General features: G+C 51.4%; 4 protein-coding genes and 1 pseudogene across 4 annotated transcripts; all 5 read right to left on the reverse strand.

Annotated features, from left to right (window-relative positions):
• Positions 1-18,672: 18,672 nt before the first annotated feature.
• On the reverse strand, positions 18,673-19,053 carry LOC141264586 (histone H2B 1.1). Its single transcript, XM_073676862.1, has one exon. It carries the CDS (start codon positions 19,051-19,053, stop codon positions 18,673-18,675), a length of 381 nt encoding a protein of 126 aa, XP_073532963.1.
• Positions 19,054-20,284: 1,231 nt separating this feature from the next.
• Positions 20,285-20,695, reverse strand: LOC141264740 (histone H3-like). The gene has a single exon (XM_073677000.1). The coding sequence runs from the start codon at positions 20,693-20,695 to the stop codon at positions 20,285-20,287; it is 411 nt and encodes a 136-aa protein (XP_073533101.1).
• Positions 20,696-38,197: 17,502 nt separating this feature from the next.
• Positions 38,198-38,851, reverse strand: LOC141264587 (histone H1.11R-like). Its single transcript, XM_073676863.1, has one exon. It carries the CDS (start codon positions 38,849-38,851, stop codon positions 38,198-38,200), a length of 654 nt encoding a protein of 217 aa, XP_073532964.1.
• Positions 38,852-41,880: 3,029 nt separating this feature from the next.
• LOC141264741 (histone H3-like) lies at positions 41,881-42,291 on the reverse strand. Its single transcript, XM_073677001.1, has one exon. It carries the CDS (start codon positions 42,289-42,291, stop codon positions 41,881-41,883), a length of 411 nt encoding a protein of 136 aa, XP_073533102.1.
• A 745-nt stretch (positions 42,292-43,036) lies between these two features.
• LOC141264588 (histone H4-like) lies at positions 43,037-43,360 on the reverse strand (annotated as a pseudogene).
• Positions 43,361-63,207: the final 19,847 nt, after the last annotated feature.

Raw genomic sequence — 63,207 nt, forward strand, 5'->3', positions numbered from 1 at the left:
CATCTCCTCCCTTGTCTCAGTCTACCACCCTACACGTGCCCTCCATTCTGCCAGTGACTTAAAACTTAAATACTCCATAATCCGAACTTCCCACTCCCGTCTACAAGATTTCTCGTGTGCTGCGCCAATTCTTTGGAATGCACTACCCAGGACAGTTCGATTAATTCCCAATATCCAGTTTCAAGCGGATCCTAAAAACCCATTTCTTTAGACTGGCGAATCGCCTAAACACACTCTGTCCGTCCCAGTTTTCCCGCATATTAAAATCTTCTTCAATTTCAGATTCATACCAACCATGCACATAATAGCCTCGGTCAGGACTGCACACATACTGGCAGGCGACACAGACGGCGGCTTCATACAGTGAGAAAGCTGGTTGAGCAGAAATTTCAGGAAATAGAGCATACAGGGCGGCCCCCGATTTCAGTGAGCCCACTCCGACCAGGAGATCGTGTGTTATTAAGGGCCAAACCGGTTGGGAGTAAGCTAGACCATCATTGGGAAGCAGTACCATATCGAGTGGTGAAGCAGATCCATCCAAAGAATTCAGTCTATGAGGTTAGGCCTGAAGTGGGTGATGCCACGACATCTAGGGTGTTGCACCGTAATATGCTACGACCCTGTTCGTCCGAAGCAGAGGACTGTAACAGAATTGAGCCTGCAGAAAAACTAACTGAAGTGCCACACATGGTGACTCTGGAAGACGAAGAAGGGTGGGCTACAATGCAATTGAGCCCTTCAGTCCCGAGTGAGATACAAAATGGATCAGGAGGCGATTTACAACCTTCACTGCTTGATTTATCATATACCCCGGAATCACCTTCGCGGGAGGAACCCCGAAGAACCGAACGGGCTAATGCCGGGATCCCTCCTAACCAATATGCTCAACAGGAGTTTATCTGGTGTCAGATTCAACAGAAAACAGAAGAGTGTGCTCAACTCTTGTCTGAACTTACGAGGAGGCATCGATCTCGCAAAGATCGGAGGGTGTGGGGATTGTAGGTGGTCGGTGGACCAATGTCAGGTGGGAGCTGTGAGGCCTGAACATCTGGTGGGATCGCTGACTGTAGAAGGAGCAGTGAGGAGAGAGGAGTGCGGGCGGCGGCTGATTCCAGACTCAGATCCTCTGCAGATCGGGTTTACATCGTTCATATGTCTGAGATCCCGTGTGTGACAGCCTGTAATATCGGTCTGCATATGGTCATAGTGAAGATGCTGTAGGATCGGACGAATAAGAAACCATCCACAGCATCGTCAGGCAATGGTTGGTTCTGTTGGACTTGTGTCTTCTAACAACCGTAAACAATAAATGTTGTTACCAAATTACAAGGATGGAAGCAGCGGAGCAACAAGACGTCGTTATAAGCGGAGAACTGTGCTGGACGGAATCTTATCTCCCAGGAATCCGTCTGCAGACAGTGAGGAGGCGCCGGCACCGATCACTTACAGGTTCCCCTATTGGTAGCCGGCTGCTCCCTGCTCCTCACTACTACCCTCATCATCTACTCACTGGAGTCCTCCTTCTCTATGATCCACACGTGGACACAGATTATTCCGGAGGATCCCGGCATCAGTGTAATGTGCGGTCGGAGCTACAGCCGGCAGCGATCTCCTGTGCTCGGTGTGATGGAGGATAAAGCGGATCACATCCCGCTCCCTCACCGCAGCCGGTATCACAGGAGCGGACACTGCGCCATTAACCCGGGGATCCGACTCCTGTGCGGGAGAAGATCGGCCGCCGATCAATAAACACGAGCAGATCTCCTGAGAGCCGCCCGACCGGAGACCGGGTGTTACACAGACTGAGACAAAGAGCAGAGAAACTGTCAGCCAATGTGCGGGAGATTCAAATTCAGAGATCAGCCAATCAGCACTAAGCAGAACCACAGGAGACACCAGATCCGACCATTAATGACAATGTGAGATTTATAACTGGAAATAGATCAGTCTGGGAGTTCATCATCGATCAGACGCCTCCACCGATCTGGGGAGCAAATGGTTAATGTAACTTCATCGGTAAATCAGCGAAAAATTCAGAGATCCGATCACAAAGAGAAACTGCTGGAAATGTCACTGAGTTACCAGCTCATCTCCGCACATTAAAGCAGAACAATGGAGACAGCGGCACTAGGACCCAGCGCTCCGGGAGAGGACGGCAGAGCTAGAATCTGTCCCCAAATACAGAGCTCCCCTGTACCTCGATATACCGCGCACTTTCTACTACTGAGCTTCCCGGTAATAGGAGCCGCTCAGTGCAGCCACATGTTCCCCGGGAAGAGAAGAGTAACACAGAAGCGACCACGGATGAGCTGTAGACGGGACATGGAGCTACAGGAGGCAGGGGAGGAGCAGGTCTTGTAGTGAGGGGTTATGGAGCTACAGGAGGCAGGTGAGGAGCAGCTCTTGTAGTGACAGGACATGGAGCTACAGGAGGCAGGTGAGGAGCAGCTCTTGTAGTGACGGGACATGGAGCTGCAGGAGGAAGGTGAGGAGCAGCTCTTGTAGTGACGGGACATGGAGCTACAGGAGGCAGGTGAGTAGCAGCTCTTGTAGTGACGGGACATGGAGCTACAGAAGGCAGGTGAGGAGCAGCTCTTGTAGTGACGGGACATGGAGCTACAGGAGGCAGGTGAGGAGCAGCTCTTGTAGTGACGGGACATGGAGCTGCAGGAGGAAGGTGAGGAGCAGCTCTTGTAGTGACGGGACATGGAGCTACAGGAGGCAGGTGAGGAGCAGCTCTTGTGACGGGACACGGAGCTACAGGAGGCAGGTGATGAGCGGCTCTTGTAGTGACGGGACATGGAGCTACAGGAGGCAGGTGATGAGCAGCTCTTGTAGTGACGGGACATGGAGCTACAGGACGCAGGTGAGGAGCAGCTCTTGTAGTGACGGGACATGGAGCTACAGGAGGCAGGTGAGGAACAGTTCTTGTAGTGACGGGACATGGAGCTACAGGAGGCAGGTGAGGAGCAGCTCTTGTGACGGGACATGGAGCTACAGGAGACAGGTGAGGGGCAGCTCTTGTAGTGAAGGAACATGGAGCTACAGGAGGTAGGTGAGGAGCGGCTCTTGTAGTGATGGGACATGGAGCTACAGGAGGCAGGTGAGGAGCAGCTCTTGTAGTGACGGGATATGGAGCTACAGGAGGCAGGTGAGGAGCAGCTCTTGTAGTGACGGGATATGGAGCTACAGGAGGCTGGTGAGGAGTATCTCTTGTAGTGACGGGACATGGAGCTACAGGAGGCTGGTGAGGAGTAGCTCTTGTAGTGACAGGACATGGAGCTACAGGAGGCAGGTGAGGAGCAGCTCTTGTAGTGACGGGACATGGAGCTACAGGAGGCTGGTGAGGAGTAGCTCTTGTAGTGACAGGACATGGAGCTACAGGAGGCAGGTGAGGAGCAGCTCTTGTAGTGACGGGACATGGAACTACAGGAGGCAGGTGAGTAGCAGCTCTTGTAGTGACGGGACATGGAACTACAGGAGGCAGGTGAGTAGCAGCTCTTGTAGTGACGGGACATGTAGCTACAGGAGGCTGGTGAGGAGCAGCTCTTGTAGTGACGGGACATGGAGCTACAGGAGGCTGGTGAGGAGTAGCTCTTGTAGTGACAGGACATGGAGCTACAGGAGGCAGGTGAGGAGCAGCTCTTGTAGTGACGTGACATGGAACTACAGGAGGCAGGTGAGGAGCAGCTCATGTAGTGACGGGACATGGAGCTACAGGAGGCAGGTGAGTAGCAGCTCTTGTAGTAACGGGACATGGAGCTACAGGAGGCAGGTGAGGAGCAGCTCTTGTAGTGACAAGACATGGAGCTACAGGAGGCAGGTGAGGAGCAGCTCTTGTAGTGACGGGACATGGAGCTACAGGAGGCTGGTGAGGAGTAGCTCTTGTAGTGACAGGACATGGAGCTACAGGAGGCAGGTGAGGAGCAGCTCTTGTAGTGACGGGACATGGAGCTACAGGAGGCTGGTGAGGAGTAGCTCTTGTAGTGACAGGACATGGAGCTACAGGAGGCAGGTGAGGAGCAGCTCTTGTAGTGACGGGACATGGAACTACAGGAGGCAGGTGAGTAGCAGCTCTTGTAGTGACGGGACATGTAGCTACAGGAGGCAGGTGAGGAGCAGCTCATGTAGTGACGGGACATGGAGCTACAGGAGGCAGGTGAGTAGCAGCTCTTGTAGTAACGGGACATGGAGCTACAGGAGGCAGGTGAGGAGCAGCTCTTGTAGTGACGGGACATGGAGCTACAGAAGGCAGGTGAGGAGCAGCTCTTGTAGTGACGGGACATGGAGATGCAGGAGGCAGGTGATGAGCGGCTCTTGTAGTGACGGGACATGGAGCTACAGGAGGCAGGTGAGGAGCAGCTCTTGTAGTGACGGGACATGGAGCTACAGGAGGCAGGTGAGGAGCAGCTCTTGTAGTAACGGGACATGGAGCTACAGGAGGCAGGTGAGGAGCAGCTCTTGTAGTAACGGGACATGGAGCTGTAGGAGGAAGGTGAGGAGCAGCTCTTGTAGTGACAGGACATAGAGCTATAGGAGGCAGGTGAGGAGCAGCTCTTGTGACGGGACACGGAGCTACAGGAGGCAGGTGAGGAGTTGCTCTTGTAGTGACGGGACATGGAGCTACAGTAGGCAGGTGAGGAGCAGCTCTTGTAGTGAGGGGACATGGAGCTACAGGACGCAGGTGAGGAGCAGCTCTTGTAGTGACGGGACATGGAGCTACAGGAGGCAGGTGAGGAGCAGCTCTTGTGACGGGACATGGAGCTACAGGAGGCAGGTGAGGGGCAGCTCTTGTAGTGTAGGAACATGGAGCTACAGGAGGCTGGTGAGGAGCGGCTCTTGTAGTGATGGGACATGGAGCTACAGGAGGCAGGTGAGGAGCAGCTCTTGTAGTGAGGGGACATGGAGCTACAGGAGGCAGGTGAGGAGTAGCTCTTGTAGTGACGGGACATGGAGCTACAGGAGGTAGGTGAGGAGCGGCTGTTGTAGTGACGGGACATGGAGCTACAGGAGGCAGGTGAGGAGCAGCTCTTGTAGTGACGGGACATGGAGCTACAGGAGGCAGGTGAGGAGCAGCCCTTGTAGTGACGGGACATGGAGCTGCAGGAGGCAGGTGATGAGCGGCTCTTGTAGTGACGGGACATGGAGCTACAGGAGGCAGGTGAGGAGCAGCTCTTGTAGTGACAGGACATGGAGCTACAGGAGGCAGGTGAGTAGCAGCTCTTGTAGTGACGGGACATGGAGCTACAGGAGGCAGGTGAGTAGCAGCTCTTGTAGTGACGGGACATGGAGCTACAGGAGGCAGGTGAGGAGCAGATCTTGTAGTGACGGGACATGGAGCTACAGGAGGCAGGTGAGGAGCAGCTCTTGTAGTGAGGGGACATGGAGCTACAGGAGGCAGGTGAGGAGCAGCTCTTGTAGTGACGGGACATGGAGCTACAGGAGGAAGGTGAGGAGCAGCTCTTGTAGTGACGGGACATGGAGCTATAGGAGGCAGGTGAGGAGCAGCTGTTGTGACGGGACATGGAGCTACAGGAGGCAGGTGAGGAGCAGCTCTTGTAGTGACGGGACATGGAGCTACAGGAGGCAGGTGAGGAGCAGCTCTTGTAGTGACGGGACATGGAGCTACAGGAGGCAGGTGAGTAGCAGCTCTTGTAGTGACGGGACATGGAGCTACAGGAGGCAGGTGAGGAGCAGCTCTTGTAGTGAAAGGACATGGAGCTACAGGAGGCAGGTGAGGAGCAGCTCTTGTAGTGACAGGACATGGAGCTACAGGAGGCAGGTGAGGAGCAGCTCTAGTAGTGACGCTACATGGAGGCAGGTGAGGAGCAGCTCTTGTAGTGACGGGACATGGAGCTACAGGAGGCAGGTGAGGAGCAGCTCTTGTTGTGACGGGACATGGAGCTACAGAAGGCTGGTGAGGAGCAGCTCTTGTAGTGACGGGACATGGAGCTACAGGAGGCTGGTGAGGAGTAGCTCTTGTAGTGACAGGACATGGAGCTACAGGAGGCAGGTGTGGAGCAGCTCTTGTAGTGACGGGACATGGAACTACAGGAGGCAGGTGAGTAGCAGCTCTTGTAGTGACGGGACATGGAGCTACAAGAGGCAGGTGAGGAGCAGCTCTTGTAGTGACGGGACATGGAAATACAGGAGGCAGGTGAGGAGTAGATCTTGTAGTGACAAGACATGGAGCTACAGGAGGCAGGTGAGGAGCAGCTCATGTAGTGACGGGTCATGGAGATACAGGAGGCAGGTGAGTAGCAGCTCTTGTAGTAACGGCACATGGAGCTACAGGAGGCAGGTGAGGAGCAGCTCTTGTAGTGACGGGACATGGAGCTACAGGAGGCAGGTGAGTAGCAGCTCTTGTAGTAACGGGACATGGAGCTACAGGAGGCAGGTGAGGAGCAGCTCTTGTAGTGACAGGACATGGAGCTACAGGAGGCAGGTGAGGAGCAGCTCTTGTAGTGACGGGACATGGAGCTACAGGAGGCAGGTGAGGAGCAGCTCTTGTAGTGACGGGACATGGAGCTACAGGAGGCAGGTGAGGAGCAGCTCTTGTAGTGACGGGACATGGAGCTGCAGGAGGCAGGTGATGAGCGGCTCTTGTAGTGACGGGACATGGAGCTACAGGAGGCAGGTGAGGAGCAGCTCTTGTAGTGACAGGACATGGAGCTACAGGAGGCAGGTGAGTAGCAGCTCTTGTAGTGACGGGACATGGAGCTACAGGAGGCAGGTGAGGAGCGTCTCTTGTAGTGACGGGACATGGAGCTACAGGAGGCAGGTGAGGAGCAGCTCTTGTAGTGACGGGACATGGAGCTACAGGAGGCAGGTGAGGAGCAGCTCTTGTAGTGACGGGACATGGAGCTGCAGGAGGAAGGTGAGGAGCAGCTCTTGTAGTGACGGGACATGGAGCTATAGGAGGCAGGTGAGGAGCAGCTCTTGTGACGGGACACGGAGCTACAGGAGGCAGGTGAGGAGTTGCTCTTGTAGTGACGGGACATGGAGCTACAGGAGGCAGGTGAGGAGCAGCTCTTGTAGTGAGGGGACATGGAGCTACAGGAGGCAGGTGAGGAGCAGTTCTTGTAGTGACGGGACATGGAGCTACAGGAGGCAGGTGAGGAGCAGCTCTTGTGACGGGACATGGAGCTACAGGAGGCAGGTGAGGAGCAGCTCTTGTAGTGACGGAACATGGAGCTACAGGAGGTAGGTGAGGAGCGGCTCTTGTAGTGACAGGACATGGAGCTACAGGAGGCAGGTGAGGAGCTGATCTTGTAGTGACCGGACATGGAGCTACAGGAGGCAGGTGAGGAGCAGCTCTTGTAGAGACGGGACATGGAGCTGCAGGAGGCAGGTGATGAGCAGCTCTTGTAGTGAGGGGACATGGAGTTGCAGGAGGAAGGTGAGGAGCAGCTCTTGTAGTGACGGGACATGGAGCTATAGGAGGCAGGTGAGGAGCAGCTGTTGTGACGGGACATGGAGCTACAGGAGGCAGGTGAGGAGCAGCTCTTGTAGTGAGGGGACATGGAGCAACAGGACGCAGGTGAGGAGCAGTTCTTGTAGTGACGGGACATGGAGCTACAGGAGGCAGGTGAGGAGCAGCTCTTATAGTGACGGGACATGGAGCTACAGGAGGCAGGTGAGGAGCAGCTCTTGTGACAGGACATGGAGCTACAGGAGGCAGGTGAGGAGCAGCTCTTGTAGTGACGGAACATGGAGCTACAGGAGGTAGGTGAGGAGCGGCTCTTGTAGTGACGGGACATGGAGCTACAGGAGGCAGGTGCGGAGCTGAACTTGTAGTGACGGGACATGGAGCAACAGGAGGCAGGTGAGGAGCAGATCTTGTAGTGACGGGACATGGAGCTACAGGAGGCAGGTGAGGAGCAGCTCTTGTAGTGACGGGACATGGAGCTACAGGAGGCAGGTGAGGAGGAGCTCTTGTAGTGACGGGACATGGAGCTACAGGAGGCAGGTGAGGAGCAGCTCTTGTAGTGACGGGACATGAAGCTACAGGAGGCAGGTGTGGAGCAGCTCTTGTAGTGACGGGACATGGAGCTACAGGAGGCAGGTGAGGAGCAGCTCTTGTAGTGAGGGGACATGGAGCTACAGGAGGCAGGTGAGGAGCAGCTCTTGTAGTGACGAGACATGGAGCTACAGGAGGCAGGTGAGGAGCAGCTCTTGTAGTGACGGGACATGGAGCTACAGGAGGCAGGTGAGGAGCAGCTCTTGTAGTGACGAGACATGGAGCTACAGGAGGCAGGTGAGGAGCAGCTCTTGTAGTGACGGGACATGGAGCTACAGGACGCAGGTGAGGAGCAGCTCTTGTAGTGACGGGACATGGAGCTACAGGAGGCAGGTGAGGAGCGTCTCTTGTAGTGACGGGACATGGAGCTACAGGAGGCAGGTGAGGAGCAGCTCTTGTAGTGACGGGACATGGAGCTACAGGAGGCAGGTGAGGAGCAGCTCTTGTAGTGACGGGACATGGAGCTGCAGGAGGAAGGTGAGGAGCAGCTCTTGTAGTGACGGGACATGGAGCTATAGGAGGCAGGTGAGGAGCAGCTCTTGTGACGGGACACGGAGCTACAGGAGGCAGGTGAGGAGTTGCTCTTGTAGTGACGGGACATGGAGCTACAGGAGGCAGGTGAGGAGCAGCTCTTGTAGTGAGGGGACATGGAGCTACAGGAGGCAGGTGAGGAGCAGTTCTTGTAGTGACGGGACATGGAGCTACAGGCGGCAGGTGAGGAGCAGCTCTTGTGACGGGACATGGAGCTACAGGAGGTAGGTGAGGAGCGGCTTTTGTAGTGATGGGACATGGAGCTACAGGAGGCAGATGAGGAGCAGCTCTTGTAGTGAAGGAACATGGAGCTACAGGAGGTAGGTGAGGAGCGGCTCTTGTAGTGAAGGGACATGGAGCTACAGGAGGCAGATGAGGAGCAGATCTTGTAGTGACGGGACATGGAGCTACAGGAGGCAGGTGAGGAGCAGATCTTGTAGTGACGGGATATGGAGCTACAGGAGGCAGGTGAGGAGCAGCTCTTGTAGTGACGGGACATGGAGCTACAGGAGGCAGGTGAGGAGCAGCTCTTGTAGTGACGGGACATGGAGCTACAGGAGGCAGGTGAGGAGCAGCTCTTGTAGTGACAGGACATGGAGCTACAGGAGGCAGGTGTGGAGCAGCTCTTGTAGTTACAGGACATGGAGCTACAGAAGGCAGGTGAGGAGCGGCTCTTGTAGTGACGGGACATGGAGCTGCAGGAGGGAGGTGATGAGCAGATCTTGTAGTGACGGGACATGGAGCTGCAGGAGGAAGGTGAGGAGCAGCTCTTGTAGTGACGGGACATGGAGCTATAGGAGGTAGGTGAGGAGCAGCTGTTGTGACGGGACATGGAGCTACAGGAGGCAGGTGAGGAGCAGCTCTTGTAGTGAGGGGACATGGAGCTACAGGACGCAGGTGAGGAGCAGCTCTTGTAGTGACGGGACATGGAGCTACAGGAGGCAGGTGAGGAGCAGCTCTTATAGTGATGGGACATGGAGCTACAGGAGGCAGGTGAGGAGCAGCTCTTGTGACGGGACATGGAGCTACAGGAGGCAGGTGAGGAGCAGCTCTTGTAGTGACGGAACATGGAGCTACAGGAGGTAGGTGAGGAGCGGCTCTTGTAGTGACAGGACATGGAGCTACAGGAGGCAGGTGAGGAGCTGATCTTGTAGTGACGGGACATGGAGCTACAGGAGGCAGGTGAGGAGCAGCTCTTGTAGAGACGGGACATGGAGCTGCAGGAGGCAGGTGATGAGCAGCTCTTGTAGTGAGGGGACATGGAGTTGCAGGAGGAAGGTGAGGAGCAGCTCTTGTAGTGACGGGACATGGAGCTATAGGAGGCAGGTGAGGAGCAGCTGTTGTGACGGGACATGGAGCTACAGGAGGCAGGTGAGGAGCAGCTCTTGTAGTGAGGGGACATGGAGCAACAGGACGCAGGTGAGGAGCAGTTCTTGTAGTGACGGGACATGGAGCTACAGGAGGCAGGTGAGGAGCAGCTCTTATAGTGACGGGACATGGAGCTACAGGAGGCAGGTGAGGAGCAGCTCTTGTGACAGGACATGGAGCTACAGGAGGCAGGTGAGGAGCAGCTCTTGTAGTGACGGAACATGGAGCTACAGGAGGTAGGTGAGGAGCGGCTCTTGTAGTGACGGGACATGGAGCTACAGGAGGCAGGTGCGGAGCTGAACTTGTAGTGACGGGACATGGAGCAACGGGAGGCAGGTGAGGAGCAGATCTTGTAGTGACGGGACATGGAGCTACAGGAGGCAGGTGAGGAGCAGCTCTTGTAGTGACGGGACATGGAGCTACAGGAGGCAGGTGAGGAGGAGCTCTTGTAGTGACGGGACATGGAGCTACAGGAGGCAGGTGAGGAGCAGCTCTTGTAGTGACGGGACATGAAGGTACAGGAGGCAGGTGTGGATCAGCTCTTGTAGTGACGGGACATGGAGCTACAGGAGGCAGGTGAGGAGCAGCTCTTGTAGTGAGGGGACATGGAGCTACAGGAGGCAGGTGAGGAGCAGCTCTTGTAGTGACGAGACATGGAGCTACAGGAGGCAGGTGAGGAGCAGCTCTTGTAGTGACGGGACATGGAGCTACAGGAGGCAGGTGAGGAGCAGCTCTTGTAGTGACGAGACATGGAGCTACAGGAGGCAGGTGAGGAGCAGCTCTTGTAGTGACGGGACATGGAGCTACAGGACGCAGGTGAGGAGCAGCTCTTGTAGTGACGGTACATGGAGCTACAGGAAGCAGGTGAGGAGCAGCTCTTGTAGTGACGGGACATGGAGCTACAGGAGGCAGGTGAGGAGCACCTCTTGTAGAGACGGGACATGGAGCTACAGGAGGCAGGTGAGGAGCAGCTCTTGTAGTGACGGGACATGGAGCTACAGGAGGCTGGTGAGGAGCAGCTCTTGTAGTGACAGGACATGGAGCTACAGGAGGCAGGTGAGGAGCAGCTCTTGTAGTGACGGGACATGGAGCTACAGGAGGCTGGTGAGGAGTAGCTCTTGTAGTGACGGGACATGGAGCTACAGGAGGCAGGTGAGGAGCAGCTCTTGTAGTGACGGGACATGGAGCTACAGGAGGCTGGTGAGGAGTAGCTCTTGTAGTGACAGGACATGGAGCTACAGGAGGCAGGTGAGGAGCAGCTCTTGTAGTGACGGGACATGGAACTACAGGAGGCAGGTGAGTAGCAGCTCTTGTAGTGACGGGACATGTAGCTACAGGAGGCAGGTGAGGAGCAGCTCATGTAGTTACGGGACATGGAGCTACAGGAGGCAGGTGATTAGCGGCTCTTGTAGTAACGGGACATGGAGCTACAGGAGGCAGGTGAGGAGCTGCTCTTGTAGTGACAGGACATGGAGCTACAGGAGGCAGGTGAGGAGCAGCTCTTGTAGTGACGGGACATGGAGCTACAGAAGGCAGGTGAGGAGCAGCTCTTGTAGTGACGGGTCATGGAGCTACAGGAGGCAGGTGAGGAGCTCTTGTAGTGACAGGACATGGAGCTACAGGAGGCAGGTGAGGAGCAGCTCTTGTAGTGACGGGACATGGAGCTACAGAAGGCAGGTGAGGAGCAGCTCTTGTAGTGACGGGACATGGAGCTACAGGAGGCAGGTGAGGAGCAGCTCTTGTAGTGAAGGGACATGGAGCTGCAGGAGGAAGGTGAGGAGCAGCTCTTGTAGTGACGGGACATGGAGCTATAGGAGGCAGGTGAGGAGCAGCTCTTGTGACGGGACACGGAGCTACAGGAGGCAGGTGATGAGCGGCTCTTGTAGTGACGGGACATGGAGCTTCAGGAGGCAGGTGAGGAGCAGCTTTTGTAGTGAGGGGACATGGAGCTACAGGACGCAGGTGAGGAGCAGCTCTTGTAGTGACGGGACATGGAGCTACAGGAGGCAGGTGAGGAGCAGTTCTTGTAGTGACGGGACATGGAGCTACAGGAGGCAGGTAAGGAGCAGCTCTTGTGACGGGACATGAAGCTACAGGAGACAGGTGAGGGGCAGCTCTTGTAGTGAAGGAACATGGAGCTACAGGAGGTAGGTGAGGAGCGGCTCTTGTAGTGATGGGACATGGAGCTACAGGAGGCAGGTGAGGAGTAGATCTTGTAGTGACGGGACATGGAGCTACAGGAGGCATGTGAGGAGCAGATCTTGTAGTGACGGGACATGGAGCTACAGGAGGCAGGTGAGGAGCAGCTCTTGTAGTGACGGGACATGGAGCTACAGGAGGCAGGTGAGGAGCAGCTCTTGTGACGGGACATGGAGCTACAGGAGGCAGGTGAGGAGCAGCTCTTGTAGTGACAGGACATGGAGCTACAGGAGGCAGGTGTGGAGCAGCTCTTGTAGTGACGGGGCATGGAGCTGCAGGAGGCAGGTGATAAGCAGCTCTTGTAGTGACGGGACATGGAGCTGCAGGAGGAAGGTGAGGAGCAGCTCTTGTAGTGACGGGACATGGAGCTATAGGAGGCAGGTGAGGAACAGCTGTTGTGATGGGACATGGAGCTACAGGAGGCAGGTGAGGAGCAGCTCTTGTAGTGAGGGGACATGGAGCTACAGGACGCAGGTGAGGAGCAGCTCTTGTAGTGACGGGACATGGAGCTACAGGAGGCAGGTGAGGAGCAGCTCTTATAGTGACGGGACATGGAGCTACAGGAGGCAGGTGAGGAGCAGCTCTTGTGACGGGACATGGAGCTACAGGAGGCAGGTGAGGAGCAGCTCTTGTAGTGACGGGACATGGAGCTACAGGAGGCAGGTGAGGAGCGGCTCTTGTAGTGACGGAACATGGAGCTACAGGAGGTAGGTGAGGAGCGGCTCTTGTAGTGACGGGACATGGAGCTACAGGAGGCAGGTGAGGAGCTGATCTTGTAGTGAAGGGACATGGAGCTACAGGAGGCAGGTGAGGAGCAGCTCTTGTAGTGACGGGACATGGAGCTGCAGGAGGCAGGTGATGAGCAGCTCTTGTAGTGACGGGACATGGAGCTGCAGGAGGAAGGTGAGGAGCAGCTCTTGTAGTGACGGGACATGGAGCTATAGGAGGCAGGTGAGGAGCAGCTGTTGTGACGGGACATGGAGCTACAGGAGGCAGGTGAGGAGCAGCTCTTGTAGTGAGGGGACATGGAGCTACAGGAGGCAGGTGAGGAGCAGCTCTTATAGTGACGGGACATGGAGCTACAGGAGGCAGGTGAGGAGCAGCTCTTGTGACGGGACATGGAGCTACAGGAGGCAGGTGAGGAGCAGCTCTTGTAGTGACGGAACATGGAGCTACAGGAGGTAGGTGAGGAGCTGAACTTGTAGTGACGGGACATGGAGCAACAGGAGGCAGGTGAGGAGCAGATCTTGTAGTGACGGGACATGGAGCTACAGGAGGCAGGTGAGGAGCAGCTCTTGTAGTGACGGGACATGGAGCTACAGGAGGCAGGTGAGGAGCAGCTCTTGTAGTGACGGGACATGGAGCTACAGGAGGCAGGTGAGGAGCAGCTCTTGTAGTGACGGGACATGGAGCTACAGGAGGCAGGTGAGGAGCAGCTCTTGTAGTGACGGGACATGGAGCTACAGGAGGCAGGTGAGGAGCAGCTCTTGTAGTGAGGGGACATGGAGCTACAGGAGGCAGGTGAGGAGCGGCTCTTGTAGTGACGGGACATGGAGCTACAGGAGGCAGGTGAGGAGCAGCTCTTGTAGTGACGAGACATGGAGCTACAGGAGGCAGGTGAGGAGCAGCTCTTGTAGTGACGGGACATGGAGCTACAGGAGGCAGGTGAGGAGCAGCTCTTGTAGTGACGAGACATGGAGCTACAGGAGGCAGGTGAGGAGCAGCTCTTGTAGTGACGGGACATGGAGCTACAGGAGGCAGGTGAGGAGCAGCTCTTGTAGTGACGGGACATGGAACTACAGGAGGCAGGTGAGTAGCAGCTCTTGTAGTGACGGGACATGTAGCTACAGGAGGCAGGTGAGGAGCAGCTCATGTAGTTACGGGACATGGAGCTACAGGAGGCAGGTGATTAGCGGCTCTTGTAGTAACGGGACATGGAGCTACAGGAGGCAGGTGAGGAGCTGCTCTTGTAGTGACAGGACATGGAGCTACAGGAGGCAGGTGAGGAGCAGCTCTTGTAGTGACGGGACATGGAGCTACAGAAGGCAGGTGAGGAGCAGCTCTTGTAGTGACGGGTCATGGAGCTACAGGAGGCAGGTGAGGAGCTCTTGTAGTGACAGGACATGGAGCTACAGGAGGCAGGTGAGGAGCAGCTCTTGTAGTGACGGGACATGGAGCTACAGAAGGCAGGTGAGGAGCAGCTCTTGTAGTGACGGGACATGGAGCTACAGGAGGCAGGTGAGGAGCAGCTCTTGTAGTGAAGGGACATGGAGCTGCAGGAGGAAGGTGAGGAGCAGCTCTTGTAGTGACGGGACATGGAGCTATAGGAGGCAGGTGAGGAGCAGCTCTTGTGACGGGACACGGAGCTACAGGAGGCAGGTGATGAGCGGCTCTTGTAGTGACGGGACATGGAGCTTCAGGAGGCAGGTGAGGAGCAGCTTTTGTAGTGAGGGGACATGGAGCTACAGGACGCAGGTGAGGAGCAGCTCTTGTAGTGACGGGACATGGAGCTACAGGAGGCAGGTGAGGAGCAGTTCTTGTAGTGACGGGACATGGAGCTACAGGAGGCAGGTAAGGAGCAGCTCTTGTGACGGGACATGAAGCTACAGGAGACAGGTGAGGGGCAGCTCTTGTAGTGAAGGAACATGGAGCTACAGGAGGTAGGTGAGGAGCGGCTCTTGTAGTGATGGGACATGGAGCTACAGGAGGCAGGTGAGGAGTAGATCTTGTAGTGACGGGACATGGAGCTACAGGAGGCATGTGAGGAGCAGATCTTGTAGTGACGGGACATGGAGCTACAGGAGGCAGGTGAGGAGCAGCTCTTGTAGTGACGGGACATGGAGCTACAGGAGGCAGGTGAGGAGCAGCTCTTGTGACGGGACATGGAGCTACAGGAGGCAGGTGAGGAGCAGCTCTTGTAGTGACAGGACATGGAGCTACAGGAGGCAGGTGTGGAGCAGCTCTTGTAGTGACGGGGCATGGAGCTGCAGGAGGCAGGTGATAAGCAGCTCTTGTAGTGACGGGACATGGAGCTGCAGGAGGAAGGTGAGGAGCAGCTCTTGTAGTGACGGGACATGGAGCTATAGGAGGCAGGTGAGGAACAGCTGTTGTGATGGGACATGGAGCTACAGGAGGCAGGTGAGGAGCAGCTCTTGTAGTGAGGGGACATGGAGCTACAGGACGCAGGTGAGGAGCAGCTCTTGTAGTGACGGGACATGGAGCTACAGGAGGCAGGTGAGGAGCAGCTCTTATAGTGACGGGACATGGAGCTACAGGAGGCAGGTGAGGAGCAGCTCTTGTGACGGGACATGGAGCTACAGGAGGCAGGTGAGGAGCAGCTCTTGTAGTGACGGGACATGGAGCTACAGGAGGCAGGTGAGGAGCGGCTCTTGTAGTGACAGAACATGGAGCTACAGGAGGTAGGTGAGGAGCGGCTCTTGTAGTGACGGGACATGGAGCTACAGGAGGCAGGTGAGGAGCTGATCTTGTAGTGAAGGGACATGGAGCTACAGGAGGCAGGTGAGGAGCAGCTCTTGTAGTGACGGGACATGGAGCTGCAGGAGGCAGGTGATGAGCAGCTCTTGTAGTGACGGGACATGGAGCTGCAGGAGGAAGGTGAGGAGCAGCTCTTGTAGTGACGGGACATGGAGCTATAGGAGGCAGTTGAGGAGCAGCTGTTGTGACGGGACATGGAGCTACAGGAGGCAGGTGAGGAGCAGCTCTTGTAGTGAGGGGACATGGAGCTACAGGAGGCAGGTGAGGAGCAGCTCTTATAGTGACGGGACATGGAGCTACAGGAGGCAGGTGAGGAGCAGCTCTTGTGACGGGACATGGAGCTACAGGAGGCAGGTGAGGAGCAGCTCTTGTAGTGACGGAACATGGAGCTACAGGAGGTAGGTGAGGAGCTGAACTTGTAGTGACGGGACATGGAGCAACAGGAGGCAGGTGAGGAGCAGATCTTGTAGTGACGGGACATGGAGCTACAGGAGGCAGGTGAGGAGCAGCTCTTGTAGTGACGGGACATGGAGCTACAGGAGGCAGGTGAGGAGCAGCTCTTGTAGTGACGGGACATGGAGCTACAGGAGGCAGGTGAGGAGCAGCTCTTGTAGTGACGGGACATGGAGCTACAGGAGGCAGGTGAGGAGCAGCTCTTGTAGTGACGGGACATGGAGCTACAGGAGGCAGGTGAGGAGCAGCTCTTGTAGTGAGGGGACATGGAGCTACAGGAGGCAGGTGAGGAGCGGCTCTTGTAGTGACGGGACATGGAGCTACAGGAGGCAGGTGAGGAGCAGCTCTTGTAGTGACGAGACATGGAGCTACAGGAGGCAGGTGAGGAGCAGCTCTTGTAGTGACGGGACATGGAGCTACAGGAGGCAGGTGAGGAGCAGCTCTTGTAGTGACGAGACATGGAGCTACAGGAGGCAGGTGAGGAGCAGCTCTTGTAGTGACGGGACATGGAGCTACAGGACGCAGGTGAGGAGCAGCTCTTGTAGTGACGGGACATGGAGCTACAGGAAGCAGGTGAGGAGCAGCTCTTGTAGTGACGGGACATGGAGCTACAGGAGGCAGGTGAGGAGCACCTCTTGTAGTGACGGGACATGGAGCTACAGGACGCAGGTGAGGAGCAGCTCTTGTAGTGACGGGACATGGAGCTACAGGAGGCAGGTGAGGAACAGCTCTTGTAGTGACGGGACATGGAGCTACAGGAGGCAGGTGAGGAGCAGCTCTTGTAGTGACGAGACATGGAGCTACAGGAGGCAGGTGAGGAGCAGCTCTTGTAGTGACGGGACATGGAGCTACAGGAGGCAGGTGAGGAACAGCTCTTGTAGTGACGAGACATGGAGCTACAGGAGGCAGGTGAGGAGCGGCTCTTGTAGTGACGGAACATGGAGCTACAGGAGGTAGGTGAGGAACGGCTCTTGTAGTGACGGGACATGGAGCTACAGGAGGCAGGTGAGGAGCAGATCTTGTAGTGACGGGACATGGAGCTACAGGAGGCAGGTGAGGAGCAGCTCTTGTAGTGACGGGACATGGAGCTACAGGAGGCAGGTGAGGAGCAGCTCTTGTAGTGACGGGACATGGAGCTACAGGAGGCAGGTGAGGAGCACCTCTTGTAGTGACAGGACATGGAGCTACAGGAGGCAGGTGAGGAGCAGCTCTTGTAGTGACAGGACATGGAGCTGCAGGAGGCAGGGGAGGAGCGGCTCTTGTAGTGACGGGACATGGAGCTACAGGAGGCAGGTGAGGAGCAGCTCTTGTAGTGACGGGACATGGAGCTACAGGAGGCAGGTGAGGAGCAGCTCTTGTAGTGACGGGACATGGAGCTACAGGAGGCAGGTGAGGAGCGGCTCTTGTAGTGACGGGACATGGAGCTACAGGAGGCAGGTGAGGAGCAGCTCTTGTAGTGACGGGACATGGAGCTGCAGGAAGAAGGTGAGGAGCAGCTCTTGTAGTGACGGGACTTGGAGCTACAGGAGGTAGGTGAGGAGCAGATCTTGTAGTGACGGGACATGGAGCTACAGGAGGTAGGCGAGGAGCGGCTCTTGTAGTGACGGGACATGGAGCTACAGGAGGCAGGTGAGGAGCAGATCTTGTAGTGACGGGACATGGAGCTACAGGAGGCAGGTGAGGAGCGGATCTTGTAGTGACGGGACATGGAGCTACAGGAGGTAGGCGAGAAGCGGCTCTTGTAGTGACGGGACATGGAGCTACAGGAGGCAGGTGAGGAGCAGATCTTGTAGTGACGGGACATGGAGCTACAGGAGGCAGGTGAGGAGCAGCTCTTGTAGTGACGGGACATGGAGCTATAGGAGGCAGGTGAGGAGCACCTCTTGTAGTGACAGGACATGGAGCTACAGGAGGCAGGTGAGGAGCGGCTCTTGTAGTGACGGGACATGGAGCTACAGGAGGCAGGTGAGGAGCAGCTCTTGTAGTGACGGTACATGGAGCTACAGGAGGCAGGTGAGGAGCAGCTCTTGTAGTGACGGGACATGGAGCTACAGGAGGCAGGTGAGGAGCAGATCTTGTAGTGATGGGACATGGAGCTACAGGAGGCAGGTGAGGAGCAGATCTTGTAGTGACGGGACATGGAGCTACAGGAGGCAGGTGAGGAGCAGCTCTTGTAGTGACGGGACATGGAGCTACAGGAGGCAGGTGAGGAGCAGCTCTTGTAGTGACGGGACATGGAGCTACAGGAGGAAGGTGAGGAGCACCTCTTGTAGTGACAGGACATGGAGCTACAGGAGGCAGGTGAGGAGCACCTCTTGTAGTGACGGGACATGGAGCTACAGGAGGCAGGTGAGGAGCAGCTCTTGTAGTGACGGGACATGGAGCTACAGGAGGCAGGTGAGGAGCGGCTTTTGTAGTGACGGGACATGGAGCTACAGGAGGCAGGTGAGGAGCATCTCTTGTAGTGAAGGGACATGGAGCTACAGGAGGCAGGTGAGGAGCAGCTCTTGTAGTGACGGGACATGGAGCTACAGGAGGCAGGTGAGGACGGGGTGGTGGCTCTTAGAAGAGCCTTTGGTTGCGGGTGCAGAGCACTGAGGAGCAGATCACTTGGCGCTGGTGTACTTGGTGACGGCCTTGGTGCCCTCGGACACGGCGTGCTTGGCCAGCTCTCCAGGCAGCAGCAGGCGCACGGCGGTCTGGATTTCCCGGGAGGTGATGGTGGAGCGCTTGTTGTAGTGAGCCAGGCGGGAGGCTTCCCCTGCGATGCGCTCGAAGATGTCGTTGACGAAGGAGTTCATGATGCCCATGGCCTTGGAGGAGATGCCGGTGTCGGGGTGGACCTGCTTCAGCACCTTGTACACGTAGATGGCGTAGCTCTCCTTCCTGCTCTTCCTCCGCTTTTTGCCGTCCTTCTTCTGAGTCTTAGTCACGGCTTTCTTGGAGCCCTTCTTGGGCGCTGGAGCAGACTTGGCGGGATCAGGCATGATGAGAGGCAACAGGTCTGGTCACAAGTGAGAAGAACAATAATTCTGCTCCTCCCAGAGCGGCAGTATTTATATTCCGGCCATGCAAATGAGCCCTGCTGTCAGATCACTATTCCACTGGGTGACAAAGTCATGTGACCAAAAATGAAATAAGCACCGCCCACTGCAGCTCATTGGTGGCTCCAAAAGTCTTGTTTCCATTGGCCGTATATCTCCATAGAGTGCTGCAAACCCGGTGTAATGCTGTATAGCTCCATATACTTCAGTATAATAATAATTTTTATTTATATAGTGCCAACATATTCCACAGCACTTTACCCCCATGTAATGCAGTATTCCCCACTTACTGCTGTATACCTCCATGTAATAATGTATCCTTCAATGTACCCCCATATAGTGCTGTATACGGTGACAGCTGTTTGTGCCTGTCCTGTACGTCCATCAATACAATGCTGTATACACCCATGTAGTGCTGTATAATCTACAGATGGTCTTGTAAACCCACATATACTCCCCATACAATTCTATAAACCCCATACAATGCTCTACACTTAATATAATGCTGAAAAGCCTTTATAGTACAGTATATGTCCCCAGTGCTGTATAACCTCTATGTAGTACATATACTCTCCATAAAGCGCCGAGTCAGACCCGAAACTAAATCTTTATCATAAGAGCCGGGTATAATGATCGGCAGCAGCCGTCACCGATCTGGGGAGCAAATATTAATAATTATTCAGTGGAGAAAGGTCGATCAGAGCGGAAGGGAGCACAGCTGAAAGCAGCGGAGCAGTGAAAGAGTTAACAGCCTATCCGTCCACAACCGGCAGACCATGGGCTCAGGCGGCACTAGGACCTAGCGCGGGTGAGGGATGTGGTGACCGATCAGTAATGACGTCAGTAATCTCTGCTCTCAGCAGTGACCGGTAATGATCCTCCGGAGAGCGAGCAGCGACTGAGCGGGAAATTCACATCCACCAACTGATCAGTGAATGAGAAGGAAACATTGGAGTAAAGCTCCGCCCACAGGAACCGACCTATCCACGACCACAAGTTTCCTCAATTCAACATTCACTAGTAGATCCCCAATAATTATACGGAAATAGTAACTGCGCGGAGAATACGGAGGAGCAGAATGGTGGCTAATCATGAGAGTTCTGGATCAGCTCGTCTTGGAGGATTTGGTGGCTCTGAAAAGAGCCTTTGTGTTGTCCTCGGGGCCCGGGCAGATCTAAGCTCTCTCCCCGCGGATCCTGCGGGCCAGCTGGATGTCTTTGGGCATGATGGTGACCCTCTTGGCGTGAATGGCGCACAGGTTGGTGTCCTCGAACAGCCCCACCAGATAAGCCTCGCTGGCCTCCTGCAGCGCCATCACCGCCGAGCTCTGGAAGCGCAGATCGGTCTTGAAGTCCTGGGTGATCTCCCTCACCAGGCGCTGGAAGGGAAGTTTACGGATCAGCAGCTCGGTGGACTTCTGGTAGCGACGGATCTCCCGGAGAGCGACTGTTCCTGGCCGGTAGCGATGCGGCTTCTTCACTCCGCCAGTGGCAGGAGCGCTCTTCCTGGCGGCCTTAGTGGCCAGCTGCTTGCGAGGAGCTTTCCCTCCGGTGGATTTACGGGCAGTCTGCTTGGTTCTGGCCATAGCGCTGTATAGACGGGTACAGAAGTGATGAGCGGAGGGAGCAGGGAATTTATACTCGTGTGCGCGTCCTCATTGGTCTCTGAGAAACACGCCCCCATGCGCGCCATCGGTTCTTATATAAAAAGAGTCCAATTAACACCTGATGTGTTTAGCCAATCATAATGAAGAGTAAGCTCCGCCTTCCCCAGTAACCCCGCCCCTTCCACGATGTGCTCTCATTTCCCGCTGCTGTAAGAAATCAGGTCCCATCATCTCTTACACACGGCTTATGGAGCAGCGGCCGCCGATGTAACTGCACTGCCATGTCCCCATGTACACGGCGCTGTACAGTGCAGTTCCCGCATTATCACCAGGTCACACCTATTATGGAGACCCTCTTTGGTTTAAGGAGAACTTTGGTTTAGACAGCAAAGAGTCTTCACATTGCCGGCGAGATTCAAATGAAGGTACTTCATCGATGTAGGAAGAGAGACAGAATACATGTGACAGGAATTGTCAGCAAGTAGAGTCTTCTGGTGTGGTAACCTAGACTCACCAATTTATTAGCTAGACAAAAAAGCGGAACTTCGTTTTTACATACAACTGAACAGACAACCAAAATAGCTTATCCGTAACAAACACATTTCCCTTGACCAAGCGTAAAATCTTCTCAGAGACTTTCACAGGAAACCAGCATCTTAGTCAGACATTTCACAATGTATGTCTTAAAACACTCAAGCAGAGGCCTCATGAATCAGAATTGTTTTATCTAATTAATAATATCTAGGTATTAAAAATTAACCATAACAATTCCTCCCTTTTTATTATTTTACAAAACAATTTATTCATCAGCTACTTCCCCATGCTATAAAAGCCTGGAGGGGACGAATCCCGTTCACCGACAAATATCTTGCTTGTAAATCTCATCATATATGTTTATAGGAGAAGTGGCATTATATTTCGCAGGCCTGTGATGTTTAATCTTGTGGGTTTTCTTGCATAGTCTCTTAATAGCAAATATACTAATCCTGGCAACTATATACACTAGTAATATCAAAATTCCTATTTGTAGAATACCTTGTAGGATATCCATTAGCCATCCACCTATACCCTTGAACCAATTGACAGGATTAAGAAATGAGAAAGTGTCGCTCCACCAGGAATCTTTGTTGACATGATGTTCTTGGAGCCACGCTTCCCTCATTTCTCTAACTATCTCTATCTTGGTATTTACCTGGAAATTTCCTGCAGGGTCTATGTAGTGGCAACAGGTAGGGCCTATTATCTGACACATCCCACCCTCTCTAGCAGTCAAGTAATCTAGTACTATGGTGTGTTGGTTAGTAACTGCAATTAGTTGTTTCTGTACAATATTAGATGTATTGAGAACGTCAAGAATCTGGAAGATCTGGTCATCTAGATAATCAGTCGCTTCTACTAACTTATCCCACATTTGCATTATTAATGGGTAAATGAATAAAACACTAAAAAATTTGTTAGCCACCCCCATTTCTACAAGATGTGGTTTACCATTTGGTCAGGGTTTGTCGTCTGCAGCTCGTCTGTACAGTGTGTGTAGAGGGATTGCTTTAATATCTACTCTTGTGTGAGGTACTATAAAAGTAGAAGGTGTCAGAAAGGCCAGTGTGCAAACTCCTGTGAAATTGTTGAGTAACCACTTGTAAGCCTGATGTCCACATACAATATATAATGTATCTGGTGATCCAACAACAGTGTTGTTGAACAAACTAGCAATCCATTTAGATAACAAGGTGGTGCTTAATTTTTCCATAATTCTTTCCTGATACTGAGTGTCATTTGAGGTAAAACCTGATATTAGATTTTGCAAGGTGACATTTACACAGTGAAGCTTAGGATTGAGAGTGGCATCAACCGCTATACACTGCGTAGTAGTGGTAGCAGATCCATTACACTCTGAATAGTCAGCTATAGAGAAAGTAAACCCTCTGGATTTTATCTGAAGACAGCTGCAAGAGGTAAAGTTCGGATAACAGGAGAGGTTGACACGACTGGTCGCCCAAGGCATTTCAGTCTGACTTAGAGGAGGACCGCCATGGCTCAGTCACCCAAGCTGCTACAGTTAGACTTACAGCCTTATTTTTCTTTGTTGTTCTTAATCTAATAGGAAAAGTGTGGTTACTTAAGTAAAACATTTCATTCAAAGTCACTGGAATAGCTAAATAAGGCATAGTATTGGAGGATATTGGACTATGGGTGCATATCCAACAGTTCTTAGGACGGTCATTAGAGTTCATGTCTTGGAGTAAGACTTGGTGATGCTTTATCAGTTTGTTATCCCAGTTCTCTTTAAGTACTTCATGGAGAGTTAGGGCAAATGGTACGGTTGCTATCACCATAGTCCAAACAAACAGGGTCATCATCTTTGCTGCTGCTGGGGTTCAAAACCTTTTTACAATGGCTGGCGTGGATCCAAGTGTCCTTGCCTTGAAGCTTGACTGAAGTGGCAGTGGTTAACAGCACTTGGAATGGTTCACTGTATCTGGGCTCCAGTGGTCTCCTCATATGTCTCTTTACCACGACCCAGTCTCTTGGTACCAAAATGTGAGTGCCGCTGAGGCAATTGGGGTCTGGGATGGAGGAAAGAACACGATTATGAGTAACAGTCAAATGTTTATGCAACTCCAGAACATATTCAGTGAGAGAACCATAGGAGGCTGCAGCTGCTGTGGGAAATACAACCCTGTCTTAGGGACACTACCAAACAGTATTTCATATGGGGACAGCTTCTCCCTCCCCCTTGGGGTGGTCCTCACTGAATACAATGCTATGGGCAAACAATCTACCCAGGACAAGTGTGTTTCTTCCATGCACTTTTGAATTTTTAGCTTCAAGGTACCATTGAGGTGTTCCACCTTCCCACTACTTTGTGGATGATAGGGAACATGGAAAGCCTGTTCTATCCCAAGAGTGACCATGATTTGTTTCATTAGTTCCCCAGTAAAGTGAGTTCCTCTGTCACTTTCTATAGTTTCGGGCACCCCATATCTACAAACCACCTCACTGAGCAATTTTTTTAGCAGTAGTTTTTGTGTTTGCTTTAGTCACCGCCCAAGCTTCTGGCCACCCAGAGAAAAGGTCAATGCTTACCAGGACGTATTCATAATTACCCACCTTAGGTAGCTGTATGTTGTCCATCTGCAGTCTCTGAAATGGGTAATCTGGTTTTGGTGTGCATTTTCGTGGGACTCGAATAGGCCTACCAGGGTTATGTTTTGCACAAACTAGACATTCTTGAACATACTTTGCAGCCGTATTCGGAAACCCTGGGGCACACCAATTTTGTAGCACCACTGCACACATAACACCCTTTGAGTTATGCACCGGAGAATGTGCAAGGGCAGCCATCATGGGGAACAGGCAGCGTGGAAGGCAAATACGCTTGTTTACCTGCCATACCCCTGACACTGACTGTACAGCGCCCGCTTTGACCCATGCATTCTGCTCGTGAGGGGGAGCCTGGGTCTGGAAGACCTGCAGTAGCTCGAGGTCCACGGCCACTGGGACCGGTGCAGAGGATGTCTCCTTATTTGAAAGGGGGCTTCCTGCACTCCCTGACTCTGAGTCTCATGGGGTTCCCGCACTTGCGATAGCCAGTATCTTTGTCAGAGGTAATCATGCTGCTTCCTTAGCCGCCAGGTCGGCCAAAGCATTCCCTAATGCAAGGGGAGTTTGTTCCCGAGTGTGTGCTGACACTTTGACTATGGCTGCCCTTCGGGGAAGGGTGAGTGCTGTGAGAAGCTGCTCTACCGCTTGTGCACTCCTTATATGTTTGCCAGCAGAGGTCAAGAAATTAAGGCTTCGCCAAATGGCACCAAAGTCATGTGCAACACCATAAGCATATTGCGAGTCAGAAAATACATTAATTTCTTTACCTTTTCCCAGATTACACGCTGCAGCGAGTGCTTTAAGCTCTGCTTCTTCCGCAGAGCAGCTGGAGGGGAGTGGTTCTTGTATCACTGCCTTACCATTGTGGACTACTGCATACCCGGTGATGAATCGTCCTTGTTCACTGTCCCAAGCTCTGGAACCATCTACAAAATACTAAGCAGAGGGGTTAGTGAGTGGCACATCAGTAATATTTGCCAAGCCCTTTATTTCCATCAATGCCTGACAATCATGTTCATGTGCCATATCAAACTGAGCTTCCTCATCTGCTAATTTGAAAAACAGGGGCAAATCTTGGCTCATGGTCTCTCCCTCTTCCACATCCTGATACTTTCCTCCCTTTTCTAAATCCACTGGAAGTAGTGTAGCTGGATTTAGAACATTACAGCGTTTGATAGTTATATGGGGAGGTGTAAGGAGTGAGACTTCATATTTTGTCAACCTTGATGCTGAGAGGTGGCGGGTCTGAGCCTGTTGAAGTATTTCAGATGCACCATGAGGAACTTGAAGTGTGAGAGGGCTTCCTAACACTATGTCCTCTGTCTTTTTAACAAGTTCTGAAGCAGCTGCCACAGCTCTAACACAAGTAGGAGAACCCATAATGACTGGATCAAGGGTTACAGAGTAATACCCTAGAGGGCACTGCCTACCACCATGTTCTTGGGTAAGGACACCAGACGCATGTCCAGCCTGTTCGTGGCAGTACAAAGTAAAAAACTTGTCATAAGTAAGGGTTCACTGCCTTTCTGCAGAATGAAAGAAACTAGATCATCCCATGTGGCCCGATATGCCTCAAGAACACCCTGGAGGTGCATTCTGAATATTAAGGGGGTTTTTCGGGGATCTGGGAGCTGTGTAGCGAGGGCAATAAGTTCACTGGGGGACCAAGGCCGATATGTTTCTATTGGCCATACTTGGGGGGGATCGTGTACTGTAACATTATCAACCATCCTAGGAGGTTGAAACTGTACATGACTAGTGGTCCTCATAGGGAACAGAGGCACCCTGGGTGTTGTCCCTGGGTGTGAAGATCCACAGGACCTACAACAATTAACCCCAGAGGAATTCTGATGACCACAATGTCTGGAAGTCCATCCCATTGACCCAACATAAGGCGGTGGTGCTGAAGGGGATGCAGAATTTACATCAGGTACAGAGACTACAGGGGTCTGAGAGTTTTTCAAACTATCATAGTTTACATAGACAGTTCCATGCCTGGTTTCCTCTGATTTATGTTCACTCATTGAGAGACGTTTTGCTACTTCTAACCACATCCTAGCCTGTTCTAGTTTGTTTTTATCTTTCAACCATCCTTCCCAATTGCAGATATATTTCTCCCATTCCTTCTCTTCCAAATTCCCCCACTTTCCCGTACCAAATTTCCTCAATACTATTTCACATCCTTCTACCGCTTCTTTTCCTTTTAGTCTCTCCGCTATCTCACATGCTGGAACTGGGGCCTCGCCCTTTAGGTTAGTCAATTCCTTACTGTTGCCAGTCCCCATGACTGCAACCACTGTGCCAGAGTTACCGCAGAGTTACCGCAGAACTCTCTTCAGCACACCTAGAGCCTCTCAGACTCTAAATTTGATCCCGTCCCAGTCTCCTCTGATCCTCGAAAGACGGATCTGATCCTGTCCCAGTCTCCCCTGAGCCTCGGAAGACAGATCTTTAAGGAAGTACTAACACAGATTTTCCAGCCCTGTGAGCTAGGGAGATTCTTACACACAACCAAACAAATAACAATACCAAGCCTACTGCTCCACCTACTATTGCAATTATTTCTGCATGATCATATAACATTTCCCAGTTCAGAGGTTTTCCTTCTACACCTTGTAAAGGCACTACGTGACAACTATATCTGCAATAAGAGTTACCTTTTATACTATATGTTTCCCAGTCTGGGTATACAGGCTAAGCAAGAACTTCAGCTACTATGATTTTCCCTCTCTTGAGATTACACAAAACAGAACACAGACACTGAGGACGATTCTGATTCATCAAAAATGACTTAACAATACGTCAATCATTCAATCCACACTGCACAATCGCTGATATTAATCCCCCTGCTGTATTCGGGCTAAAAACTGCATTCAGTTACCCCTTTCTTGAGGGTGCCCTTATCAATTTACAGGGGAATTCAATACCCTCAGAGTACTACCTTACAATGAAGGATTCCTCTGTTATAGGCAATCACACTTCCCTGATCCTCTTACGGACCGATTTTCCTCTCCACCACATGTGAAGGAACACACCTAACGGGATCCCTTATCAAGCAGAGACCGTAGTCCCTTATTGGTCAATCAAAAATCATTCAGTCCCACATTCAAGGATCCTCATAGTTTACAATATCATACCAGACATTTATGACGTAGACAAAACAAACAACATAAAACAATCCCCTGACTCCTGAAATATACAGAAGAACTGCGGAGGTGCCTAATCCCAACATGCTGGGCAAGGTTGGTTACTCGTCACTTCATTCAATTATCATTCAACCGTCATTCAATGGTCAATTATACATCTAAAAACCACATTGAAACATATAAGACAACAAAATCAGTCACAGGCAAGGGTTCAAAAATGATTGGCTTGTTAGGACCACCAATTACCCGTCCTGGAGCCCTCTAGGTAGTACTGAATTAGTAGTAATACAAGGGATTACTTACCGCGGATTTCATTCAGTAATTCCCAGAGAGATCCTTGTTGATGGGTCCAGAGGAGGTCCGGTTATGACAATCCCAGGTTTCAGGTACCATGTACTGTTATGGAGACCCTCTTTGGTTTAAGGAGAACTTTGGTTTAGACAGCAAAGGGTCTTCACATTGCCAGCGAGATTCAAATTAAGGTACTTCATCGATGAAGGGAGAGAGACAGAATACATGTGACATATATTGTCAGCAAGTAGAGTCTTCTGGTATGGCAACCTAGACTCACCAATTTATTAGCTAGACAAAAAAGCGGAACTTCGTTTTTTACATACAACTGAACAGACAACCAAAATAGCTTATCAGCAACAAACACATTTCCCTTGGCCCAACGTAAAAACCTTCTCAGAGACTTTCACAGGAAGCCAGTATCTTCAGACATACATTTCACAATGTATGTCTTAAACACTCAAGCAGAGGCCTCATGGAATAGATAGATTAAATAAATTGATTTTCTAATTTAATAATGATTTCTGAATATTAAAATTAACCATAACAATGTTAACAGGTACGCGGATGCAACAGCTCAGGCAATGAGGAGACAGTGGTACAGAACAACTATTTATTTGGCTAGCACAAATATCTATATATATGTAGCCATGGTGTCAAGGAGAATAATGACAGTATAGTAAATTATGGCACAAGCCAAACACGGTAATGCAACTAAACAGGATATCTACACAATGTTATATAGGTATATATACTGTCCTCTATATTTACAGTTAAGGGACTATTATCAGTCCCCAGTCCTAATTCCCCAACCTAACAGGCATCACTCTCACTACCGGGCCCGCCATTGATGTCTTTTCTCTAGGTGGCTCAAGACTTCACACAGGCCGTAATTTCGGCTATAAGCCAACTCCCCTGCATCGCACGTCCGTTCTGCTACAGGTCCAGGCTCCGACTCCTCCCGTTCTTTTCCTTCCCGGGCTTTCTAAAATTATTAACTACTCCAAAGCTGTCTCGGTGTCTCCTCCAATCTCTTCCCCAAGGAATCATGTACTTCACTCTTGGGTTCTTACTATTGTCATTCTCTCCTCTTTCTCTATTCTTATCATCTTTGGTCAGCAGATGGCGATGTTTGCTTGCAGACACACGGCTTAGACTCTATGCCAGTCATTGCACTAGCTGCCCATGAATTACAGGATCCAGTTTAAATTGGATGCGGCACCCCCCTACATCTCTTCCCTCATCTCTGTTTATCGGCCTACCCGTTTTCTACGCTCCTCAAGCGACTTTCGACTAACATCTGCACTAATCCGTACCTCCCACTCCCGGTTCCAAGACTTCTCCCAAGCTGCACCTATTCTTTGGAATGCTCTAGCCCAAGAAATTAGGACGAACCACAACTTACACAGTTTTAGACGCCCCCTAAAACACACCTGTTTAGGACGGCCTATCACGTTCCCTAATCAAAGTCCTTTTTATATTTTTAAAGCCCATTCATTATTTCTCCAAACATAAGTTTACACCAAACTCCACCGAACCCAAAAGCATTACAGATACTGGCTGGTGATGATTTCATGCAGCCTTTATGTATCCTCAACCCCTCAAAATAGCTGGACCATCACTGTAAATAAGCCCCTATACTTTGTGTCACCCCCACCTTATTGTAGATTGTAAGCTCTTACGAGCAGGGGCATCATTGTTTTTGCTTTAATTATTGTATTATCTTTAACTATGTTACTTATGACTGTTGTATATGAATCTCTCAATTGTAAAGCGCTGCAGAATATGTTGACGCTATATAAATAAAGATTATTATTATTATTAGACACTATTTTGTTTGGCTCTTCACTCCTACATCCCCTTACATATATACTGGGCTTCGCACTGACTGAGCACCGTATGTACCATGTGTAATGGGCTAGGAGGCTGCAGGGATGCTCATGTCCTGTTTGCCAGTAGCAGAATAAAGTGTCAGCACCAGACTTGCTAACTGTTTGATATTTTTTCTGGAGAGTTTTTCAAAAAATCACAATAAGCAGCAATTTTTTACTGCCATATTAGGTGATTATAATAAATTCTTAGGATTATAAGAAATACCCGTCTACAGACCTTAAATCTTATATGAAGACATCAGTTGCCCTCACTGTTGTAGCGCCAGCGTCCCTGCACGTTGTTCCTCTTCCACGGCATTGACGTCAGTTCACTCACTATCGCGGCCCCTTACCCGCACTTACTCCTTCTTCTGGATCGGCGAGCGCTCGGGGTGTGTGCACAGCGTGCAGATCTCCGGGCACTGTGGTTAGGGGGCGTGCGCTCCCCGTCTCTTAAAGGGGCCGCACACACCGTCCTAGTGTCCCCAGCCCCAGCTCCTGCATAGAGGTGCCTGAGCAATGTTGTATGTCTGTCACTAACACGCTTGCCTTTTCTCAGGTCACAGTGCTAGTATCCAGAAAGCCTGCCTGTTTATCAGCCTTGCCCGCCTGCCTATCAGCCGTGCCCGCCTGCCTGTTTATCAGCCGTGCCCGCCTGCCTGTCTATCAGCCGTGCCCGCCTGTGCTTGCCAAGTCAACCATTCCTGGTCGTTGTTGCCTCCTGTCACTTGGGGGTCAGCTGCCATTCACCCAAGGTCGGTCCTGGTGTAGCACCTGGTCCCGCCTTTCTCGCCCCTCCTCGGATCACGGTATCGTCAGCCGCCGTGAATGAGAAGTCGGACATGGTGAGGCACCTGGTCACGCCCTTCTAAGCTCTCCTTGGTTTACAGCAAAGTGGTTCCACCATCCACCCTGTTACAGTTTGCTCAGGCCATGGAATCCACTGGCTTTCAGGCTTCCTCCATCTCTGACCTATACCAGGAGGTCTCCCACCAGAAAACCCAACAAGACACAATACTGTCCTACCTGCGGACTGTTAACACCCGCCTGGTCGCACTGACAACTCTGGCTGCATCCGCATCAACCTAAGCTGCAACAACTACGGATGTGCCTCAGCAGTCTGCTATTTATGTACTAGGCTTTGGACCCTGTCTGTCTGCCCCTCCACGCTATGGTGGGGACCCTGCTCTATGTTGAGGGTTCATTAACCAGTGCATATTAGACTTGGCGCTCTTGGCCCATCAGTTTGTTTCCGATAGGGCCAAAGTGGCCTTCATTATGTCCCATTTCACCGGCGAAGCTCTAGCATGGCTTAATCCCCTATGGGAGCAAGGGGATCCCCTGATGTCAAACCTCCAGACCTGCTTAGAGCCCTTCCACAAGGTCTTCTATCAGGCCGCACTTTTTTTCCAGCATTGTCTCTGCTCAGGCTACGCTACGGTAACCTCACAGTGGGCCAGTATACAGTTCGTTTTCATACCCTGTTGTCTGAACTCCCTTGGAATAATGAGGCTCTGGTGGCTACCTACTGACAGAGCCTCTCCGGGCGAATCAAGGACGAGCTGGCCGGTCGGCAAATACCCACCTCGTTGGATGACCTGGTGTCCCTGAGAGCCCAAATAGACATCAGGTTGCAGTAGCAAGCCAATGAAGCGACCCACAAAAGAAGATCTGGGCACCTAGCCCCCACCTTCTAAAAGCCGATCACCCAGCAAGCCCCTGCTACAGCACCTCTCCTAGAGTCTATGCAGATTAACCAGGTGAAGTTGATTAAGGGTCATCAGGAGGTTTGTCGTGCAGAAGGAACATGCTTCTATTGTGGCAGTCCCGAGCACCTAATCCGATCCTGCCTGAAGAAATTGGAAAACTCCAGTGCCTAGAGTCTGTTGGAGAGGCTACCTTGGGTAAGAATCATTTTTCTCCATTACTGACTCGCTGTTGTTGACAGGCCGTTGTTGAGCAGTATAAAATCCCGATCCAACGTCGGCAGGATCCGTTGGTGGTTTCATCGGTGGATGGAAAGCCTCTTTATGAGACCATCCAGTTAGAGTGTAGCATCCCTACTTGCACGGGCTCTGAGAAGATACCTCTCTACGTGCTGTCAGGTCTGTCTCACCCCCTGCTATTGGGTTTGCCATTGCTGCAGAGACACAAGCTTGTCTTGGACTGGAGATCTGGAGAAGTAATCCGTTGGGAATAGGAATACCGCATAACCTGCCTGGTTCCCATTCGTCCTGCTCGACCCCCGGTCTCTCCATCTAAGTTACTTAGTTTGCCGGCACCATATTGGACATACGCTGACATCTTTGACAAGTGGGAGGCTGTGACACTACCACTTCATAGGCCGTATGACTGTCAGCTCACAGAAAAGGACAAGAATTTAAAACAAAAACATCACAGAAAAAAAACAGCCTTACCAACACCAGGTCAGATTACCAGAGCACAAGCAGGACGCGGCAGACCCTCATGATAAAGGCGGGGGCAGCACAGATGAGAAATACTGATGGGACAGCCACCCCCTCCATGAATTGGCAGATATGTGAGTGGCAGTGTAGTATTAGAAATGCACACAACTGCAGCTTGTATAGGACGCCAGTCACAGATATAGGTGTGGTGCACAGTGTCTGGCTTACAGCCTATTAATGACGCCCGTAATTTAAATTGAGCAGGCTGTCCGGCACTATATACGTGCACCACACAGGACAGATGCCCCAATTCACCCACCCAACAATAAAGGGCCTGGCCGCATCCTGCAAAAAATGGAAAATGTGCAATAAAAAGATGAAAAATAATGTATAAGATAAATACATTACATGAGGTATTGGTAGATATTTTGGCCAAAAAAACGCAAGCTTGCAACCCACGTCAAGGGTCCTCTTACTTGTGAGTCCCTACACTAAAATTAAAAACAGTTCACAGAAAAGGACAAGAATTAAAAAAAAAAAAATCACAGAAAAAAACAGACTTATCAACACCAGGTCAGATATATACAAGCCGCAGTTGTATGCATTTCTAATACTACACAGCCACTCACATATCTGCCAATTCATGGAGCAGGTGGCTGTCGCATCAGTATTTCGCACCTGTGCTGCCCCCGCTGTTATCATGGGGGTCTGCTGCGTCCTGCTTGTGCTTTGGTAATCTGGTGTTGGTAAGGCTGCTTTTTTCCGTGATGCCGTATGACTGTCCTATCAATCTCCTTCCAGGCACATCCCCTCCACGAGGTTGATTCTACCCCCGTCACAGGCTGAGACCCGAGCCATGTCCGAATATATCAGAGAATCTTGCTAGGTGATTTATCCAGAAATCTCCCCAGCTGGAGCAGGATTCTTCTTTGTAAAAAAGAAGGATGATTCACTTCGACCCTGCATTGACTATAGTGGACTAAATCAAATAAAGATAGAAAATAAATATCTTCTGCCTCTCATCTTCATGCTGTTCGATCGCTTTAAAAGGGTCCAGAGTCTTCACGAAACTCAACCTTCGGGGGGGGGGGGGGATTCACCAGGCCTTTAATACCTGTGATGGCCACTACGAGTATTGTGTTATGCCGTTTGGACTCTAACGCACCTGCAGTCTTTCAAAAACTGGTGAACGACATATTCCGCGATCTTCTCTACACGTTTGTAGTAGTGTACTTGGACAATATCTTGGTGTTCTCCCCCGATCTGCCTTCACACCAAAGAGATGTTCGCCAGGTTCTACAGAGGCGAAGGAAGAACCATCTGTCCAGCTGTGGCACCCACTATTACAGGTACCACAGGACCCAAAAGGGTGCATGGACGGACTTCTCCACAAGAGGCCTTCATTACATAACAGACACCTCCACCCTTCCACCTCATACCACCAGAGGGAGCCTGTTAGGGATATATATACTGGAGGGTGGAGTTAGGCAGTCAGTGTGTGTGTGTGTTGGCACAGAGATCAGTGAAGAAGCAGCATGTGAGCTGCTATGCTGAGGGCCAGCCAGGGCCTTCAGCACATTCTGAAGCCCTGGGGGCCTAGAGCAGGGCCGGAGGCAAGGAGAAGAGTGAGAGGAGCTATGGGGGCAGAGAAGCATCTTAGGCTCACCCCAGAACACAAGCCAGACATCGGGTCCGCGCCTACAGGGTCCTCTACACCCAGTAGGAACAACCGGTATACCAGGGGGATTCTAAACCCCTGGTCAACCTGAAGCTACAATTATCTAAAGAACTAGGAAACACGAAGGTCCCAGTGTCCAGGGATAGTGGTAGCCAGAAGTAAGTTCTTACCACCAAACATACAGGTTCAGAGAGTGAAAGAGTACAGAAGCTAGGCCAAGTTCCAGGCTGGTCAGAAGCTTCAGATTGAGAGGAAGAAACGGATCAGGAGGCCTTATACCCGCTCTCTGGGGAGAGTCCAGAAGTGCACCCTTCCTATTAAGTACCCTGGACCGAACCTGCCGTCTACACCAGTAAAGGTACTGAAGCGAATCCCCTGTGTGTGTGTCCGTCATTCCCCTTGACCCGACTGGACCATCTCTCACCTGCATCCCTTCCATCAACCCTGCCCCAGGGGCCCGCTCCGCCTGTGGGGAGCAGAAACATCCCAGCTGCAGCAACGCTGGTACCCATTACCAGAAGCCACAGGTGGCGTCACGAGACAAACTGTTAATAAAAACCCCTTTTTAAGAGTGACCCCAGAGTACGGGCCCGGGAGCCGACTGCCGTGACATCTTAAACAAGGTAAAAGGCTCGGGTACCGAGTCCCCTATATCCCCCTGGGCGAGACACGGCAAATATAAAAAGTGCCTTTGCATCTTTAAAGCAGGCTTTCTCCTCTGCTCCTGTGCTGCATGATCCAGACATTAATAAGCAGAACTATCTGGAGGTGGACGCTTCTTCCTCAGGGGCAGGAGCCATTCTTAACCAGAAGATCTCATACAGCCGCAAGGTGACTTGCAGTTTCTTTTCTAAGATCCTCTGTGCTCCAGAATGCAATTACACAACTGGCGATTGGGAACTGCTTGCAATAAACCTGGCACAACAGATAGCTGGCAGGCGCTTCCTGGTAATGCTGGCTGGTGAGCACGGCAGGTAACAGGCAGGTGCTTCCACGTAATACAGGCTGGTGAGCACGGCAGGTAACGGGCAGGTGCTTCCAGGTAATGCAGGCTGGTGAGCACGGCAGGTAACAGGCGGGTGCTTACAGGTAATGCAGGCTGGTGAGCACGGCAGGTAACAGGCGGGTGCTTCCTGGTAATGCAGCCTGGCACGGCAGGTAACAGGCGGGTGGTTACAGGTAATGCAGGCTGGCACAGCAGGTAACAGGCGGGTGCTTCCAGGTAAGCAGGCGGGCAGAGCCCATAGTCAGACTGGCGGACAGGACTGTAGACAGACTGTCGGGCTGGAGAGTAGTCAGGCTGGCGGACTGGACTGAAGATTAGACTGGCGGACAGGATTGACTTGCAGAGGACCTAAGGGCTGAAGCAAAGAAAGTATCAAAAAGCAACAACCTTGCACGGGCACCTCCATATTGGAGGAGGTGCTTTCTATAGTGAAAGTCCTCCGGTCATTGACCGGGGACTTTTTAGGACGGCACGTGCGGCCCCTTTAAGAGGGAGGGAGCACGCACCCTAACCACAGAGCCTGGGAAGCTGTGTGCACCAGCAGCAGCTGCAGGGAGGCCGGAAGATGCCAGAGCAGGACCGCTGCGCTAAGGGGGACGGCATCTCAGCCTGGCAGGGGGCAGAGATGCCGATGCTACAGTACCCCTCCCTTTACACCCCCTCTTTTTCAAGCCAGCAAGAAATTCTTTAAGGAGAAGAGGGGCATGGATGTTCTCCCTGGGTTCCCAAGACCTCTCCTCCGGGCCAAAATGTTCTCTACCTCATAGACGTCCTCAGCGGAGACTGGAGCTGGGGAGGTACCTGGATCGTCAGAAAAAGAATTAAGAACAACTGGTTTGAGGAGAGATACGTGGAAGGAGTTGGGAATCCGTAAGGTGGCCGGGAGTTTGAGCTTGTAAGCCACGCGATTGAATTGCTTGAGAACCTCAAACGGGCCGATGAACCGCGGACCCAACTTATACGATGGTATTTTGAGCCGAACGTGTTTGGAGGAGAGCCAGACCCTGTCTCCCGGACGGAATTGAGGTGGATCCAGACGTCTCTTATCAGCATGTCTCTTCATCCGCTCAGAGGATTGAAGAAGTGCGGATCTAGTGTCTTCCCAAATAGTAGAAAATTCGCTGACCAGAGACTCCGCGGCAGGATTGTCCACAGAAGCGGAGACGGGAAAAGGAATCCGGGGTGTTGTCCGTAGACCACAAAGAACGGGGATTTGGAAGAAGACTCACTCTCATGGTTGTTATAGGAGAACTCTGCCCATGGTAGGAGCTCAACCCAGTGGTTATGGTGAGTGTTGACGAAATGCTGGAGAAAGCTGGTAAGGACCTGGTTGATACGTTCCACTTGACCATTGGACTGAGGATGATAAGCAGAGGAGAAATCCAAGGAGACATCCAGCAGCTTACACGTAGCTCTCCAGAAGCACGCAGTGAACTGGACCCCTCGATCAGACACAATGTGGAGGGGTGGGCCGTGGAGATGAAAGATGTGATGGATGAAGTCCTTAGCCAGCACAGATCCGGACGGGAGACCAGGCAGAGGGATGAAGTGGGCCATTTTAGAAAAGCGGTCAGCGACCAACCAAATGACTGTACAACCGGCAGAAACAGGAAGATCAGTAATAAAGTCCATAGCAATGTGTGGCCACGGAGCGGAAGGTACGGGAAGAGGCAGGAGACGGCCGGCTGGAAGACGTCTGGGAACTTTGTTACGGGCACAGGAGGAACAAGCCGTGACTAAATTCGCAACGTCCTTGCGTAGAGAAGGCCACCAGTATCAGGACGTACAGCAGTATGTGGGGGTATCAGGACGTACAGCAGTATGTGGGGGTATCAGGACGTACAGCACTATGTGGGGGTATCAGGACGTACAGCACTATGTGGGGGTATCAGGACGTACAGCAGTATGTGGGGGTATCAGGACGTACAGCAGTATGTGGGGGTATCAGGACGTACAGCACTATGTGGGGGTATCAGGACATACAGCAGTATGTGGGGATATCAGGACGTACAGCAGTATGTGGGTGTATCAGGTCGTACAGCACTATGTGAGTGTATCAGGACGTACAGCACTATGTGGGGGTATCAGGACGTACAGCACTATGTGGGGGTATCAGGACGTATAGCAGTATGTGGGGGTATCAGGACGTACAGCAGTATGTGGAGGTATCAGGACGTACAGCACTATGTGAGTGTATCAGGACGTACAGCACTATGTGGGGGTATCAGGACGTACAGCACTATGTGGAGGTATCAGGTCGTACAGCAGTATGTGGGTGTATCAGGTCGTACAGCACTATGTGAGTGTATCAGGACATACAGCACTATGTGGGGGTATCAGGACGTACAGCACTATGTGGGTGTATCAGGTCGTACAGCACTATGTGGGGGTATCAGGACGTACAGCAGTATGTGGGTGTATCAGGTCGTACAGCACTATGTGAGTGTATCAGGACGTACAGCACTATGTGGGGGTATCAGGACGTACAGCACTATGTGGGGGTATCAGGACGTACAGCACTATGTGGGGGTATCAGGTCGTACAGCAGTATGTGGGGGTATCAGGACGTACAGCAGTATGTGGGGGTATCAGGACGTACAGCAGTATGTGGGGGTATCAGGACGTACAGCACTATGTGGGGGTATCAGGACGTACAGCACTATGTGGGGGTATCAGGACGTACAGCACTATGTGGGGGTATCAGGACGTACAGCAGATCGTCCCTCATATAATCTATGATAATAGATGAAGGTGAACGCTTCTGTGATCGGGGGATGTGATCTGCCGACTACACCGGACACCTCTCCTCCCCGGGGCCGGAGCGGTTCTCCCGCTCATTACACGGAGATGACACGACCCCTGTATACAGAGATTCCGCTCCATGTACAATGACCGGTAATAACCGCACGAGAACCGCTCGTCTTGACACCGCGTGAAGAGAAAGAGCGGGAGAAGCGGAGAGTGACTGAGCGGGAAGCTAAAACTCACAAAAGCTCCGGGCATCAGCCAATCAGCACCAAGCATCGAGCTGTAGCTCCGCCCTTCACCCAACACTAAACCTGCACAGCTGATGGAAACGCGGAGCCCCAAGGAGCAGCTGTAGAAAATGCCGGCAGAGCATATCCCCCTGTAGATGGAGGAGAGGAGCGGTTAATAAATGTCCCCGGAGTCCTGAGGATGATTGTGCGGAGGAAGCAGCAGATGAGCGCTGACAGCTCTATTCTATACAGACACGATCACACCATGTCTACATGCGGCTTCTACAGCATGAGCCGCCGATGTCACTGTATGTCTATATACCCGGCACACGGAGCTGTACAGCGGCTCCTCGATCAGTCGAAATCATTGGTGTTTTAATTCCAACATAGAAAAGCCTCACACTCCCCTTTCACTATTACAGACGCGGGTTACAAGCGGTGATTGATCAGGATGTAAGAAATAAGATTTCTTCAGGACATCGGCCCCTTCCCTCCAATAACTAATGACCCTGAAGCAGCTCCCTGTACACACTATAATATCTGCCGGGAACAAGGCGGTGGCACTGATCATACAGCTCTGCAGGGACAAGGTGGTGACACTGACCATACAGCTCTGCAGGGACAAGGTGGTGACACTGACCATACAGCTCTGCAGGGACAAGGTGGTGACATTGACCATACAGCTCTGCAGGGACAAGGTGATGGCACGGATCATACAGCTCTGCAGGGACAAGGTGATGGCACTGATCATACAGCTCTGCAGGGACAAGGTGATGGCACTGATCATACAGCTCTGCAGGGACAAGGTGATGGCACTGATCATACAGCTCTCCAGGGACAAGGTGGTGACACCGATCATACAGCTCTGCAGGGACAAGGTGGTGACACCGATCATACAGCTCTGCAGGGACAAGGTGGTGACACCGATCATACAGCTCTGCAGGGACAAGGTGATGGCTCTGATAAGAGCCTTTGTGGTGTAATAACAGGACGGCTTTGGACTATTTCTTGGCCGCGGGCTTCTTGGCTTTAGTCGCCTTCTTAGCTGGACTCTTGGCAGCTTTGGGTTTGGCCGCCTTCTTAGCCGGGCTTTTCGTCACTTTCTTGGGCTTCGGAGCGGCCTTCGGCTTCTTGGGGCTCTTGGCTGGTTTCTTTGCCGCGGCTGCTGTGGGCTTCTTGGTCTTTTTCGGGCTTTTCTTGGCCGCGGTCGGAGCCTTTTTGGGCTTCTTTGGGGATTTGGCCGCTTTCTTGGCTGCGGGTTTTTTGGGTTTGGCCGCAGCCGCCGGCTTCTTCTTGGCCGGCTTGTCTTTAGTCTCCTGCTTCTTATTCAGCTTGAAGGAGCCGGAGGCGCCGCTGCCCTTCACCTGGAGCAGGGCGCCCTTGGTGACCAGAGACCTGACGGCCAACTTCAGGCGGCTGTTGTTCTTCTCCACATCGTACCCGCCGGCAGCCAGAGCCTTCTTCAGGGCGGCCAGAGACACCCCGCTGCGCTCCTTAGAGGCGGACACGGCTTTGACGATCAGCTCGGACACGCTGGGACCGGAGGGTTTCTTGCTCTTCTTGGCGCCCCCTGCGGCGGATTTCTTCGGCTGCTTCTTGGCTTTGGCGGCCGGTTCGGCGGGAGGAGGAGCGGCGGCTGGCACGGTCTCTACCATCGTGTGATGAGGAACAGACACAAGAATCTCCTGGAAGGAAAACACTGAGGACGGAGCTGGAGGCGCCTCTTATATGTACAGTTACACTGCGCACTGATTGGCTGCCTCCTCCTGAGCTTCTATTGGCTAACACTGGACACAGGCCCTGCCCCTCCTGAGCCGAGTGAAGCTCCGCTCTCCCTTGTGCTTCCCTGCCCGGGATAAGAGCCCATTACCGGCCAGGACCGGACAGCAGAGCGCGCTTCCTCCGTGTCCTCCTCCTCCCTGACATCTCCCCTACATGTCTACAGCCGTAACTGGCGGAGGAGGAGGCAGGAAGGAGCCGGAGGAGGAGCCGGGATCTCCCCATAGTCCTCCCGGGCTGCACCTCACTGTGTATCTGCGGAGATAAAACCGCTGCGGGAGCTCGTCCCTTCTATTCCCGGCACCGGTCACCATCACCGGGATCTGTACCCCGATCTGTATCGTGCAGGAAGCTAATTGTACGATGTGAGGACGACCTGGATCTGCTGAGAGGCCGGAAGGAGACACAGACGGCGGCTCCGCTCCCTGCAGCTCCTCTCCTGTTATATATATATATATATATATCAAGTGTGTGCAGTGTATGGGGGACACAGGCGGCTCCGCTCCCTGTAGCTCCTCTCCTGTTATATATATATATATATCCAGTGTGTGCAGTGTATGGGGGACACAGGCGGCTCCTCTCCCTGCAGCTCCTCTCCTATTATATATATATATATATCCAGTGTGTGCAGTGTATGGGGGACACAGGCGGCTCCGCTCCCTGCAGCTCCTCTCCTGTTATATATATATATCCAGTGTGTGCAGTGAATGGGGGGGACACAGGCGGCTCCTCTCCCTGCAGCTCCTTTCCTGTTATATACAGTACACACCTTATCATTTAAAGAGAATGCAAAGAAGTCATCAAAGCAAAAGGTGGCTACTGTGAAGAACCTAGAATATAAGACATATTTTCAGTTGTTTCACACTTTTTTGTTAAGTATATAATTCCACATGTGGTAATTCATAGTTTTGATGCCTTGAGTGTGAATGTGCAATTTTCATAGTCATGAAAATACAGAAAAATCTTTAAATGAGGTGTGTTCAAACTTTTGGTTTGTACTGTGTATATATATATATATATATATATATATATATATATATATATATTCAGTGTGTGCAGTGTATTGGGGACACAGGCGGCTCCTCTCCCTGCAGTTCCTCTCCTGTTATATATATAAATCTAGCGTGTGCAGTGCTAGACTCTGAAAGTCACAAAGCCTATCTTTATAAGGCCATCAGGCGGCCCTTACTATTCATAAAAGGCCAGCAGTCGGCCCTCTCTATTTTTAGAGAGCCAGCAGCCGGCTATGCTTTGTTGTTCCCATTATTAACAAGTGGGTCTCCTATACTGTTATTGCGTATGCAGTGATTGCAAGGGCTGCCAAAAATTCGGATGCAACCCAATACCCCTTTGAAGAGACAGAGGAGGGTCTCAGTAAAAAAAATGTTCCCATTATAAAGAAGCGGGTCTCCTATAGTGGTAATGCCCATGCTGTGACTGCAAGGGCTGCAAAAATTTGGCAAAAACACCACTAACAATTTAAAGACACACAGAGCAGGGCCACAGTAACAAGGTAGGACATGTTCCCATTAGAAAGGAGAGGGTCTGCTATTCAGTTATAGGGTATGCAGTGAGTCCAATGGTTGCCAAAATTTGGTAAAAGTCCCACAATTTAAAGACACAGAGTAGGGCCACAGTAACGACAATTAGAAAGGAGAGGATCTCCCATACTGTTTGCCTATTTAGTGACTGACAAAATTATGGAGAAACTCCAATGCCCCTTGCATGAGACAGAGGTCAAAGAGCTTCCTATAAACAATGTTCCCCTTATTAGGAAGTGGATCTCCCATAGTGTATGGCTATACAGTGAAGCAATGGCTGCCAAAAATTCGGAGGCACTCCAATGCACTTTACAAGAAACGTAGATATGTTGATATGCTACATATGGTGGTGATATGGTGATGGAGGATGCGAAGAATGAGGAGGAAAAGAGCAAATAGACAAAATTAGGACCTGTATACCCATGTGTGGGTGTGAAGACAGAGGTGCATGGGAAAAGTTAGACCTCCCCAAACAAAGATATTTGAGTTTATGTTACGCTGCTATCATTCGGTGGTGTTGAGAAGTCTCGCCCAATCCTGCCTTTGTTCATTTTTATAAGAGTCAGCCTGTCAGCATTTTCAGTTGACAGGCGGATGCACTTATCAGTTATAATTCCACCAGCGGCACTAAAAACCTGCTCTGATAAAACACTGGCGGCCGGGCAGGACCTCCAAGGCGTAGAGAGCCAGTTCATTCCACATATCCAGCTTGGAAACCCAATAATAAGGCACAGAGGAATCACGGAGGACGTTGGTACAATCAGCAAGGTACTCCCTCCCAAACTTTGCACTCCTTGTGAGAGTACCCCGCACCTCAGGGCCTGTGCGATGGGAGGGGCTGAGAAAACTCTCCCAGAACTTTGACAGTGTTCCCCTGCCTCTGCTGGATTGGAGTTGTGTCTCTCTCGCCTGTACTCCTTGGTTTTCCAACGAACTGTAATGATCCACCGGAGCGCGAGCAGCGACTGAGCGGGAAATTCAAATCCACCAACTGATCAGTGAATGAGAAGGAAACATCGGAGTAAAGCTCCGCCCACAGGAACCGACCAATCCCCGACGACAAGATTAAGCCTTCTCTCCCCCAGCCCCGGCAGTGCACAGGAGCATCGCGCTGCTCTGGTCACACAGGTGCGGCTTCTATTACTGATCACGTGATGGATGTCACGTTATTCCTCTGCTTATTGCACTTTTCACAATATAGTTCACTCACTACTAGATCCCCTATAATTATACAGATAGTAAGTGCGCGGAGGATACGGACAGAGGAGCAGAATGGCGGCTAATCATGAGAGTTCTCAGCTCGTCTTGGAGGATTTGGTGGCTCTGAAAAGAGCCTTTGTGTTGTCCTCGGGGCCCGGGCAGATCTAAGCTCTCTCCCCGCGGATCCTGCGGGCCAGCTGGATGTCTTTGGGCATGATGGTGACCCTCTTGGCGTGAATGGCGCACAGGTTGGTGTCCTCGAACAGCCCCACCAGATAAGCCTCGCTGGCCTCCTGCAGCGCCATCACCGCCGAGCTCTGGAAGCGCAGATCGGTCTTGAAGTCCTGGGCGATCTCCCTCACCAGGCGCTGGAAGGGAAGCTTACGGATCAGCAGCTCGGTGGACTTCTGGTAGCGGCGGATCTCCCGGAGAGCGACTGTTCCTGGCCGGTAGCGATGCGGCTTCTTCACTCCGCCAGTGGCAGGAGCGCTCTTCCTTGCGGCTTTAGTGGCCAGCTGCTTGCGGTCTGCTTGGTTCTGGCCATAGCGCTGTATAGACGGGAGAAGGGTGCTCATCTGTCCTGTGCTCGGTGACTGCAGGGGATGTTCCGCCCGGTAGGACGATCGGGTGTGTATTTCTCCCCAGAGCAAACGTCAGGCTCCGGTCACTGAGGAATTAGGAAATCACCGATTATGGAGAACGGCGACAAGAAATGGTTAACACTGGCGTCTCCTGTGGGCGGAGCCGTGACCTGATGCTCAATGATGATTGGCTGAGCCCAGAATTTGAACTTCCCGCTCACTCCTCCTCGCTTTGTCCTCATCTATGTAACACGCGGCGTCAGTGCTGCGGATCTCGAGCGATCTGCTCGTGTATAGTGATCAGTGGCCGATCTCACTCCACACAGGGGAGATCAGACCCCAATCTGTACAGGGTCTTATGTCTCCAGATCCAGAATTCTCCCCTGATCACAGCGCAGACCCTCACTGCACTTCATGCCTCATTCTGCAGCCAGTGATCCTGTCGGATCCTCAGCCCTCACAGCTGCGACATCGGTCACCGATCACTTACACATCCCCCGATCTGCTCATCACCGAGCACTCGTCCCTTCTCTCCACGGTCACTGATGTGACGGATCCCGGGAGCTCAGGGTGGGGGCTTCTGTTTCTCTGTCCTGCAGATATTTCCCCTCATTACCGCAATCATCAGAGCACAGGACACAACCCCCGGCCCCGCAGCAGGAATCACAGCTTCTCCACTGTACATGTGGGCGGCTCTGATAAGAGCCTTTGGGGGGTGAGGATGGAGCGGAGAACACAATTAACCTCCGAAGCCGTAGAGAGTGCGGCCCTGGCGCTTGAGCGCGTACACCACGTCCATGGCGGTGACGGTCTTCCTCTTGGCGTGCTCGGTGTAGGTGACGGCGTCACGGATCACGTTCTCCATTTAAACTTTCAGGACGCCGCGAGTCTCCTCATAGATGAGGCCGGAGATGCGCTTGACGCCTCCCCTGCGAGCGAGACGGCGGATGGCAGGCTTGGTGATGCCCTGGATGTTATCACGCAGTACCTTCCTGTGCCGCTTGGCGCCGCCCTTCCCGAGACCTTTCCCTCCTTTACCGCGACCAGACATCATTCAAGAAATCTTCCAACTGAAAGATCAGCGCTAATTCCTCCACTATATAGAGAGTGAGCGGACCAGAGAGAGAACCGTTCAGTGATGACGCCTCTGTGGGGCGTGTCGCATTTTAGGCTCCTCCCCTCACCTATCACTGATTGGCTGATCACACGTCTGTATTTCCCTTTCCTTCTTTCTACTCAGTTATGTGTGATGAGTTGTGTAGTGATAATAACACATCCGGGCCTTGTGTATAATATCTGGACGTAGAGACTAGAAGGCGGAAGTGACTATAACTCCTATCCGGCCGACAGTGCGGGATCCTGTCCTGTTAGTTTCCTGCATTGAGCCGTTCTCCGCAGTGACCACACGGGGGCGATATTATAACACATATTCGCTGCACTGTCTGATTCATTGCCCTCTAGTGGCAGATCTGAGAACAGACACGTGTATCATTATTAGCCCATGTCGGGGGCACCGGCGCTTTGTCTTATTCATGGTATGAAACAAAAAGAAAGTCACAGGTAGAAGGAACTAGGCACACCCAGAAATTATAAGTATAATGCTTAGTTCCTTGTACCTGTGGCTTTCTCTTTGTTTCAAATGTGGCACCCCAGGGGTCTGGTTACCATAATAATAGAGATATTATGTCTGAGAGCAAGTGGGAGGTTTCTCCGGTCAGGAGCCCTAAGCATGCTACACTGCCCGCCCAGACCTGGGAGGGGAGGAATCTGCCCTTATAAACTGGGTCTGGGGCGGGATTAGTGAGTGAAGTCCCAGACGGAGACGCAGTCTGGTCTGGAGGACAGCAGACACAGGGAAAGGAAGACCTAGGAGCTCTGTAGGAGTAGGAGCGAGTGCCAGAGGCTGGAAGCTAGATAGCTCGCCTTGGCTGAAGACACTAAACCCGGACACGGAGTCCGAGGCTGTGGGGACATCCAGGTCCAGCAGCAGAATCCAACCGGCAGGGGATTCCATGTCCTCTGGCCTTAGAAACCCGAAGGCACGGTCACAAGCAAGGGACCAGCACCGCCATCGTGAAGCGAAGGCTAACGGAAGGCCCCAAGTCACCGGCCATACGGGTGAGCACCACACGGTATACTCAGGGACGTGGGCTACTTCTACCCGCATAGAGCAAGGTAGCCAGGAAAGAGTGCAGATGGTCGGGGAGGCCTACAACTCCACCTGGCCAGGGGAGATCCTGCTTGCTTACAGACTGACCAGGCCCCTACTGCTAACCAGTACTCCCGGGAGGGTCTGTGTTATACCATCAGTAAAGACCCTGAACTGCACCACACATCTCTGTGTTTCATCGCCGCACCAGCACCACTACTACTGGGACGCTCACACCATCACTCCCATCATCCACACTAGCTGCCCTGAGGCATTACTTCTCCCGTGGGGAGTTATCCCATTCTCGGCTGCGCAAACCACATCAGCCTCAGCGGTCTGCGGCGGTCCCCACTGACCGCAATCCACGGGTGGCGTAGTCGGACAATTACAATACCAATAGACTGCCACTGGTTTGACCGCCCTGGGCACGGACCGGGTCACCGCCACACTGAGACTACAACCCCCAGCGATCCGGCTCCGGGTATCCCCCTGCACAGCACAGGCCCAGGGGGCGCGTCAACTTTGGCGTAGTCGGCAGGATTTCGTGCCCGCAACCACCGGGTACTGCGTGCCAGAAAAAGAGACTTTTATACTTACCTGTGGTGAAGTTTCCCGCAGTCCGGAGCCGTTTCCCGCCATCGGACGCCATCTTGGACCGTTTCCCGCCGTCTTCTGCCTTCTTCCCGCCATCCGCAGCTGCTTCCCGCCTTCGGACGCCATCTTCGGGACGCCGCACGGGAAGAAGAGGAGTGTGGACGCCGAAAGCGCGCGAGATCCGAAGCTCCGCCCCACGTTCCGACGCTGCGTAAGGTCCTGGAAGGGAGGAAGAGCGACGCTGACGTCATCGGAGCGCGACGCCAGGTCCTCAACCCCGACGATCGACTGCGGAGCCGCGGCCTACGGAAGAAGAGCATCGTAAGGTAGGCCACGGTCCACTAGGGGGGAAGGAGGATGTCGGACACAGAGGGGAGCTCCACCGCCACACCGGCCGCCAGCGCAACCGCTGCAGCAGTCATGCCATTCACCATGCCCTATATCCCGGGGGCAACCTGGCTATCCCAGTACTCAGGGGAGTCACATACCCTGAGTGACTTTAGGGAAAGACTTGATAGCCTCTTCCAAGTATACCCCCTCACGGAAGAGCAAAAAGTAAGCTGTTATGTTCTGCTACCAGAGCTAAGGAAAGAGAGGAGATCTGTCCCTACAATAGAACTTAGCTGAATCCCTACGATGTAACAGGGAACCTGATCCTGCGATCAGACCTGCTAAAGTCCTAAGCTAGTCTGTACGGAGACCTATAGATGTGGGGAAGGAATCCCTACAAGTACTAAGGACTGGGAGGAAAATGGGACACCTCCTAACAGAAATAGTAGCAGACAGACGAACAAACAAAATATATAGAACATAGAGGTCCGTAGACCAAGCAAACTAACAGAGTTAGATACAGAGCACAGGCTAGCTAGAAAGTAGTTATACAATGAAGTCCAGCAAAGCCAGAAGGGCGGAGCAGGATTAAATAGGCCAACAAGGTCATGTGACCAGCAAAGGAAAAAACCTAAGAGCAAGGTTCTAACAGTACCCCCCCTTCTAAGAGGATCCTCCGGATCCCCTAGGACCAGGCTTATCAGGAAATCTCCTGTGAAACGCTCTGATAAGTCTGGACGCGGAAACATCATCTGACCTCACCCAAGAGTTATCCTCGGGTCCGAAACCTTTCCAGGCCACAAGATACTGCAAACTACCTCTATACCGTCTAGAGTTAAGGATGCGAGAAATTTCATATTCCCCGTCCTCCACCACCGGAGGAACAGAGGCAGAGGCGTCACCATCCGACACAACAGCTTTTTTTAACAGAGAGACATGAAATACCGGATTAATTCTCCAGGAGGTAGGAACCTCCAACCTAACAGCAGATTGGTTAACAACCTGAAGCACCTTAAAGGGCCCTACAAACTTGGGACCCAATTTCTTAGAAGGAATCCTCAACCGCAGATTCCTAGAGGACAACCAAACCATGTCACCAACAGCGAACAAAACCTCCTGTCGTTTCCTATCAAAGTAGTCTTTAGATTTTCTGTTGGCCTCCTGAAGATTACCACGCACATCCGTCCAAACTCTCTCCAAATCACCGGAAAAATTCTCCTCCTCAGGCACGGCAGATCCCAACTTGGAGAACGACCTAAACGACGGATGTCTCCCAGAACAACAAAAAAAAGGCGAACAACCAGCAGAAGAAGATGTATGATTGTTCAGAGCAAATTCAGCAAGTGGCAGAAACTCAGACCACCCCTCTTGATTGTCTGCCACAAAACAACGCAAGAACTGCTCAACATCCTGGTTTTTCCTTTCTGTCTGGCCATTAGATTCAGGATGATATCCGGACGAGAACGACAAATGAACTCCCAACCTGTCACAAAAGGCACGCCAAAAATGAGCCACGAACTGAGGACCCCTATCAGAAACAATGTCAGTAGGAACGCCATGAAGTCTGACAATTTCCTTGACAAAGGCCTTAGCGAGAGTTTTAGCGCAGGGCAGTTTGACGAAGGGAACCAAGTGACACATCTTGCTAAAACGGTCCACGACCACCCAGATGACAGTAAAACCCTCAGAGGGGGGAAGGTCAGTTATAAAGTCCATAGCCAAATGTGTCCAAGGAGCACTGGGAACCTCCAAAGGACAAAGCAACCCCGCAGCAGGAGTATGTGAGGACTTAGATCTAGCACATATAGTACATTGACGCACCCACTTAATGACCTCCTTCTGCCATCCAGGCCACCAAAAACTGCGACCCACCAGTCTCTTGGTCTCAGAGATTCCGGGATGACCTGCCAACCGAGACTCGTGACACTCAACAAACAAATCTCTCCTAAAGGTCCCAGGCACAAACAACCTCCCATGAGGAGTGTTTGATGGGGCATTCTCCTGTGCTTTAAGAATCTCATCTTCCAAAACGGAGTCCAAAGCAGCTATCACAACACCTTCTTGTAAAATGTTCTCCTCTTTCTCAGCACCGACTATGGGAGAAAAACTGCGAGACAAGGCATCCGCCTTAACATTCTTAGTACCAGGGATGTAAGTAACGGAGAAATTAAACCGCGAGAAAAACAGTGCCCACCTAGCCTGACGGGCATTCAGGCGCTTGGCAGCATCAAGATATATCAGATTTTTATGATCCGTAAGAACCTGAACGGGAAATTCCGCACCTTCCAAGAAGTGGCGCCAGTGTTCAAATGCGAGTTTAATAGCCAATAATTCCCGATTACCAATATCGTAATTCAGTTCAGTCTCCGAAAGTTTTTTTGAAAAAAAGGCACAGGGATGTAATCCATCCCCGTTATCCTGAGACAATACTGCGCCAACCCCCACAGAGGAAGCATCAACCTCAACCAAAAACGGCTTAGTCACATCAGGCTGCATAAGGATGGGAGCAGAGGTGAACCTCTCCTTGATATACACAAAAGCTTCAATGGCCTCAGAAGACCACTGAACCGCATCAGCACCTTTCCTGGTGAGATCGGTCAGAGGTTTCACAATACTAGAAAATTTTTTTATGAATTTTCTGTAATAATTGGCGAAACCTAAAAACCTCTGTATCGATTTCAAACCAATAGGCCTAGGCCATTCCTGCACAGCTTGAACTTTCACCGGGTCCATCTCCAAACCTTCGCTGGAGATAATGTAGCCCAAAAAACTAATTCTCTGTACAGCGAACTCACATTTCTCCAGCTTAGCAAAAAGCGAATTGTCCATTAATAACTGTAATACCTCACGTACGCTCCGCCAATGAGATTCCAGATCCGGCGAATAAATCAAAATGTCATCCAAATACACAACCACATTTTTGCCGATCAAAGGTCTAAGGATGTCATTAATCAGATTCTGAAAAAATGCAGGAGCATTAGTAAGACCAAAAGGCATAACCAGATTCTCAAAATGACCCACAGGAGTGTTAAAAGCAGTCTTCCATTCATCACCCTCCTTCATGCGCAACAGATTGTATGCCCCCTTAAGGTCAATTTTAGAGAACCACTTGGCCCCCATTAACTGGTTAAACAGATCAGGAATCAATGGCAGTGGGTAAGGATTGCGTACAGTAATTTTGTTAATCTCACGAAAATCCAGACAAGGACGTAAACCGCCGTCCTTTTTTTTTACAAAAAAAAATCCAACCGCCACAGGAGACTTAGAGGGCCTAATGTGACCGGCGGCCAAACTTGTCTGTATGTATTCCTCCAAAGCCTTCCTCTCAGGAATAGTAAGGTTAAATAAACGACTTTTAGGAAGAGTCGCTCCAGGGACAAATTCAATAGAACAATCATAGTCTCTATGGGGAGGCAAAACCTGCGATTCCTTCTCAGAAAAAACTCTCCAAAAATCCTGAATAGGAACAGGCAATTCTCCCCTATCCAAAGCTGCAATACGCCCGTTACAACACTTGTCATAACATTTATGGCTCCAGGATTTAATTTCACTGGTAGACCAATCCAGTACAGGATTGTGAAATTTTAACCAGGGCAATCCCAATATTACTGGAGAAGGCAAGTTATTCAAAACTACCAAATCCAATTTCTCATGGTGAACACCATTAATAGTGAGAGGAAATTCACAGACCTTGAGAGTAATATTCTTCAAAGGGGAACCATCCACAGAAACCACAGCAATGGGGGATGATAAAGGTTCGGGTTTTAAATTGAGTCTTTCCAAGAATCCCCCATCAATTACATTCAGAGTAGACCCACAATCAACAAACACCCGAAATTCCATTAATTTTTCCTGAGCAATCGTGGAAGCAGCTAAAAATACACCCTTGGAATTTAAACAGGCAATACGGGCATGACTGACCTTTTTTTTTTCTTTCTTCATACGAAGCTCACAGCCTTTAATCAAATGACCAGATTTTCCGCAATAGAAACACAAGCCTTCAAAAAATCTACGGTCTTTTTCTTGAGAGTGAGGTGCCACCGATCCAATCTCCATCGGTTCACCACTGTTAGTACACACATTCTCATAACCAGAAACTGACATAGCAGAGGATTTGCTCTCATTAACCCTTGCACGCAGTCTCCTATCCACCCATATAGCTAATTGCATAGCCTGTTGCAAATCTTCAGGTGTAGGATAAGCAATTAGCAGGTCTTTAACCCTTTCATTGAGCCCAGCAAGAAATAGACTTTTCAGAGCATATGAAGTGATGGTATGGTCACGGGAGAAATACATGTATTTATATTTGAATATCCTTAATATCCATTCATGGTGTGTAATTACATGTAAATAAGTCTATTGTTAATTAATTTGTCCTGTATTTATGCTCAGTTGTTACTGATGTGACTCACAATACTAATACGTAGAGGTAATAACCATCAATGATACATGTGTATCTATAGAAGTATATATATATATTACGATATTTTGAATATTGGTGTCGTGAATAACATCTATGTGTATTAAGGGACAATATAGGGGTAAATAAGGGCTAAAATGGTAATACCAGTATCTGTGTTAAAATAGGGCTTAGACAGCAGTGTTCAGTGTGATATGTGGCGGTAATCTACCATCGACTCTGTACGCAGGTGCACCGCTGTCCCCTCACGCCTGGTTCCTTCGACATCCTGGGTAGCGTTTTTGCTGCGATGCCGGAGGGTCCTGTTGTCTGGGTTACGGCGACGCACTCTGCGTCACTTCCGGGTCGTGGGGTACAATAAGCAGTGGTTATGTTGCTATGATGATGCCCATGTGATCACCCACTTCCGGGTCGTGTGATACATTAAATAGCGGCTATGTCGCTATGACGATGCCCACGTGATCGTCTACTTCCGGGTCGCGGGATATTTCTAACAGCGGCTATGGTCGCTATGACGATGCCCATGTGATCGCCCTCTTTTTTGGAATGGGCGTGACCTTTACTTGATTGGCTAGAAACATGGGCGACGTCATATTTAAACACTCCGGGCTCATCCAAGGCCATCCCCTTGAGAAAGGCATTAGCGCCGAAACGCGCGTCGGGGAATCACACAGAGTACCGGTGCCACGCTACAAAGGTAACTAGATTCTACTCTTCATTTGCTTTTAGGGAGGAGAGGGAGAACACAGTATATTTGGGAGTCATTGCATATGACAATCTGTGATATTTGGATGGTTTCTCCTTTTTCCCCTTATGTGTATTTTTTTCTATGTGACAATGAGTGGTGAAATGGGGATATCAGTGAGATATACACCGGTTACCTGTGGTGATCTGCTGTAATACTCATATATGTTTTTAGTATGTTTTAACTCACTCACGTATCGGTTGCATATTTGCGTCACTCCGGATACTGTTTAAACAATAATGTCTAATAAAATATTTTCTACTTTTTTCATATAATGGGCCTTAGACTTGTTGTTTTTGCTTCGGCATCCTTCCTATAAAACCATATAGCTAATTGCATAGCCTGTTGCAAATCTTCAGGTGTAGGATAAGCAATTAGCAGGTCTTTAACCCTTTCATTGAGCCCAGCAAGAAATAGACTTTTCAGAGCAGAATCGTTCCACCCTGTTTGAGTAGACCAACGACGGAAATGAGTACAATATTTTTCCACATTACCTGATCCCTGTTTCAAACGTCTCAACTCAGTCTCAGCTGATGCGACACGGTCAGGATCATCATATAATAGTCCCAAAGCAGAAAAAAAACTATCCACTGATCTGAAGCATGTATCACTAGGTTGCAAAGAAAAGGCCCACTCCTGAGGCTCTTTGCGCAAAAGTGACATTATGAACCCTATGCGCTGGGATTCATCCCCAGAGGACTTGGGTCTCAAACGAAAATACAATAAGCAAGCATTTTTAAATGAAAAAAATTCTCGGTGTTCACCAAAAAATAAATCCGGCAAACATACCTTAGGCTCCAAGAAATGTGCTCCAGGACAGTTACTCACGTGCTGACGGAGCTCGGCCACCTCCAGAGAGAGTCCCTGCAGGCGATGAACCAAATCCTGAACCGACACCATGATGGAACAGAAAATTCTTTCCTTAGAGAATTTGCAGGCTGGACTTACAGTTATGTTCTGCTACCAGAGCTAAGGAAAGAGAGGAGATCTGTCCCTACGATAGAACTCAGCTGAATCCCTACGATGTAACAGGGAACCTGATCCTGCGATCAGACCTGCTAAAGTCCTAAGCTAGTCTGTACGGAGACCTATAGATGTGGGGAAGGAATCTCTACAAGTACTAAGGACTGGGAGGAAAATGGGACACCTCCTAACAGAAATAGTAGCAGACAGACGAACAAACAAAATATATAGAACATAGAGGTCCGTAGACCAAGCAAACTAACAGAGTTAGATACAGAGCACAGGCTAGCTAGAAAGTAGATATACAATGAAGTCCAGCAAAGCCAGAAGGGCGGAGCAGGATTAAATAGGCCAACAAGGTCATGTGACCAGCAAAGGAAAAAACCTAAGAGCAAGGTTCTAACATAAGCATCCTGGTGGCCCAGTTAATCGGGGCAGCCCAAAGGGAGGTAAAGTCCTGGCCACCTGGGAGGAAGAGGACTGTCAGAGAAATACTAGCCCGGCTGAAAGACACATTTGATACCCGCACCTCAGCCGAAATAAAGCTCAGATTTTACGGGTGCAAACAACGGGCACATGAAAGTATAAGAGACTATGCTCTAAACCTACAAGAGGCCATAAAACAGGCAGACCCTGACAGCGTGGGAAATGAAGACAAGCTGTTGACCGAACAATTTATTGAGGGTCTACTGTGCAATGCCCACCGAACCCAGTTGCGGGCAATGGCCTTACAGGACCCTGACCTGGACTTTGCACAGTTCAAGGACAGAGCCATCCGGGTGCTCCGAGAATTGGCACCAGGTGGCGCTGTGACCGACAGGCGCCCTGCTATCACTTATCACCAGGACGCGGCGCCCTTGTCTGCAGGGCCTGTGGGAGCTGATGCGCAGGCTTTGAACAATGACCCGGCAACAGACCTGCACCATCAGGTCCAAGAGCTGACTAAGAGTGTTGCCGCGCTAACCAGAACTGTGCAGTCTTTACAGGTCTCTTCTCCAGAAAAGATCCAGCTGGCATCCGGACCGGAGGACGTCCCGTGGCGCCGACTGAGGAGGACCCCACCGTCCAGAGGAAGACAGAGCGACCGGTACAACGAGGACGGACAACCCATCTGACGCCGTTGCAATCAACCCGGACATATGGCAAGGTACTGTCATTTAAACAGGCACAACCTGGGGTAGAGGGCCAACCCCCAGGCATAAGATCATCAGGCCCATCAAACTGGCGTGACAAGTACGTAGGGGGACGTCCGGTCTTGCCTGTGGTACTGGACGGCATTCCTATGAGTGCCCTACTAGACACCGGGTCACAGGTCATCACCATCCCGTACGTGCTCTTCAAGCGGTACTGGAATGACTCGGACATAACCCGCTACCCAGATGATGACCTGAGCATTATCGCCAGCAATGGTCAGCCCGTGCCACAGATAGGATTTAAAGAGGTGACCATCAAGGTCGGTAAAGTTGAACTGCCGGCACAAGGATTTATCATTGTGGACATTGACCGTCGCGAGAGTCACCCAAAAATAACCCTAGGTACTAACGTAATTGAAAACTGTCTTGCAGAGGTGATTCTCATTTTACAGCAGGTTGCCAAGAACGCCAGTTCCAGCCAGCAGCGTGTCCTCCAAAAAGAGATCCGGGCACTGATGAAGCGGCAACAGGTGGAACTATCTGGTGGTGAGATAGGTAGCGTGAGAATGTGTGACCCTTTCCCTATTGCCCTGCCCCCAAAAAGTGAGATGATGATTTGGTGCCGGGCAGCTATTGGTCTAAGAGGTAGAGACTACCAAGCAATGGTAGAACCCGTCTACTCAGACAGTAGGCCCACTATTTTGACAGCACGGGGGGTGGTTGATGTACGCCATGGGAGGGTGCCCGTCCGCATCATCAATATCGGGGAGAGAGAAGTATACCTGCCCCGGTATGCCACGCTAGCCAAATTGTTCACCATCAACCAGAACTCTGTACAGGCCGTGGAACCCTTGCCTCCATCTCCACCAGAGGAAGGTAACGGCTCTAAGAAACCAATGGAGGACTGGTGTCAGCAGCTGCATTTGGGTACTGACTCCACTCCCTCACACCAAAAACAGGGAGTCTACCGGGTGGTTCAAGAGTACGAGAGAGTGTTTAGTAAACACCCGCTAGACTTCGGGCGAGTAAAGGGGGTAAAGCATCACATCCCCACGGGAGACCATCCTCCCATAAAGGAGAGATACCGACCCGTACCCCCTGCACACTATCAACACGCCAAGGGGATGCTAAAAGACATGAAGGAGGCTGGGGTAATTAGGGACAGCTGTAGCCCCTGGGCAGCTCCACTAGTCTTAGTGAAAAAGAAAGACAACACCATGAGAATGTGTGTAGACTACAGGAAGGTCAACCGTATCACACACAAAGATGCGTACCCGTTACCAAGGATAGAAGAGTCCTTAGCTGCATTAAAATCTGCTAACTTCTTCTCTACTTTGGATCTCACTAGCGGGTACTGGCAGGTTCCTGTAGCAGAGGCGGACCGGGAGAAGACCGCATTCACCACCCCGATGGGACTCAGCGAATTTAACTGTATGCCGTTCGGGCTCTGCAATGCACCAGGAACCTTCCAACGGTTGATGGAATGCTGTCTGGGACACCGGAACTTCGAGACGGTCCTACTATACCTGGATGACGTCATCGTCTATTCCAAGACCTATGAGGACCATCTGGAACACCTGGCAGAAGTGTTTGAAGCCCTGGCAAACTATGGCCTAAAAGTAAAGCCCTCAAAGTGTCACCTACTGAAGCCAAAGGTACAGTACCTGGGACACGTGGTGAGTGCTGACGGAGTAGCCCCCGACCCTGACAAGATCACCGTGATTAAGGACTGGCCAAGACCATCCAGCATAAAGTAAGTGCGGCAGTTCCTCGGGTTGGTAGGCTACTACCGAAGATTCATTCCCGGTTTTACCAAGAAGGCAGCTCCTATGCAGGACCTCCTGATAGGCCAGTCCAGGAAGGCCAAAAACCAGAAGCCACCCTTCAAATGGGAAAAGCTGGAAGAGGAGTCCTTCCACCAGCTGAAGATGGCCCTCACGGGGGATGAAATCCTAGCGTACCCTGATTACAGCCAGCCCTTTATCCTCTACACGGACGCAAGCAACATCGGGCTAGGAGCCGTACTGTCCCAGATCCAGCAGGGGAGAGAGCGGGTAATTGCTTACTCCAGCCGAAAACTGCGACCCACGGAAAGAAACCCTGAGAATTGCAGCTCGTTCAAGCTAGAGTTCCTGGCAGTGGTGTGGGCAGTAACCGAACGTTTCAAGCATTACCTTGCCTCTTCCAGGTTCACCGTGTACACGGACAACAACCCGTTGACACACCTGGACACCGCAAGACTGGGTGCCCTGGAGCAGAGATGGATGGCCTGCCTGTCCAATTATGAGTTCACGATCAAATACCGGGCAGGACGCTCCAATACCAACGCGGACGCCCTGTCCAGGATGCCAAACCTACCGGACGAAGGGGAGGATCCAGAAGAATTGGAAGCGATCGAACTCCCTGCGTTTCACCGCCATGGGATTACCCAGTATTCCCACCGTGTGAGGGGCCAGCGATCCGCTACGTTCAACCCCTTACCCCACTACAACTGGGCGGAGACGCAAGACAGTGATCCCGCAGTCTGTCTGGTGAAGGAGATGCTGACGCCCGCCTGGACCCAGACACTCCGGAAGAGACCAAGCAACTGTGGACGGAAAAGAGCAGACTGTTTCTCTACAAGGAGAAGTTGTGCCGCAGAATGGTCAATTCCCGGACACATGAGCTGATCTGGCAGGTGGTGGTACCGAGACGGGACGCAGCTATGGTGCTGGAGGCCTACCACAATGGGGCAGGGCACTTCGGATGGAAGAAGCTGGAGTTCCTGTTGCGTGAACGGTTCTGCTGGATAGGCATGAGAGGAGCCATTGAGAGGTGGTGTAGAGACTGTGGCCCGTGCAATCTAAGAAGAAGGGACCGTGCCAGCCAGAGGACTCCCCTGCAGCCCATCATCACCAGGCAGCCGCTGGAACTGGTCGCTCTGGACCATGTTAAACTGGCTCCAAGCAGAAGCGGGTATGTCTAGGCCCTAACCATCGTGGATCACTACTCCCGGTTCCTGGTGGTGGTCCCTGTCAAAGACCTGACGGCTCAGACAGCAGCCAGAGCCTTCCAGCTGCACTTCAGCCGCCCACACGGGTACCCGGACAAAGTGCTGACGGACCAAGGACCAGCCTTCGAAGCGGAGGTCTTCCAGGAGTTCTGCAACCTGTATGGCTGCAAGAAGATAAGAACAACGCCCTATCACCCCCAAACCTATGTACTCTGCGAGAAGATGAACCAGGTGGTGATAGATCTGCTAAAAACATTGCCCCTGGAAGAACGCAGTCTGTGGCCTGAGAAGCTGCCCGATCTGGTGGACCTGTATAACCACATCCCGGTAGGTTCCACCAACTGTACCCCGGCTTACCTAATGCGAGCAAGACCTGGTAAGCTGCCTATTGACCTGGATATGGGAGTCCTGACGCCTGAGGACACCTCGCCAGAGGCAGACTGGGATACAGAACGGCAGCAGCAGTATCGGAAAGTACAGGAGAGCGTCGAGCGAAGTCTGTCTCAAGCTAGAGAAAGGCAAGAGAAGGCTTATAACAAATATGCTCCCGCTGTTCCCCTGGTACCTGGAGAGCAGGTCTTGAAGAGGAAGAGGCGGCTCCACAAGTTGGACGACCAGTGGGAGAAGGACCCGTACACCGTACTGCCATCAAGCCATGAGAACCCAAAAATCTGCGTAATCAGTAAGGATGGAGGAGAAACCACAGCCATTGTCTCCAGAGACCACCTGAAGAAGTGTCCCGAGCAGCTGCAAAGCCCTGAAGAAGATCAAGGAAACCCTCAACCCGCAGAGGAAAGGGAAGAAATGATCAGTACCGTACTCGGAGACTTCCCCCGGTCTTGGACACAAGTAAACGGCGCTGTCGTGGTACCCGTCCTCACCTTTCTCCAGCCAGCCCCGCAAGTGCCTACAGAGGAACCGGTAAAGCTGGAAGAGCAGCCGGCCCAAGAGGCAGAAGAGTCCACACCAGCAGTACAGGAGGATCAACCCTCTGCTAGTAGTGAGCCTGCCGTGCCCCTAGTGAGCCAAAGAGTGCGCAGACAGCTGCCCAGCTTACCCATAACACCTCCTACACCCTGTAGTGCAGAACCAGTTAGTGAGCTCCGGAGGTCCACTAGAGTCACTAGAGGTCAGATGCCCGCTCGCTGGAGAATCTAAACGAATGCACTGTGAATTTATCTGTTAACTGTTTATGGTTTATGTTTGTTGCCTGTTATTAATTATGTTTCTCAGTTACCCTGCAGATTTTTATGGACTAACAGGTTATGGACGCTGGATAACCGGAACAGTTTTGTAGATAGTTGCACCTTGGTGCCTCTTGCGAAGACGGCCGCGGAAGAGAAAACCTGTCTGGCGTGGCCTCCTTGCGGCCCAAAGTAGTTAGTCTACCCTTGCAGCCACGCCCAAGGACAACGCAAGGGGTTTGCTTTGGACAGGTCCCCTACTTCGCTTAAAACTTCACCTTGGGTGATATGGACACCCGGTTGCGGACACGCCGTGACCTTTAAAGAACTAAAGCTTCTTGTAAATATGTTATTGTATTAATGTTATACCCTGTATTTATGTTTCTTTAAAAAAATGTGTTTAGTCCCGGAGTACTAAAATTTACTAGGGGGGAATGTGGCACCCCAGGGGTCTGGTTACCACAGTAATAGAGATATTATGTCTGAGAGCAAGTGGGAGGTTTCTCTGGTCAGGAGCCCTAAGCATGCAACTCGGCCCACCCAGACCTGGGAGGGGAGGAATCTGCCCTTATAAACTGGGTCTGGGGCGGGATTAGAGAGTGAAGTCCCAGACAGACGCAGTCTGGTCTGGAGGACAGCAGACACAGGGAAAGGAAGACCTAGGAGCTCTGTAGGAGCGAGTGCCAGAGGCTGGAAACTAGATAGCTCGCCTTGGCTGAAGACACTAAACCCGGACACAGAGTCCGAGGCTGTGGGGACATCCAGGTCCAGCAGCAGAATCCAACCGGCAGGGGATTCCATGTCCTCTGGCCTTAGAAACCCGAAGGCACGGTCACAAACAAGGGACCAGCACCGCCATCGTGAAGCGGAGGCTAACGGAAGGCCCCAAGTCACCAGCCATACGGGTGAGCACCACACGGTATACTCAGGGACGTGGGCTACTTCTACCCGCATAGAGCAAGGTAGCCAGGAAAGAGTGCAGATAGTCGGGGAGGCCTACAACTCCACCTGGCCAGGGGAGATCCTACTTGCTTACAGACTGACCAGGCCTCTACTGCTAACCAGTACTCCCGGGAGGGTCTGTGTTATACCATCAGTAAAGATCCTGAACTGCACCACACATCTCTGTGTTTCATCGCCGCACCAGCACCACTACTACTGGGACGCTCACACCATCACTCCTATCATCCACATTAGCTGCCCTGAGGCATTACTTCTCCCGTGGGGAGTTATCCCATACTCGGCTGCGCAAACCACATCAGCCTCAGCGGTCTGCAGCGCAGCGGCGGTCCCCACTGACCGCAATCCACGGGTGGCGTAGTCGGACAATTACAATACCAATAGACTGCCACTGGTTTGACCGCCCTGGGCACGGACGGGGTCACCGCCACACTGAGACTACAGCCCCCAGCGATCCGGCTTCGGGTATCCCCCTGCACAGCACAGGCCCAGGGGGCGCGTCACATACTATATGTATCTCACAGGTCGCCTGTAGCCCCCCTCTCACACCTAGCTGTGCCCCCTGTCTCCTTGTTCTAAGCATTGTCTTATTTATGAGCAGTAATAATAATTACACATTAGTAGGATATTAACGTGGCACAATTCTGGTAACTGGTGAAAGTGCAGCAATATCAGCAGAGAAGGAATGAGCTGAACTTACCCCTCATCTGTTAACCCCTTCCTCAACTAGATCCATTCTTCCTTTCTCTGTGTATTTTATCACCTTCATCATCCAAGTGTTGTGATCAGCGGATCTGTGAGATTCCAGTTCAGCAGATAATTTGATTTGAATCTTAGATATTTGCTGAGAACTGTATTTTCCTCATAATCTGATGTCTCTCCGAGCACTAGATCATCAGAGATAAACCCTCTCCGCTCACCTGTCCTTCCAGAGCAGACAGTCCTTTCCTCTGGTACAGGTTGGCCTCTGGCTTCACCAGGCATTTTATTTTCCTCTGTAAACCTGATGATCTGCAGGTCACTATGTTTTTTTGGTGATTAATGCCCCCCATAATCAGTGCTGCACTTTGTCCCACATATACTGTACATCACTTTCTGTGATCCCTTTTTTGTGCTTTTTTTTACACTTTCGAACACTTATTATTTGATTTTGCAATCAGTAGTGCAGAGTAGTGTTGAGCGAGCACTAAAACGCTCGGGTGCTCGAAGCTCGGGCCGAGCTCACCGTGATACTCGGGTGCTCGACCCGAGCAACGAACCCAATGTTAGTCTATGGGAGACCCGAACACTTTTGCGGCGGCACCCCCGGCAGTCTTTTAAAAGCCTAACAAGTGCCCAAAACGATAGTGACAGTGCTCAAATGACACGGGGACAGCATGGGGATCGCCCCAGGAAGCATTTCTGACCCCCAGGTCACTGCTGTCAACAACGTGGTCAGAGGTATTAAGCCAATTTTAAGGGCTCACAATAAAACGTTCAAAAACTAATCTGAAACAATTTTCCTGTGAAATATGTTAAGGAACTTCCTTTCCAGGGTAAAGACTTGTGTATAAGGTAAAATAAATAACCCAAAAAAAAATACTCCTCCACACCTTCGGCTATGTTCACAAGTAGCATTTTTTATGCGTTTTTGCACTTTTGTATTGCTTTCAACCGTGACAAATGCATTCACCGGGAAATGTCATTTTAACATTTTACAACCTTATCTGGCCATGTGATGTGTGACACATGCATACAGTGCTGAAAAGACATGGAACAGCATGGGGAAGACCCCTGGAAGCATCTCTGACACCCAGGTCACTGCTTAAAAGTGTGCCCATCAGAAGTGATCCTTGCCACATCAGAAGATGCAGACTTGCAACTATCCCCGTGCAAGTCCTTGTCCCAAGGTAATGTTCAATTGTGCCTCCCCCATTCCTTGCAATGCAAGCGCAAATATGCAGCCAACTACCCACCCACCCCCAGGCTGCAATACCATACTGCTAGCTTGCACTTGAAATTGGACCTTTTAGGCATGTGGAGGCGGAATCTGGCCACCATGTCATGGCTGCGTTGGCGGCCTGGTATCCATACTCAGTCCCCAGACGCCCGGCGGTCGGGTGTCCACACTCGGTCCCCAGCCTCCAGGGGGGCGGCCGGGTGTCAATACTCGGTCCCCAGCCGCCCCGCGGCCCGGTGTCCACTGCTTTAGGGCAGCATTGGACGAGCCCACCAGAGAACCAGACTCCTCCGGTGGGCCCTGGCTTCTCCATCAGGGGAGTTGAGAGTGCCAAGGTGAGGAGCATGATGATGATGATAGAAGTTAGCATCTGCTTTGTTTTCTTTTAATGCAAGTGTAAGTGTGCAGCCTGCCACCCACCCACCCCCAGGCTGCAATACCATACTGCTAGCTTGCACTTGAAATGGGGCCTTTTAGTTTGGAGGAGGCCGAAGCTGGCCACTACCTCATGGCTGCATCGGCAGTGAGGAATCCATACTCAGTCCCCAGCCGCCCCTATTTGTCCCGATGTGCCTTATACATAAGATTAAGCGCGCATACCAAAACTTTACCTATGCCCTCCCAAGTGCATTTAGTGGGAAGGACAGCCTATTCCGCTGTAGTGTGTGCATGCCAAACCCCTGTTCATGGTACATGCGAAGATGCCTCCGATCCTGCACCTGTCGTTGCAGACTTGCAACTATCCCCGTTCAAGTCCTTGTCTCAGGGCAGTGTTCAATTGTACCTCTCCCATTCCTTGCAATGCAAGCGCAAGTATGCAGCCTGCCAACCACCAACCCCCAGGCTGCAATACCATACTGTTTGCTTGCACTTGAAATTGGGCCTTTTAGGCATGTGGAGGCAGAATCTGGCCACCACGTCATGGCTGCTTTGGCGGCCTGGTATCCATACTCAGTCCCCAGACGCCCCGCGGCCGGGTGCCCACACTCGGTACCCAGCCGCCAGGGGGCGGCCGGGTGTCCATACTTGGTCCCCAGCAGCCCCGCGGCCAGGGGTCCACACACGGTCCCCAGCCACCTGGGGGCAGCCGGGTGTCCATAAACGGTCCCCAGCCGCCCCTATTTCTCCTGTCAACTTCCCCCCACACACTTTTCTTAGCCCGGCCTGCTTTAGGGCAGCATTGGACGAGCCCACCAGAGAACCAGACTCCTCCGGTGGGCCCTGGCTTCTCCATCAGGGGAGTTGAGAGTGCCAAGGTGAGGAGCATGATGATGATGATAGAAGTTAGCATCTGCTTTGTTTTCTTGGAATGCAAGCGCATGTATGTAGTAGTGGCTAGGCCTGAGGTGGTCAGCGTTTTGGCGCATATCCTACCTCCTCCGAGGATTGCTGGATGTTTTCCTGCTACTATCCCAGTTCTATGACTCCCGTTAAAACAAAGCTTCAGGTGATGAATGATGGATGAGGTGGTGGCAAAGGAGAAAGAGCAGGAGGAACAGGGACCATTCACATCAATATCAGGCCAGTCAACCACAAATGTCTAGTAGGATATGTTTCTGTAACAAAACGAGCTGTTCGGCTACACAGTTATAGGGCATGCAGTGAGTGCAATGCCTACCAAAAATTTTGAGGCACTCCAATGCCCCTTGGAAATGACATGGAGGTCAGAGGACCTTAACTAAACCGTTTTTTCCATTTATAGCAACTGGGTCTCCTGTGCACTGTTGGCCTAAGCAGTGAATGGAAGGCTTTCCAAAAATTATGAGGAACTGCAATGCCCCTTGAAACAGACGTGGATTACGGCGTACTAAAAACCTTCTACCCATTATTGGGGAGTGGGTCTCCCTTAGCTTTCGCCTTTGCATTGAAAAGCAAAAGCTGACTAAAATTAGGAGGAAATGCAATACCCATTGGAAGAGTCGTGGAGGTTAGAGGTAATTAAAAACAACATTTCAATGCCCCTTGGAAGAGCTGTGGAGTTCAGAGTGGTTTTACAAGACAGTCTTAATGCCCCTTGGAAAAGACGTGGAGGTCCCAGTAGCTTAAGAAGACGCTTTTAATGCCCCTTTGAAGAGACGTGGAGGTCACAGTAGCTTAACAAGAAGGTTTTAATGCCCCTCGGAAAAGTGGTGGAGGTCCCAGTAGCTTAACAAGACGGTTTTAATGCCCCTTACAAGAGCCATGCAGTACAGCATATTACAAACATTATTCCCATTATTGGGGAGTGGGTCTCCCATAGAATTTGCTTATGCCTTCCAAGCAAAAGTTGGCAAAAATTAGGAGGAAATGCAATGCCCGTTCAAAGAGTCGTGGAGGTTAGAGTTAATTAAAAACAACATTTCAATGCCCCTTGGAAGAGCTGTGGAGTTCAGAGTGGTTTAACAAGACGCTTTTAATGCCCCTCAGAAGAGACGTGGAGGTCCCAGTAGCTTAACAAGACGGTTTTAATGCCCCTCGGAAAAGTGGTGGAGGTCACAGTAGCATAACAAGATGCTTTTAATGCCCCTCGGAAAAGTGGTGGAGGTCGCAGTAGCTTAACAAGACGCTTTTAATGCCCCTTACAAGAGCCATACAGTGCAGCATCTTAAAAATATTATTCCCATTATTGAGGAGTGGGTCTCCCACAGTCTTTGCTTATGCCTTCCAAGCAAAAGCTGACAAATATAAGGACGGAGGAACTTTCAATAGTGGCAACACGGACCACGGTCACCCTGGTGGTATAGTGGTGGTGGAGGCTGAGGATAAGGAGAAGAACATAAAACAGCCGACATGAGGAAGCGTATACCCATGTGTGGGTGTGAAGCGGTGCATGTGAATACACCTCCCGAAATAACACAGTGGATTTGACTTTATGTTACTCTGCTGTCTTTTGGTGGTGATGAGAAGTCTGGCCCAATCCAGCCCTTGTTCATTTTGATAAGGGTCAGCTTGTCAACATTGTCAGTTGACAGGCGAGTGTGCTTATCAGTTATAATTCCCCCAGCGGCACTAAAAACACACTCCGATAACACGCTGGCGGCAGGGCAGGCCAGGACCTCCAATGCGTACAGAGCGAGTTCATTCCAAGTGTCCAGCTTGGATACCCAATAATTAAAAGGCACAGAGGAATCACGGAGGATGCTGGTACGGTCGGCAAGGTACTCCCTCACCATCTTTGGAAACTTTCCACTCCTTGTGAGAGTACCCCGCGCCTCAGGGCCTGTAAGCTGGGCGGGTCTCAGAAAACTGTCCTAGAACGTTGACAGTGTTCCCCTGCCTTTGCTGGATTGGAGTTGCGTCTCTCTCGCTTGTACGCCTTGGTTGGTCAATGAACTGTGACCTCTGCCGCTAGCGTGTTCAGATGGGAATTTTTTTAACAGTTCTGCAGCAAGGGCCTTCTGGTACTGCCCCATTTTTGTAGACCTCTCCACCTCAGGAATAAGAGAGAGAAAGTTGTCCTTGTAGCGGGGGACTAAAAGTGTCACCAACCAGTAATGACTGTCACCCAACATTTTGACAACG

Source organism: Phyllobates terribilis, unplaced genomic scaffold (genome assembly GCF_046119375.1).
Source record: "Phyllobates terribilis strain yellow unplaced genomic scaffold, ASM4611937v1 Scaffold_4__5_contigs__length_816908805, whole genome shotgun sequence".
NCBI lineage: Eukaryota > Metazoa > Chordata > Amphibia > Anura > Dendrobatidae > Phyllobates > Phyllobates terribilis.

Bases quoted from the DNA above. Each gene is read 5' to 3' on its own strand.
- LOC141264586 (XM_073676862.1), bottom strand. From the start codon at position 19,053: ATGCCTGATCCCGCCAAGTCTGCTCCAGCGCCCAAGAAGGGCTCCAAG.
- LOC141264740 (XM_073677000.1), bottom strand. From the start codon at position 20,695: ATGGCCAGAACCAAGCAGACTGCCCGTAAATCCACCGGAGGGAAAGCT.
- LOC141264587 (XM_073676863.1), bottom strand. From the start codon at position 38,851: ATGGTAGAGACCGTGCCAGCCGCCGCTCCTCCTCCCGCCGAACCGGCC.
- LOC141264741 (XM_073677001.1), bottom strand. From the start codon at position 42,291: ATGAGCACCCTTCTCCCGTCTATACAGCGCTATGGCCAGAACCAAGCA.